This window comes from Ambystoma mexicanum, chromosome 11 (genome assembly GCF_040938575.1).
Source record: "Ambystoma mexicanum isolate Mex_15411 chromosome 11, UKY_AmexF1_1, whole genome shotgun sequence".
Lineage (NCBI taxonomy): Eukaryota > Metazoa > Chordata > Amphibia > Caudata > Ambystomatidae > Ambystoma > Ambystoma mexicanum.
Genome location: NC_090934.1, coordinates 8,857,766 through 8,929,854, shown reverse-complemented (window position 1 = coordinate 8,929,854; position 72,089 = coordinate 8,857,766).

Genomic DNA, 72,089 nt, shown 5'->3' with positions numbered 1-72,089 from the left:
GCCAGTATCACCGGAAGTGACCAGAGAGCCAACACAGTGACCAGGAACATCAATAGTGACCGGTGAGAACACCGGCCAGTATCACCCAAAGTGGCCAGAGAACCAACACAGTGACCAGGACCATCCATAATGACCGGCCAGTATCACCGAAGTGGCCAGAGAGCCAACACAGTGGCCAGGAACATCCATAGTGACTGGCCAGTATCAGTGGAAGTGACCAGACAGCCAACACAGTGGCCAGGAACAGCCATAGTGACCGAGGAGCACACCGGCCAGTATCAAAGGCAGTGGCCAGAGAGCCAACACAGTGGCCAGGAACCTCCATAGTGACCGGGAGCACACCAGCCACTATCACCCAAAGTGACCAGAGAGCCAACACAGTTGCCAGGAACATCCATAGTGACTGGCCAGTATCAGCGGAAGTGACCAGACAGCCAACACAGTGGCCAGGAACAGCCATCGTGACCGAGGAGCACACCGGCCAGTATCAAAGGAAGTGGCCAGAGAGCCAACACAGTGGCCAGGAACCTCCATAGTGACCGGCGAGCACACTGGCCAGTTTCACCGGAAGTGACCAGAGAGCCAACACAGTAGACAGGAAAATCCATAGTGACCGGCCAGTATCACTGGAAGTGACCAGACAGCCAACACAGTGGGCAGTAACATCCATAGTGACCAGCAAGCACACTGGCCAGTATCACTGGAAGTGACCAGAGAGCCAACACAGTGGCAAGGAACATCCATAGTGACCGTCCAGTATCACCGGAAGTGACCAGAGAGCCAACACAGTGGCAAGGAACATCCATAGTGACCGTCCAGTATCACCGGAAGTGACCAGAGAGCCAACACAGTGGCAAGGAACATCCATAGTGACCGGCCACCACACCGGCCAGTATAACCAGAAGTGGCCAGAGAGCCAAAACAGTGGCCAGGAACATCCATAGTGAAAGGCGAGCACACTGGGCAGTATCACCGGAAGTGACCAGACAGCCAACACAGTGGCCAAGAACATCCATAGTGACTGGCAAGCACACTGTCCAGTATCACTGGAAGTGACCAGGCAGCCAACACATTGGCCAGGAAAATCCATAGTGTACGGCCAGTAACACCGGAAGTGACCAGAGAGCCAATACAGTAGCCAGGAAAATCCATAGTGACCGGCCAGCATCACCGGAAGTGATCAGACAGCCAACACAGTGGGCAGTAACATCCATAGTGACCAGCGAAAACACTGGCGAGTATCACCGGAAGTGACCAGAGAGCCAACACAATGGTAAGGAACATCCATAGTGACCGGCCAGTATCACCGGAAGTGACCAGACAGCCAACACAGTGGGCAGTAACATCCATAGTGACCAGCGAGCACACTGGCCAGTATCACCAGAAGTGACCAGAGAGCCAACACAGTGGCAAGGAACATCCATAGTGACTTGCGAGCACACCGGCCAGTATCACCGGAAGTGACCACAGAGCCAACACAGTGACCAGGAACATCAATAGTGACTGGCAAGCACACTGGCAAGTATCACCCAAAGTGGCCAGAGAGCCAACACAGCGACCAGGACCATCCATAATGACCGGCCAGTATCACCGGAAGTGGCCAGAGAACCAACACAGTGGCCAGGAACATCCATAGTGACCGGCGAGCACACCGGCCAGTATCACCGGAAGTGGCCAGAGAGCCAACACAGTGGCCATGAACATCCATAGTGACCAGCCAGTATCACGGGAAGTGACCAGACAGCCAACACAGTGGCCAGGAACATCCATAGTGACTGGCGAGCACACCAGCCAGTATCACGGGAAGTGACCAGACAGCCAACACAGTGGCCAGGAACATCCATAGTGACTGGCGAGCACACCGGCCAGTATCACTGGAAGTGACCAGAGAGCCAACACAGTGGCCAGGAACATCCATAGTGACCGGCGAGCACACCGGCCAGTATCACCCAAAGTGACCAGAGAGCCAACACAGTGGCCAGGAACATCCATAGTGACCGGCCAGCACACAGGCCAGTATCACACGGAGTGGCCCGACAGCCAACACAGTGGCCAGGAACATCCATAGTGACCAGCGAGCACACCGGCCAGTATCACCGGAAGTGACCAGAGAGCCAACACAGTAGCCAGGAACATTCATAGTGACTGTCGAGCACACAGGCCAGTATCACCCAAAGTGGCCAGATAGCCAACCCCGTGACCAAGAACATCCATAGTGACCAGCCAGTATCACCAGAAGTGGCCAGAGAGCCAACACAGTGGCCATGAAGATCCATAGCGACTGGCAAGCACACCGGCCAGTATCACCGGAAGTGGCCAGAGCGCCAGCACAATAGCCAGTAAGATCCATAGTGACCGGTGAGCACACTGGCCAGTATCACCCAAAGTGACCAGACAGCCAACACAGTGGCCAGGAACATCCATAGTGAGCGGCCAGTATCACCGGAAGTGACCAGAGAGCCAACACAGTGTCCAGGAACATCCATAGTGACTGGCCAGCACACCGGCCAGTATCACCGGAAGTGACCAGACAGCCAACACAGTGACCAGTAACATCCATAATGACCAGTGGCACAACGGCCAGTATCAGCCAAAGTGATGAGAGAGCCAACACAGTGGCCAGGAAGATTCATAGTGACTGGCCAGTATCACCAGAAGTGACTAGAGAGCCAACACAGTGGCCAGGAACATCCATAGTGCCCCGCCAGGATACCGGCCAGTATCACCGGAAGTGACCAGACAGCCAACACAGTGGGCAGTAACATCCATAGTGACCAGCGAGCACACTGGCCAGTATCACCGGAAGTGACCAGAGAGCCAACACAGTGGCAAGGAACATCCATAGTGACTTGCGAGCACACCGGCCAGTATCACCGGAAGTGACCAGAGAGCCAACACAGTGACCAGGAACATCAATAGTGACCGGTGAGAACACCGGCCAGTATCACCCAAAGTGGCCAGAGAACCAACACAGTGACCAGGACCATCCATAATGACCGGCCAGTATCACCGAAGTGGCCAGAGAGCCAACACAGTGGCCAGGAACATCCATAGTGACCGGCGAGCACACCGGCCAGTATCACCGGAAGTGGCCAGAGAGCCAACACAGTGGCCAGGAACATCCATAGTCACCGGCTAGCATCACGGGAAGTGACCAGAGAGCCAACACAGTAGCCAGGAACATCCATAATACCGGTGAGCACACCGGCTAGTAACACCGGAAGTGGCTGGAGAGCCAACACAGTGGCCAGAAACATCCATAGTGACACCGGCCAGTATCACCAGAAGTGACCAGAGAGCCAACACAGTGGCCAGGAACCTCCCTAGTGACCGGCCACCACACCGGCTAGTACACCGGAAGTGGCCAGAGAGCCAACACAGTGGCCAGGAACATCAATAGTGACCGGCGAGCACACTGGCCAGTATCACCGGAAGTGACCAGAGAGCCAACACAGTAGACAGGAAAATCCATAGTGACCGGCCAGTATCACTGGAAGTGACCAGACAGCCAACACAGTGGGCAGTAACATCCATAGTGACCAGCGAGCACACTGGCCAGTATCACCGGAAGTGACCAGAGAGCCAACACAGTAGACAGGAAAATCCATAGTGACCGGCCAGTATCACCGGAAGTGGCCAGAGAACCAACACAGTGGCCAGGAACATGAATAGTGACCGGCGAGCACACTGGCCAGTATAACCGGAAGTGACCAGAGAGCCAACACAGTACACACGCAAATCCATAGTGACCGGCCAGCATCACCGGAAGTGACCAGAGAGCCAACACAGTGGCAAGGAACATCCATAGTGACAGGCCAGTATCACCGGAAGTTACCAGACAGCCACCACAGTGGGCAGTAACATCCATAGTGACCAGCGAGCACACTGGCCAGTTTCACCGGAAGTGACCAGAGAGCCAACACAGTGGCAAGGAACATCCATAGTGACTTGCGAGCACACCGGCCAGTATCACCGGAAGTGACCAGTGAGCCAACACAGTGACCAGGAACATCAATAGTGACTGGCGAGCACACCGGCCAGTATCACCCAAAGTGGCCAGAGAGCCAACACAGCAACCAGGACCATCCCTAGTGACCGGCCAGTATCACCGGAAGTGGCCAGAGAGCCAACACAGTGGCCAGGAACATCCATAGTGACCGGCAAGCACACCTGCCAGTATCACCGGAAGTGGCCAGAGAGCCAACACAGTGGCCAGGAACATCCATAGTGACCGGCCAGTATCACGGGAAGTGACCAGAGAGCCAACACAGTAACCAGGAACATCCATAATACCGGTGATCACACCGGCTAGTAACACCGGAAGTGGCTGGTGAGCCAACACAGTTGCCAGAAACATCCATAGTGACACCGGCCAGTATCACCAGAAGTGACCAGAGAGCCAACACAGTGGCCAGGAACCTCCATAGTGACCGGCCACCACACCGGCCAGTATCACCAGAAGTGGCCAGAGAGACAACACAGTGGCCAGGAACATCCATAGTGACCGGCGAGCACACTGGCCAGTATGACCGGAAGTGACCAGACAGCCAACACAGTGGCCAGGAACATCCATAGTGACTGGCAAGCACACCGTCCAGTATCACCGGAAGTGACCAGACAGTCAACACATTGGCCAGGAAAATCCATAGTGACCGGCCAGTAACACCAGAAGTGACCAGAGAGCCAACACAGTAGCCAGGAACATTCATAGTGAACGTCGAGCACACCGGCCAGTATCACTGGAAGTGACCAGAGACCCAACACAGTAGCCAGGAACATCCATAATGACTGGTGAGCACACCGGATAGTAACACTGGAAGTGGCCGGAGAGCCAGCACAGTGGCCAGAAAAATCCATAGTGCACCGGCAGGTATCACCAGAAGTGACAAGAGAGCCAACACAGTGGCCAGGAACCTCCATAGTGACCAGCCAGCACACTGGCCAGTATCACCGGAAGTGGCCAGAGAGCCAACACAGTGGCCAGGAACATCCATAGTGACCAGCGAGCACACCGGCCAGTATCACCGGAAGTGACCAGAGGGCCAACACAGTAGCCAGGAACATTCATAGTGACTGTCGAGCACAGAGGCCAGTATCACCCAAAGTGGCCAGATAGCCAACCCCGTGACCAAGAACATCCATAGTGACCAGCCAGTATCACCAGAAGTGGCCAGAGAGCCAACACAGTGGCCATGAAGATCCATAGCGACTGGCAAGCACACCGGCCAGTATCACCGGAAGTGGCCAGAGCGCCAGCACAATAGCCAGGAAGATCCATAGTGACCGGTGAGTACACTGGCCAGTATCACCCAAAGTGACCAGACAGCCAACACAGTGGCCAGGAACATCCATAGTGACCGGCCAGTATCACCGGAAGTGACCAGAGAGCCAACACAGTGTCCAGGAACATCCATAGTGACTGGCCAGCACACCGGCCAGTATCACCGGAAGTGACCAGACAGCCAACACAGTAACCAGTAACATCCATAATGACCAGTGGCACAACGGCCAGTATCAGCCAAAGTGATGAGAGAGCCAATACAGTGGCCAGGAAGATTCATAGTGACTGGCCAGTATCACCAGAAGTGACTAGAGAGCCAACACAGTGGCCAGGAACATCCATAGTGCCCCGCCAGGATACCGGCCAGTATCACCGGAAGTGACCAGACAGCCAACACAGTGGGCAGTAACATCCATAGTGACCAGCGAGCACACTGGCCAGTATCACCGGAAGTGACCAGAGAGCCAACACAGTGGCAAGGAACATCCATAGTGACTTGCGAGCACACCGGCCAGTATCACCGGAAGTGACCAGAGAGCCAACACAGTGACCAGGAACATCAATACTGACCGGTGAGCACACCGGCCAGTATCACCCAAAGTGGCCAGAGAACCAACACAGTGACCAGGACCATCCATAATGACCGGCCAGTATCACCGGAGTGGCCAGAGAGCCAACACAGTGGCCAGGAACATCCATAGTGACCGGCGAGCACACCGGCCAGTATCACCGGAAGTGGCCAGAGAGCCAACACAGTGGCCAGGAATATCCATAGTCACCGGCCAGTATCACGGGAAGTGACCAGAGAGCCAACACAGTAGCCAGGAACATCCATAATACCGGTGAGCACACCGGCTAGTAACACCGGAAGTGGCTGGAGAGCCAACACAGTGGCCAGAAACATCCATAGTGACACCGGCCAGTATCACCAGAAGTGACCAGAGAGCCAACACAGTGGCCAGGCACCTCCATAGTGACCGGCCAGCACACCGGCTAGTACACCGGAAGTGGCCAGAGAGCCAACACAGTGGCCAGGAACATCAATAGTGACAGGCGAGCACACTGGCCAGTATCACCGGAAGTGACCAGAGAGCCAACACAGTAGACAGGAAAATCCATAGTGACGGGCCAGTATCACTGGAAGTGACCAGACAGCCAACACAGTGGGCAGTAACATCCATAGTGACCAGCGAGCACACTGGCCAGTATCACCGGAAGTGACCAGAGAGCCAACACAGTAGACAGGAAAATCCATAGTGACCGGCCAGTATCACCGGAAGTGGCCAGAGAACCAACACAGTGGCCAGGAACATGAATAGTGACCGGCGAGCACACTGGCCAGTATAACCGGAAGTGACCAGAGAGCCAACACAGTAGACAGGCAAATCCATAGTGACCGGCCAGTATCACCAGAAGTGACCAGAGAGCCAACACAGTGGCAAGGAACATCCATAGTGACAGGCCAGTATCACCGGAAGTTACCAGACAGCCACCACAGTGGGCAGTAACATCCATAGTGACCAGCGAGCACACTGGCCAGTTTCACCGGAAGTGACCAGAGAGCCAACACAGTGGCAAGGAACATCCATAGTGACTTGCGAGCACACCGGCCAGTATCACCGGAAGTGACCAGTGAGCCAACACAGTGACCAGGAACATCAATAGTGACTGGCGAGCACACCGGCCAGTATCACCCAAAGTGGCCAGAGAGCCAACACAGCAACCAGGACCATCCCTAGTGACCGGCCAGTATCACCGGAAGTGGCCAGAGAGCCAACACAGTGGCCAGGAACATCCATAGTGACCGGCAAGCACACCTGCCAGTATCACCGGAAGTGGCCAGAGAGCCAACACAGTGGCCAGGAACATCCATAGTGACCGGCCAGTATCACGGGAAGTGACCAGAGAGCCAACACAGTAACCAGGAACATCCATAATACCGGTGATCACACCGGCTAGTAACACCGGAAGTGGCTGGAGAGCCACCACAGTGGCCAGAAACATCCATAGTGACACCGGCCAGTATCACCAGAAGTGACCAGAGAGCCAACACAGTGGCCAGGAACCTCCATAGTGACCGGCCACCACACCGGCCAGTATCACCAGAAGTGGCCAGAGAGACAACACAGTGGCCAGGAACATCCATAGTGACCGGCGAGCACACTGGCCAGTATCACCGGAAGTGACCAGACAGCCAACACAGTGGCCAGGAACATCCATAGTGACTGGCAAGCACACCGTCCAGTATTACCGGAAGTGACCAGACAGTCAACACATTGGCCAGGAAAATCCATAGTGACCGGCCAGTAACACCAGAAGTGACCAGAGAGCCAACACAGTAGCCAGGAACATTCATAGTGAAAGTCAAGCACACCGGCCAGTATCACTGGAAGTGACCAGAGACCCAACACAGTAGCCAGGAACATCCATAATGACTGGTGAGCACACCGGATAGTAACACTGGAAGTGGCCGGAGAGCCAGCACAGTGGCCAGAAAAATCCATAGTGCACCGGCAGGTATCACCAGAAGTGACAAGAGAGCCAACACAGTGGCCAGGAACCTCCATAGTGAACGGCCAGCACACTGGCCAGTATCACCGGAAGTGGCCAGAGAGCCAACACAGTGGCCAGGAACATCCATAGTGACCGGCGAGCACAACAGCCAGTATCACCCAAAGTGACCAGAGAGCCAACACAGCAGCCAGGAACATCCATAGTGACTGGCAAGCACACCAACCAGTATCAGTGTAAATAACCAGACAGCCAACACAGTTGCCAGGAACATCCATAGTGACTGGCCAGTATCAGCGGAAGTGACCAGACAGCCAACACAGTGACCAGAAACATCCATAATGACCGGCGAGCACCTCTGCTAGTAACACCCAAAGCGACAAGAGAGCCAAGACAGTGCCCAGGAACATCCACAGTGACCAGCGAGCACACCGGCCAGTATCACCGGAAGTGACCAGACAGCCAACACAGTGGGCAGTAACATCCATAGTGACCAGCGAGCACACTGGCCAGAATCACCGGAAGTGACCAGAGAGCCAACACAGTGGTAAGGAACATCCATAGTGACCGGCCAGTATCACCGGAAGTGACCAGACAGCCAACACAGTGGGCAGTAACATCCATAGTGACCAGCGAGCACACTGGCCAGTATCACCAGAAGTGACCAGAGAGCCAACACAGTGGCAAGGAACATCCATAGTGACTTGCGAGCACACCGGCCAGTATCACCGGAAGTGACCAGAGAGCCAACACAGTGACCAGGATATCAATAGTGACTGGCAAGCACACTGGCAAGTATCACCCAAAGTGGCCAGAGAGCCAACACAGCGACCAGGACCATCCATAATGACCGGCCAGTATCACCGGAAGTGGCCAGAGAGCCAACACAGTGGCTAGGAACATCCATAGTGACCGGCGAGCACACCGGCCAGTATCACCGGAAGTGACCAGAGAGCCAACACAGTGGTAAGGAACATCCATAGTGACCGGCCAGTATCACCGGAAGTGACCAGACAGCCAACACAGTGGGCAGTAACATCCATAGTGACCAGCGAGCACACTGGCCAGTATCACCAGAAGTGACCAGAGAGCCAACACAGTGGCAAGGAACATCCATAGTGACTTGCGAGCACACCGGCCAGTATCACCGGAAGTGACGAGAGAGCCAACACAGTGACCAGGATATCAATAGTGACTGGCAAGCACACTGGCAAGTATCACCCAAAGTGGCCAGAGAGCCAACACAGCGACCAGGACCATCCATAATGACCGGCCAGTATCACCGGAAGTGGCCAGAGAGCCAACACAGTGGCCAGGAACATCCATAGTGACCGGCGAGCACACCGGCCAGTATCACCGGAAGTGGCCAGAGAGCCAACACAGTGGCCAGGAACATCCATAGTGACCGGCCAGTATCACGGGAAGTGACCAGACAGCCAACACAGTGGCCAGGAACATCCATAGTGACTGGTGAGCACACCAGCCAGTATCACTGGAAGTGACCAGAGAGCCAACACAGTGGCCAGGAACATCCATAGTGACCGGCGAGCACACTGGCCAGTATCACCCAAAGTGACCAGAGAGCCAACACAGTGGCCAGGAACATCCATAGTGACCGGCCAGCACACAGGCCAGTATCACAGGAAGTGGCCCGACAGCCAACACAGTGACCAGGAACATCCATAGTGACCAGCGAGCACACCTGCCAGTATCACCGGAAGTGACCAGAGAGCCAACACAGTAGCCAGGAACATTCATAGTGACTGTCGAGCACAGAGGCCAGTATCACCCAAAGTGGCCAGATAGCCAACCCCGTGACCAAGAACATCAATAATGACCAGCAAGTATCACCAGAAGTGGCCAGAGAGCCAACACAGTGGCCATGAAGATCCATAGCGACTGGCAAGCACACCGGCCAGTATCACCGGAAGTGGCCAGAGCGCCTGCACAATAGCCAGGAAGATCCATAGTGACCGGTGAGCACACTGGCCAGTATCACCCAAAGTGACCAGACAGCCAACACAGTGGCCAGGAACATCCATAGTGACCGGCCAGTATCACCGGAAGTGACCAGAGAGCCAACACAGTGTCCAGGAACATCCATAGTGACCGGCCAGCACACCGGCCAGTATCACCGGAAGTGACCAGACAGCCAACACAGTGACCAGTAACATCCATAATGACCAGTGGCACAACGGCCAGTATCAGCCAAAGTGACGAGAGAGCCAACACAGTGGCCAGGAAGATTCATAGTGACTGGCCAGTATCACCAGAAGTGACTAGAGAGCCAACACAGTGGCCAGGAACATCCATAGTGCCCCGCCAGGATACCGGCCAGTATCACCGGAAGTGACCAGACAGCCAACACAGTGGGCAGTAACATCCATAGTGACCAGCGAGCACACTGGCCAGTATCACCGGAAGTGACCAGAGAGCCAACACAGTGGCAAGGAACATCCATAGTGACTTGCGAGCACACCGGCCAGTATCACCGGAAGTGACCAGAGAGCCAACACAGTGACCAGGAACATCAATAGTGACCGGTGAGCACACCGGTCAGTATCACCCAAAGTGGCCAGAGAACCAACACAGCGACCAGGACCATCCATAATGACCGGCCAGTATCACTGAAGTGGCCAGAGAGCCAACACAGTGGCCAGGAACATCCATAGTGACCGGCGAGCACACCGGCCAGTATCACCGGAAGTGGCCAGAGAGCCAACACAGTGGCCAGGAACATCCATAGTGACCGGCCAGTATCACGGGAAGTGACCAGACAGCCAACACAGTGGCCAGGAACATCCATAGTGACTGGTAAGCACACCAGCCAGTATCACTGGAAGTGACCAGAGAGCCAACACAGTGGCCAGGAACATCCATAGTGACCGGCGAGCACACCGGCCAGTATCACCCAAAGTGACCAGAGAGCCAACACAGTGGCCAGGAACATCCATAGTGAATGGCCAGCACACAGGCCAGTATCACAGGAAGTGGCCCGACAGCCAACACAGTGACCAGGAACATCCATAGTGACCAGCGAGCACACCGGCCAGTATCACCGGAAGTGACCAGAGAGCCAACACAGTAGCCCGGAACATTCATAGTGACTGTCGAGCACAGAGGCCAGTATCACCCAAAGTGGCCAGATAGCCAACCCCGTGACCAAGAACATCCATAGTGACCAGCCAGTATCACCAGAAGTGGCCAGAGAGCCAACACAGTGGCCATGAAGATCCATAGCGACTGGCAAGCACACCGGCCAGTATCACCGGAAGTGGCCAGAGCGCCAGCACAATAGCCAGGAAGATCCATAGTGACCGGTGAGCACACTGGCCAGTATCACCCAAAGTGACCAGACAGCCAACACATTGGCCAGGAACATCCATAGTGACCGGCCAGTATCACCATAAGTGACCAGAGAGCCAACACAGTGTCCAGGAACATCCATAGTGACCGGCCAGCACACCGGCCAGTATCACCGGAAGTGACCAGACAGCCAACACAGTGACCAGTAACATCCATAATGACCAGTGGCAAAACGGCCAGTATCAGCCAAAGTGACGAGAGAGCCAACACAGTGGCCAGGAAGATTCATAGTGACTGGCCAGTATCACCAGAAGTGACTAGAGAGCCAACACAGTGGCCAGGAACATCCATAGTGCCCCGCCAGGATACCGGCCAGTATCACCGGAAGTGACCAGACAGCCAACACAGTGGGCAGTAACATCCATAGTGACCAGCGAGCACACTGGCCAGTATCACCGGAAGTGACCAGAGAGCCAACACAGTGGCAAGGAACATCCATAGTGACTTGCGAGCACACCGGCCAGTATCACCGGAAGTGACCAGAGAGCCAACACAGTGACCAGGAACATCAATAGTGACCGGTGAGCACACCGGCCAGTATCACCCAAAGTGGCCAGAGAACCAACACAGCGACCAGGACCATCCATAATGACCGGCCAGTATCACTGAAGTGGCCAGAGAGCCAACACAGTGGCCAGGAACATCCATAGTGACCGGCGAGCACAATGGCCAGTATCACTGGAAGTGGCCAGAGAGCCAACACAGTGGCCAGGAACATCCATAGTCACCGGCCAGTATCACAGGAAGTGACCAGAGAGCCAACACAGTAGCCAGGAACATCCATAATACCGGTGAGCACACCGGCTAGTAACACCGGAAGTGGCTGGAGAGCCAACACAGTGGCCAGACACATCCATAGTGACACCGGCCAGTATCACCAGAAGTGACCAGAGAGCCAACACAGTGGCCAGGAACCTCCATAGTGACTGGCCACCACACCGGCTAGTACACCGGAAGTGGCCAGAGAGCCAACACAGTGGCCAGGAACATCAATAGTGACCGGCGAGCACACTGGCCAGTATCACCGGAAGTGACCAGAGAGCCAACACAGTAGACAGGAAAATCCATAGTGACCGGCCAGTATCACTGGAAGTGACCAGACAGCCAACACAGTGGGCAGTAACATCCACAGTGACCAGCGAGCACACTGGCCAGTATCACCGGAAGTGACCAGAGAGCCAACACAGTAGACAGGAAAATCCATAGTGACCGGCCGGTATCACCGGAAGTGGCCAGAGAACCAACACAGTGGCCAGGAACATCAATAGTGACCGGCGAGCACACTGGCCAGTATAACCGGAAGTGACCAGAGAGCCAACACAGTAGACATGCAAATCCATAGTGACCGGCCAGTATCACCGGAAGTGACCAGAGAGCCAACACAGTGGCAAGGAACATCCATAGTGACAGGCCAGTATCACCGGAAGTTACCAGACAGCCACCACAGTGGGCAGTAACATCCATAGTGACCAGCGAGCACACTGGCCAGTTTCACCGGAAGTGACCAGAGAGCCAACACAGTGGCAAGGAACATCCATAGTGACTTGCGAGCACACCGGCCAGTATCACCGGAAGTGACCAGTGAGCCAACACAGTGACCAGGAACATCAATAGTGACTGGCGAGCACACCGGCCAGTATCACCCAAAGTGGCCAGAGAGCCAACACAGCAACCAGGACCATCCCTAGTGACCGGCCAGTATCACCGGAAGTGGCCAGAGAGCCAACGCAGTGGCCAGGAACATCCATAGTGACCGGCAAGCACACCTGCCAGTATCACCGGAAGTGGCCAGAGAGCCAACACAGTGGCCAGGAACATCCATAGTGACTGGCCAGTATCACGGGAAGTGACCAGAGAGCCAACACAGTAGCCAGGAACATCCATAATACCGGTGAGCACACCGGCTAGTAACACCGGAAGTGGCTGGAGAGCCAACACAGTGGCCAGAAACATCCATAGTGACACCGGCCAGTATCACCAGAAGTGACCAGAGAGCCAACACAGTGGCTAGGAACCTCCATAGTGACCGGCCACCACACCGGCCAGTATCACCAGAAGTGGCCAGAGAGACAACACAGTGGCCAGGAACATCCATAGTGACCGGCGAGCACACTGGCCAGTATCACCGGAAGTAACCAGACAGACAACACAGTGACCAGGAACATCAATAGTGACTGGCAAGCACACTGGCAAGTATCACCCAAAGTGGCCAGAGAGGCAACACAGCGACCAGGACCATCCATAATGACCGGCCAGTATCACCGGAAGTGGCCAGAGAGCCAACACAGTGGCCAGGAACATCCATAGTGACCGGCGAGCACACCGGCCAGTATCACCGGAAGTGGCCAGAGAGCCAACACAGTGGCCAGGAACATCCATAGTGACCGGCCAGTATCACGGGAAGTGACCAGACAGCCAACACAGTGGCCAGGAACATCCATAGTGACTGGTGAGCACACCAGCCAGTATCACTGGAAGTGACCAGAGAGCCAACACAGTGGCCAGGAACATCCATAGTGACCGGCGAGCACACCGGCCAGTATCACCCAAAGTGACCAGAGAGCCAACACAGTGGCCAGGAACATCCATAGTGACCGGCCAGCACACAGGCCAGTATCACAGGAAGTGGCCCGACAGCCAACACAGTGACCAGGAACATCCATAGTGACCAAAGAGCACACCGGCCAGTATCACCGGAAGTGACCAGAGAGCCAACACAGTAGCCAGGAACATTCATAGTGACTGTCGAGCACAGAGGCCAGTATCACCCAAAGTGGCCAGATAGCCAACCCCGTGACCAAGAACATCCATAGTGACCAGCCAGTATCACCAGAAGTGGCCAGAGAGCCAACACAGTGGCCATGAAGATCCATAGCGACTGGCAAGCACACCGGCCAGTATCACCGGAAGTGGCCAGAGCGCCAGCACAATAGCCAGGAAGATCCATAGTGACCGGTGAGCACACTGGCCAGTATCACCCAAAGTGACCAGAGAGCCAACACAGTGTCCAGGAACATCCATAGTGACTGGCCAGCACACCGGCCATTATCACCGGAAGTGACCAGACAGCCAACACAGTGACCAGTAACATCCATAATGACCAGTGGCACAACGGCCAGTATCAGCCAAAGTGACGAGAGAGCCAACACAGTGGCCAGGAAGATTCATAGTGACTGGCCAGTATCACCAGAAGTGACTAGAGAGCCAACACAGTGGCCAGGAACATCCATAGTGCCCCGCCAGGATACCGGCCAGTATCACCGGAAGTGACCAGACAGCCAACACAGTGGGCAGTAACATCCATAGTGACCAGCGAGCACACTGGCCAGTATCACCGGAAGTGACCAGAGAGCCAACACAGTGGCAAGGAACATCCATAGTGACTTGCGAGCACACCGGCCAGTATCACCGGAAGTGACCAGAGAGCCAACACAGTGACCAGGAACATCAATAGTGACCGGTGAGCACACCGGCCAGTATCACCCAAAGTGGCCAGAGAACCAACACAGCGACCAGGACCATCCATAATGACCGGCCAGTATCACTGAAGTGGCCAGAGAGCCAACACAGTGGCCAGGAACATCCATAGTGACCGGCGAGCACACCAGCCAGTATCACCGGAAGTGGCCAGAGAGCCAACACAGTGGCCAGGAATATCCATAGTCACCGGCCAGTATCACGGGAAGTGACCAGAGAGCCAACACAGTAGCCAGGAACATCCATAATACCGGTGAGCACACCGGCTAGTAACACCGGAAGTGGCTGGAGAGCCAACACAGTGGCCAGAAACATCCATAGTGACACCGGCCAGTATCACCAGAAGTGACCAGAGAGCCAACACAGTGGCCAGGAACCTCCATAGTGACTGGCCACCACACCGGCTAGTACACCGGAAGTGGCCAGAGAGCCAACACAGTGGCCAGGAACATCAATAGTGACCGGCGAGCACACTGGCCAGTATCACCGGAAGTGACCAGAGAGCCAACACAGTAGACAGGAAAATCCATAGTGACCGGCCAGTATCACTGGAAGTGACCAGACAGCCAACACAGTGGGCAGTAACATCCATAGTGACCAGCGAGCACACTGGCCAGTATCACCGGAAGTGACCAGAGAGCCAACACAGTAGACAGGAAAATCCATAGTGACCGGCCAGTATCACCGGAAGTGGCCAGAGAACCAACACAGTGGCCAGGAACATGAATAGTGACCGGCGAGCACACTGGCCAGTATAACCGGAAGTGACCAGAGAGCCAACACAGTACACAGGCAAATCCATAGTGACCGGCCAGCATCACCGGAAGTGACCAGAGAGCCAACACAGTGGCAAGGAACATCCATAGTGACAGGCCAGTATCACCGGAAGTTACCAGACAGCCACCACAGTGGGCAGTAACATCCATAGTGACCAGCGAGCACACTGGCCAGTTTCACCGGAAGTGACCAGAGAGCCAACACAGTGGCAAGGAACATCCATAGTGACTTGCGAGCACACCGGCCAGTATCACCGGAAGTGACCAGTGAGCCAACACAGTGACCAGGAACATCAATAGTGACTGGCGAGCACACCGGCCAGTATCACCCAAAGTGGCCAGAGAGCCAACACAGCAACCAGGACCATCCCTAGTGACCGGCCAGTATCACCGGAAGTGGCCAGAGAGCCAACACAGTGGCCAGGAACATCCATAGTGACCGGCAAGCACACCTGCCAGTATCACCGGAAGTGGCCAGAGAGCCAACACAGTGGCCAGGAACATCCATAGTGACCGGCCAGTATCACGGGAAGTGACCAGAGAGCCAACACAGTAACCAGGAACATCCATAATACCGGTGATCACACCGGCTAGTAACACCGGAAGTGGCTGGTGAGCCAACACAGTTGCCAGAAACATCCATAGTGACACCGGCCAGTATCACCAGAAGTGACCAGAGAGCCAACACAGTGGCCAGGAACCTCCATAGTGACCGGCCACCACACCGGCCAGTATCACCAGAAGTGGCCAGAGAGACAACACAGTGGCCAGGAACATCCATAGTGACCGGCGAGCACACTGGCCAGTATCACCGGAAGTGACCAGACAGCCAACACAGTGGCCAGGAACATCCATAGTGACTGGCAAGCACACCGTCCAGTATCACCGGAAGTGACCAGACAGTCAACACATTGGCCAGGAAAATCCATAGTGACCGGCCAGTAACACCAGAAGTGACCAGAGAGCCAACACAGTAGCCAGGAACATTCATAGTGAACGTCGAGCACACCGGCCAGTATCACTGGAAGTGACCAGAGACCCAACACAGTAGCCAGGAACATCCATAATGACTGGTGAGCACACCGGATAGTAACACTGGAAGTGGCCGGAGAGCCAGCACAGTGGCCAGAAAAATCCATAGTGCACCGGCAGGTATCACCAGAAGTGACAAGAGAGCCAACACAGTGGCCAGGAACCTCCATAGTGACCAGCCAGCACACTGGCCAGTATCACCGGAAGTGGCCAGAGAGCCAACACAGTGGCCAGGAACATCCATAGTGACCAGCGAGCACACCGGCCAGTATCACCGGAAGTGACCAGAGGGCCAACACAGTAGCCAGGAACATTCATAGTGACTGTCGAGCACAGAGGCCAGTATCACCCAAAGTGGCCAGATAGCCAACCCCGTGACCAAGAACATCCATAGTGACCAGCCAGTATCACCAGAAGTGGCCAGAGAGCCAACACAGTGGCCATGAAGATCCATAGCGACTGGCAAGCACACCGGCCAGTATCACCGGAAGTGGCCAGAGCGCCAGCACAATAGCCAGGAAGATCCATAGTGACCGGTGAGTACACTGGCCAGTATCACCCAAAGTGACCAGACAGCCAACACAGTGGCCAGGAACATCCATAGTGACCGGCCAGTATCACCGGAAGTGACCAGAGAGCCAACACAGTGTCCAGGAACATCCATAGTGACTGGCCAGCACACCGGCCAGTATCACCGGAAGTGACCAGACAGCCAACACAGTAACCAGTAACATCCATAATGACCAGTGGCACAACGGCCAGTATCAGCCAAAGTGATGAGAGAGCCAACACAGTGGCCAGGAAGATTCATAGTGACTGGCCAGTATCACCAGAAGTGACTAGAGAGCCAACACAGTGGCCAGGAACATCCATAGTGCCCCGCCAGGATACCGGCCAGTATCACCGGAAGTGACCAGACAGCCAACACAGTGGGCAGTAACATTCATAGTGACCAGCGAGCACACTGGCCAGTATCACCGGAAGTGACCAGAGAGCCAACACAGTGGCAAGGAACATCCATAGTGACTTGCGAGCACACCGGCCAGTATCACCGGAAGTGACCAGAGAGCCAACACAGTGACCAGGAACATCAATAGTGACCGGTGAGCACACCGGCCAGTATCACCCAAAGTGGCCAGAGAACCAACACAGTGACCAGGACCATCCATAATGACCGGCCAGTATCACCGGAGTGGCCAGAGAGCCAACACAGTGGCCAGGAACATCAATAGTGACCGGCGAGCACACCGGCCAGTATCACCGGAAGTGGCCAGAGAGCCAACACAGTGGCCAGGAATATCCATAGTCACCGGCCAGTATCACGGGAAGTGACCAGAGAGCCAACACAGTAGCCAGGAACATCCATAATACCGGTGAGCACACCGGCTAGTAACACCGGAAGTGGCTGGAGAGCCAACACAGTGGCCAGAAACATCCATAGTGACACCGGCCAGTATCACCAGAAGTGACCAGAGAGCCAACACAGTGGCCAGGCACCTCCATAGTGACCGGCCAGCACACCGGCTAGTACACCGGAAGTGGCCAGAGAGCCAACACAGTGGCCAGGAACATCAATAGTGACAGGCGAGCACACTGGCCAGTATCACCGGAAGTGACCAGAGAGCCAACACAGTAGACAGGAAAATCCATAGTGACCGGCCAGTATCACTGGAAGTGACCAGACAGCCAACACAGTGGGCAGTAACATCCATAGTGACCAGCGAGCACACTGGCCAGTATCACCGGAAGTGACCAGAGAGCCAACACAGTAGACAGGAAAATCCATAGTGACCGGCCAGTATCACCGGAAGTGGCCAGAGAACCAACACAGTGGCCAGGAACATGAATAGTGACCGGCGAGCACACTGGCCAGTATAACCGGAAGTGACCAGAGAGCCAACACAGTAGACAGGCAAATCCATAGTGACCGGCCAGTATCACCGGAAGTGACCAGAGAGCCAACACAGTGGCAAGGAACATCCATAGTGACAGGCCAGTATCACCGGAAGTTACCAGACAGCCACCACAGTGGGCAGTAACATCCATAGTGACCAGCGAGCACACTGGCCAGTTTCACCGGAAGTGACCAGAGAGCCAACACAGTGGCAAGGAACATCCATAGTGACTTGCGAGCACACCGGCCAGTATCACCGGAAGTGACCAGTGAGCCAACACAGTGACCAGGAACATCAATAGTGACTGGCGAGCACACCGGCCAGTATCACCCAAAGTGGCCAGAGAGCCAACACAGCAACCAGGACCATCCCTAGTGACCGGCCAGTATCACCGGAAGTGGCCAGAGAGCCAACACAGTGGCCAAGAACATCCATAGTGACCGGCAAGCACACCTGCCAGTATCACCGGAAGTGGCCAGAGAGCCAACACAGTGGCCAGGAACATCCATAGTGACCGGCCAGTATCACGGGAAGTGACCAGAGAGCCAACACAGTAACCAGGAACATCCATAATACCGGTGATCACACCGGCTAGTAACACCGGAAGTGGCTGGAGAGCCAACACAGTGGCCAGAAACATCCATAGTGACACCGGCCAGTATCACCAGAAGTGACCAGAGAGCCAACACAGTGGCCAGGAACCTCCATAGTGACCGGCCACCACACCGGCCAGTATCACCAGAAGTGGCCAGAGAGACAACACAGTGGCCAGGAACATCCATAGTGACCGGCGAGCACACTGGCCAGTATCACCGGAAGTGACCAGACAGCCAACACAGTGGCCAGGAACATCCATAGTGACTGGCAAGCACACCGTCCAGTATCACCGGAAGTGACCAGACAGTCAACACATTGGCCAGGAAAATCCATAGTGACCGGCCAGTAACACCAGAAGTGACCAGAGAGCCAACACAGTAGCCAGGAACATTCATAGTGAACGTCAAGCACACCGGCCAGTATCACTGGAAGTGACCAGAGACCCAACACAGTAGCCAGGAACATCCATAATGACTGGTGAGCACACCGGATAGTAACACTGGAAGTGGCCGGAGAGCCAGCACAGTGGCCAGAAAAATCCATAGTGCACCGGCAGGTATCACCAGAAGTGACAAGAGAGCCAACACAGTGGCCAGGAACCTCCATAGTGAACGGCCAGCACACTGGCCAGTATCACCGGAAGTGGCCAGAGAGCCAACACAGTGGCCAGGAACATCCATAGTGACCGGCGAGCACAACAGCCAGTATCACCCAAAGTGACCAGAGAGCCAACACACCAGCCAGGAACATCCATAGTGACTGGCAAGCACACCAACCAGTATCAGTGTAAATAACCAGACAGCCAACACAGTTGCCAGGAACATCCATAGTGACTGGCCAGTATCAGCGGAAGTGACCAGACAGCCAACACAGTGACCAGAAACATCCATAATGACCGGCGAGCACCTCTGCTAGTAACACCCAAAGCGACAAGAGAGCCAAGACAGTGCCCAGGAACATCCACAGTGACCAGCGAGCACACCGGCCAGTATCACCGGAAGTGACCAGACAGCCAACACAGTGGGCAGTAACATCCATAGTGACCAGCGAGCACACTGGCCAGAATCACCGGAAGTGACCAGAGAGCCAACACAGTGGTAAGGAACATCCATAGTGACCGGCCAGTATCACCGGAAGTGACCAGACAGCCAACACAGTGGGCAGTAACATCCATAGTGACCAGCGAGCACACTGGCCAGTATCACCGGAAGTGACCAGAGAGCCAACACAGTGGCAAGGAACATCCATAGTGACTTGCGAGCACACCGGCCAGTATCACCGGAAGTGACCAGAGAGCCAACACAGTGACCAGGAACATCAATAGTGACTGGCAAGCACACTGGCAAGTATCACCCAAAGTGGCCAGAGAGCCAACACAGCGACCAGGACCATCCATAATGACCGGCCAGTATCACCGGAAGTGGCCAGAGAGCCAACACAGTGGCCAGGAACATCCATAGTGACCGGCGAGCACACCGGCCAGTATCACCGGAAGTGGCCAGAGAGCCAACACAGTGGCCAGGAACATCCATAGTGACCGCCCAGTATCACGGGAAGTGACCAGACAGCCAACACAGTGGCCAGGAACATCCATAGTGACTGGTGAGCACACCAGCCAGTATCACTGGAAGTGACCAGAGAGCCAACACAGTGGCCAGGAACATCCATAGTGACCGGCGAGCACACTGGCCAGTATCACCCAAAGTGACCAGAGAGCCAACACAGTGGCCAGGAACATCCATAGTGACCGGCCAGCACACAGGCCAGTATCACAGGAAGTGGCCCGACAGCCAACACAGTGACCAGGAACATCCATAGTGACCAGCGAGCACACCGGCCAGTATCACCGGAAGTGACCAGAGAGCCAACACAGTAGCCAGGAACATTCATAGTGACTGTCGAGCACAGAGGCCAGTATCACCCAAAGTGGCCAAATAGCCAACCCCGTGACCAAGAACATCCATAGTGACCAGCCAGTATCACCAGAAGTGGCCAGAGAGCCAACACAGTGGCCATGAAGATCCATAGCGACTGGCAAGCACACCGGCCAGTATCACCGGAAGTGGCCAGAGCGCCTGCACAATAGCCAGGAAGATCCATAGTGACCGGTGAGCACACTGGCCAGTATCACCCAAAGTGACCAGACAGCCAACACAGTGGCCAGGAACATCCATAGTGACCGGCCAGTATCACCGGAAGTGACCAGAGAGCCAACACAGTGTCCAGGAACATCCATAGTGACCGGCCAGCACACCGGCCAGTATCACCGGAAGTGACCAGACAGCCAACACAGTGACCAGTAACATCCATAATGACCAGTGGCACAACGGCCAGTATCAGCCAAAGTGACGAGAGAGCCAACACAGTGGCCAGGAAGATTCATAGTGACTGGCCAGTATCACCAGAAGTGACTAGAGAGCCAACACAGTGGCCAGGAACATCCATAGTGCCCCGCCAGGATACCGGCCAGTATCACCGGAAGTGACCAGACAGCCAACACAGTGGGCAGTAACATCCATAGTGACCAGCGAGCACACTGGCCAGTATCACCGGAAGTGACCAGAGAGCCAACACAGTGGCAAGGAACATCCATAGTGACTTGCGAGCACACCGGCCAGTATCACCGGAAGTGACCAGAGAGCCAACACAGTGACCAGGAACATCAATAGTGACCGGTGAGCACACCGGTCAGTATCACCCAAAGTGGCCAGAGAACCAACACAGTGACCAGGACCATCCATAATGACCGGCCAGTATCACTGAAGTGGCCAGAGAGCCAACACAGTGGCCAGGAACATCCATAGTGACCGGCGAGCACACCGGCCAGTATCACCGGAAGTGGCCAGAGAGCCAACACAGTGGCCAGGAACATCCATAGTGACCGGCCAGTATCACGGGAAGTGACCAGACAGCCAACACAGTGGCCAGGAACATCCATAGTGACTGGTGAGCACACCAGCCAGTATCACTGGAAGTGACCAGAGAGCCAACACAGTGGCCAGGAACATCCATAGTGACCGGCGAGCACACCGGCCAGTATCACCCAAAGTGACCAGAGAGCCAACACAGTGGCCAGGAACATCCATAGTGAACGGCCAGCACACAGGCCAGTATCACAGGAAGTGGCCCGACAGCCAACACAGTGACCAGGAACATCCATAGTGACCAGCGAGCACACCGGCCAGTATCACCGGAAGTGACCAGAGAGCCAACACAGTAGCCAGGAACATTCATAGTGACTGTCGAGCACAGAGGCCAGTATCACCCAAAGTGGCCAGATAGCCAACCCCGTGACCAAGAACATCCATAGTGACCAGCCAGTATCACCAGAAGTGGCCAGAGAGCCAACACAGTGGCCATGAAGATCCATAGCGACTGGCAAGCACACCGGCCAGTATCACCGGAAGTGGCCAGAGCGCCAGCACAATAGCCAGGAAGATCCATAGTGACCGGTGAGCACACTGGCCAGTATCACCCAAAGTGACCAGACAGCCAACACATTGGCCAGGAACATCCATAGTGACCGGCCAGTATCACCGGAAGTGACCAGAGAGCCAACACAGTGACCAGTAACATCCATAATGACCAGTGGCACAACGCCAGTATCAGCCAAAGTGACGAGAGAGCCAACACAGTGGCCAGGAAGATTCATAGTGACTGGCCAGTATCACCAGAAGTGACTAGAGAGCCAACACAGTGGCCAGGAACATCCATAGTGCCCCGCCAGGATACCGGCCAGTATCACCGGAAGTGACCAGACAGCCAACACAGTGGGCAGTAACATCCATAGTGACCAGCGAGCACACTGGCCAGTATCACCGGAAGTGACCAGAGAGCCAACACAGTGGCAAGGAACATCCATAGTGACTTGCGAGCACACCGGCCAGTATCACCGGAAGTGACCAGAGAGCCAACACAGTGACCAGGAACATCAATAGTGACCGGTGAGCACACCGGCCAGTATCACCCAAAGTGGCCAGAGAACCAACACAGCGACCAGGACCATCCATAATGACCGGCCAGTATCACTGAAGTGGCCAGAGAGCCAACACAGTGGCCAGGAACATCCATAGTGACCGGCGAGCACAATGGCCAGTATCACCGGAAGTGGCCAGAGAGCCAACACAGTGGCCAGGAACATCCATAGTCACCGGCCAGTATCACGGGAAGTGACCAGAGAGCCAACACAGTAGCCAGGAACATCCATAATACCGGTGAGCACACCGGCTAGTAACACCGGAAGTGGCTGGAGAGCCAACACAGTGGCCAGACACATCCATAGTGACACCGGCCAGTATCACCAGAAGTGACCAGAGAGCCAACACAGTGGCCAGGAACCTCCATAGTGACTGGCCACCACACCGGCTAGTACACCGGAAGTGGCCAGAGAGCCAACACAGTGGCCAGGAACATCAATAGTGACCGGCGAGCACACTGGCCAGTATCACCGGAAGTGACCAGAGAGCCAACACAGTAGACAGGAAAATCCATAGTGACCGGCCAGTATCACTGGAAGTGACCAGACAGCCAACACAGTGGGCAGTAACATCCACAGTGACCAGCGAGCACACTGGCCAGTATCACCGGAAGTGACCAGAGAGCCAACACAGTAGACAGGAAAATCCATAGTGACCGGCCAGTATCACCGGAAGTGGCCAGAGAACCAACACAGTGGCCAGGAACATCAATAGTGACCGGCGAGCACACTGGCCAGTATAACCGGAAGTGACCAGAGAGCCAACACAGTAGACATGCAAATCCATAGTGACCGGCCAGTATCACCGGAAGTGACCAGAGAGCCAACACAGTGGCAAGGAACATCCATAGTGACAGGCCAGTATCACCGGAAGTTACCAGACAGCCACCACAGTGGGCAGTAACATCCATAGTGACCAGCGAGCACACTGGCCAGTTTCACCGGAAGTGACCAGAGAGCCAACACAGTGGCAAGGAACATCCATAGTGACTTGCGAGCACACCGGCCAGTATCACCGGAAGTGACCAGTGAGCCAACACAGTGACCAGGAACATCAATATTGACTGGCGAGCACACCGGCCAGTATCACCCAAAGTGGCCAGAGAGCCAACACAGCAACCAGGACCATCCCTAGTGACCGGCCAGTATCACCGGAAGTGGCCAGAGAGCCAACGCAGTGGCCAGGAACATCCATAGTGACCGGCAAGCACACCTGCCAGTATCACCGGAAGTGGCCAGAGAGCCAACACAGTGGCCAGGAACATCCATAGTGACCGGCCAGTATCACAGAAAGTGACCAGAGAGCCAACACAGTAGCCAGGAACATCCATAATACCGGTGAGCACACCGGCTAGTAACACCGGAAGTGGCTGGAGAGCCAACACAGTGGCCAGAAACATCCATAGTGACACTGGCCAGTATCACCAGAAGTGACCAGAGAGCCAACACAGTGGCTAGGAACCTCCATAGTGACCGGCCACCACACCGGCCAGTATCACCAGAAGTGGCCAGAGAGACAACACAGTGGCCAGGAACATCCATAGTGACCGGCGAGCACACTGGCCAGTATCACCGGAAGTAACCAGACAGACAACACAGTGACCAGGAACATCAATAGTGACTGGCAAGCACACTGGCAAGTATCACCCAAAGTGGCCAGAGAGCCAACACAGCGACCAGGACCATCCATAATGACCGGCCAGTATCACCGGAAGTGGCCAGAGAGCCAACACAGTGGCCAGGAACATCCATAGTGACCGGCAAGCACACCGGCCAGTATCACCGGAAGTGGCCAGAGAGCCAACACAGTGGCCAGGAACATCCATAGTGACCGGCCAGTATCACGGGAAGTGACCAGACAGCCAACACAGTGGCCAGGAACATCCATAGTGACTGGTGAGCACACCAGCCAGTATCACTGGAAGTGACCAGAGAGCCAACACAGTGGCCAGGAACATCCATAGTGACCGGCGAGCACACCGGCCAGTATCACCCAAAGTGACCAGAGAGCCAACACAGTGGCCAGGAACATCCATAGTGACCGGCCAGCACACAGGCCAGTATCACAGGAAGTGGCCCGACAGCCAACACAGTGACCAGGAACATCCATAGTGACCAAAGAGCACACCGGCCAGTATCACCGGAAGTGACCAGAGAACCAACACAGTAGCCAGGAACATTCATAGTGACTGTCGAGCACAGAGGCCAGTATCACCCAAAGTGGCCAGATAGCCAACCCCGTGACCAAGAACATCCATAGTGACCAGCCAGTATCACCAGAAGTGGCCAGAGAGCCAACACAGTGGCCATGAAGATCCATAGCGACTGGCAAGCACACCGGCCAGTATCACCGGAAGTGGCCAGAGCGCCAGCACAATAGCCAGGAAGATCCATAGTGACCGGTGAGCACACTGGCCAGTATCACCCAAAGTGACCAGAGAGCCAACACAGTGTCCAGGAACATCCATAGTGACCGGCCAGCACACCGGCCATTATCACCGGAAGTGACCAGACAGCCAACACAGTGACCAGTAACATCCATAATGACCAGTGGCACAACGGCCAGTATCAGCCAAAGTGACGAGAGAGCCAACACAGTGGCCAGGAAGATTCATAGTGACTGGCCAGTATCACCAGAAGTGACTAGAGAGCCAACACAGTGGCCAGGAACATCCATAGTGCCCCGCCAGGATACCGGCCAGTATCACCGGAAGTGACCAGACAGCCAACACAGTGGGCAGTAACATCCATAGTGACCAGCGAGCACACTGGCCAGTATCACCGGAAGTGACCAGAGAGCCAACACAGTGGCAAGGAACATCCATAGTGACTTGCGAGCACACCGGCCAGTATCACCGGAAGTGACCAGAGAGCCAACACAGTGACCAGGAACATCAATAGTGACCGGTGAGCACACCGGCCAGTATCACCCAAAGTGGCCAGAGAACCAACACAGCGACCAGGACCATCCATAATGACCGGCCAGTATCACTGAAGTGGCCAGAGAGCCAACACAGTGGCCAGGAACATCCATAGTGACCGGCGAGCACACCGGCCAGTATCACCGGAAGTGGCCAGAGAGCCAACACAGTGGCCAGGAACATCCATAGTCACCGGCCAGTATCACGGGAAGTGACCAGAGAGCCAACACAGTAGCCAGGAACATCCATAATACCGGTGAGCACACCGGCTAGTAACACCGGAAGTGGCTGGAGAGCCAACACAGTGGCCAGAAACATCCATAGTGACACCGGCCAGTATCACCAGAAGTGACCAGAGAGCCAACACAGTGGCCAAGAACCTCCATAGTGACTGGCCACCACACCGGCTAGTACACCGGAAGTGGCCAGAGAGCCAACACAGTGGCCAGGAACATCAATAGTGACCGGCGAGCACACTGGCCAGTATCACCGGAAGTAACGAGAGAGCCAACACAGTAGACAGGAAAATCCATAGTGACCAGCCAGTATCACTGGAAGTGACCAGACAGCCAACACAGTGGGCAGTAACATCCATAGTGACCAGCGAGCACACTGGCCAGTATCACCGGAAGTGACCAGAGAGCCAACACAGTAGACATAAAATCCATAGTGACCGGCCAGTATCACCGGAAGTGGCCAGAGAACCAACACAGTGGCCAGGAACATCAATAGTGACCGGCGAGCACACTTGCCAGTATAACCGGAAGTGACCAGAGAGCCAACACAGTAGACATGCAAATCCATAGTGACCGGCCAGTATCACCGGAAGTGACCAGAGAGCCAACACAGTGGCAAGGAACATCCATAGTGACAGGCCAGTATCACCGGAAGTTACCAGACAGCCACCACAGTGGGCAGTAACATCCATAGTGACCAGCGAGCACACTGGCCAGTTTCACCGGAAGTGACCAGAGAGCCAACACAGTGGCAGGGAACATCCATAGTGACTTGCGAGCACACCGGCCAGTATCACCGGAAGTGACCAGTGAGCCAAAACAGTGACCAGGAACATCAATAGTGACTGGCGAGCACACCAGCCAGTATCACCCAAAGTGGCCAGAGAGCCAACACAGCAACCAGGACCATCCCTAGTGACTGGCCAGTATCACCGGAAGTGGCCAGAGAGCCAACGCAGTGGCCAGGAACATCCATAGTGACCGGCAAGCACACCTGCCAGTATCACCGGAAGTGGCCAAAGAGCCAACACAGTGGCCAGGAACATCCATAGTGACCGGCCAGTATCACGGGAAGTGACCAGAGAGCCAACACAGTAGCCACGAACATCCATAATACCGGTGAGCACACCGGCTAGTAACACCGGAAGTGGCTGGAGAGCCAACACAGTGGCCAGAAACATCCATAGTGACACCGGCCAGTATCACCAGAAGTGACCAGAGAGCCAACACAGTGGCTAGGAACCTCCATAGTGACCAGCCACCACACCGGCCAGTATCACCAGAAGTGGCCAGAGAGACAACACAGTGGCCAGGAACATCCATAGTGACCGGCGAGCACACTGGCCAGTATCACCGGAAGTGACCAGACAGCCAACACAATGGCCAGGAACATCCATAGTGACTGGCAAGCACACCGTCCAGTATCACCGGAAGTGACCAGACAGTCAACACATTGGCCAGGAAAATCCATAGTGACCGGCCAGTAACACCAGAAGTGACCAGAGACCCAACACAGTAGCCAGGAACATTCATAGTGAACGTCGAGCACACCGGCCAGTATCACTGGAAGTGACCAGAGACCCAACACAGTAGCCAGGAACATCCATAATGACTGGTGAGCACACCGGATAGTAACACTGAAAGTGGCCGGAGAGCCAGCACAGTGGCCAGAAAAATCCATAGTGCACCGGCAGGTATCAGCAGAAGTGACAAGAGAGCCAACACAGTGGCCAGGAACCTCCATAGTGACCGGCCAGCACACTGGCCAGTATCACTGGAATTGGCCAGAGAGCCAACACAGTGGCCAGGAACATCCATAGTGACCGGCGAGCACAACAGCCAGTATCACCCAAAGTGACCAGAGAGCCAACACAGCAGCCAGGAACATCCATAGTGACCGGCCAGTATCACTGGAAGTGACCAGACAGCCAACACAGTGGGCAGTAACATCCATAGTGACCAGCGAGCACACTGGCCAGTATCACCGGAAGTGACCAGAGAGCCAACACAGTAGACAGGAAAATCCATAGTGACCGGCCAGTATCACCGGAAGTGGCCAGAGAACCAACACAGTGGCCAGGAACATCAATAGTGACCGGCGAGCACACTGGCCAGTATAACCGGAAGTGACCAGAGAGCCAACACAGTAGACATGCAAATCCATAGTGACCGGCCAGTATCACCGGAAGTGACCAGAGAGCCAACACAGTGGCAAGGAACATCCATAGTGACAGGCCAGTATCACCGGAAGTTACCAGACAGCCACCACAGTGGGCAGTAACATCCATAGTGACCAGCGAGCACACTGGCCAGTTTCACCGGAAGTGACCAGAGAGCCAACACAGTGGCAAGGAACATCCATAGTGACTTGCGAGCACACCGGCCAGTATCACCGGAAGTGACCAGTGAGCCAACACAGTGACCAGGACCATCCCTAGTGACCGGCCAGTATCACCGGAAGTGGCCAGAGAGCCAACGCAGTGGCCAGGAACATCCATAGTGACCGGCAAGCACACCTGCCAGTATCACCGGAAGTGGCCAGAGAGCCAACACAGTGGCCAGGAACATCCATAGTGGCCGGCCAGTATCACGGGAAGTGACCAGAGAGCCAACACAGTAGCCAGGAACATCCATAATACCGGTGAGCACACCGGCTAGTAACACCGGAAGTGGCTGGAGAGCCAACACAGTGGCCAGAAACATCCATAGTGACACCGGCCAGTATCACCAGAAGTGACCAGAGAGCCAACACAGTGGCTAGGAACCTCCATAGTGACCGGCCACCACACCGGCCAGTATCACCAGAAGTGGCCAGAGAGACAACACAGTGGCCAGGAACATCCATAGTGACCGGCGAGCACACTGGCCAGTATCACCGGAAGTGACCCCACAGCCAACAGAGTGGCCAGGAACATCCATAGTGACTGGCAAGCACACCAGCCAGTATCACCGGAAGTGACCAGACAGTCAACACATTGGCCAGGAAAATCCATAGTGACCGGCCAGTAACACCAGAAGTGACCAGAGAGCCAACACAGTAGCCAGGAACATTCATAGTGAACGTCGAGCACACCGGATAGTAACACTGGAAGTGGCCGGAGACCCAACACAGTAGCCAGGAACATCCATAATGACTGGTGAGCACACCGGATAGTAACACTGGAAGTGGCCGGAGAGCCAGCACAGTGGCCAGAAAAATCCATAGTGCACCGGCAGGTATCAGCAGAAGTGACAAGAGAGCCAACACAGTGGCCAGGAACCTCCATAGTGACCGGCCAGCACACTGGCCAGTATCACCGGAAGTGGCCAGAGAGCCAACACAGTGGCCAGGAACATCCATAGTGACCGGCGAGCACAACAGCCAGTATCACCCAAAGTGACCAGAGAGCCAACACAGCAGCCAGGAACATCCATAGTGACTGGCAAGCACACCAACCAGTATCAGTGTAAACAACCAGACAGCCAACACAGTTGCCAGGAACATCCATAGTGACTGGCCAGTATCAGCGGAAGTGACCAGACAGCCAACACAGTGACCAGAAACATCCATAATGATCGGCGAGCACCTCTGCTAGTAACACCCAAAGTGACAAGAGAGCCAAGACAGTGCCCAGGAACATCCACAGTGACCAGCGAGCACACCGGCCAGTATCACCGGAAGTGACCAGAGAGCGAGTACAGTCATCAGGAACATCCACAGTGACCAACGAGCACACCTGCCAGTATCACGGAAGTGACCAGACAGCCAGCACAGTGACCAGGAATATCCATAGTGATGAGCGAGCACACCGGCCAGTATCATCCAAAGTGACCAGAGAGCCAACACAGTGATCAGGAATATCCATAATGACCGATGAGCACACCGGCCAGTAACACCCAAAGTGGCCAGAGAGCCCAAACAGTGATCAGGAACATCCATATTGACCACAAGCCAAAACAGTGACGAGAGAGCACCCATAGTGACTGAAGGACACCCACAGTGACCTGTGAACCCCTTAGTGACCAGACAGCCAACACAGTGGCCAGGAAAAAAATCCATAGTGACTGGCAAGCACACCAACCACTATCACCGGAAGTGACCAGGGACCCAAAACAGTGACTGGAGAGCACCCTTAGTGACTAGAGAGCCAACACAGTGACAAGGAGCAACCATATTGACCAGCGAGCACCCACAGTAACCTGTGAACCCCAAAGTGACAAGAAAGCCAACAGAATGACCATGAACATCCATAGTGACTGTCAAGCACACCGGTCAGTGTCACCCATAGTGACCAAAGAGCCAACACAGTGACCAGGAACATCCATAGTGACCGGTGAGCACAATAGCCAGTATCACCCAAAGTGACCAGAGAGCCAACACAGCAGCCAGGAACATCCATAGTGACTGGCAAGCACACCAGCCAGTATCATTGTAAATAACCAGACAGCCAACACAGTTGCCAGGAACATCCATAGTAACTGGCCAGTATCAGCGGAAGTGACCAGACAGCCAACACAGTGGCCACGAACATCCATAGTGACTGACGAGCACACCGGCCAGTATCACCGGAAGTGGCCAGTGAGCCAACACAGTGGCCAGGAACATCCATAGTGACCAGCCAGTATCACCAGAAGGGACCAGACAGCCAACACAGTGGCCAGGAACATCCATAGTGACCGGCGAGCACACCGGCCAGTATCACCGGAAGTGACCAGAGAGCCAACACAGTGGCCAGGAACATCCATAGTGACCGGCGAGCACACCGTCCAGTATCACCAGAAGTGGCCAGAGAGCCAACACAGTGGCCAGGAACATCCATAGTGACCAGCCAGTATCACAGGAAGGGACCAGACAGCCAACACAGTGGCCAGGAACATCCATAGTGACCAGTGAGCACACCAGCCAGTATCACCAGAAGTGAACAGAGAGCCAACACAGTGGCCAGGAACATCCATAGTGACCGGGAGCACACCAGCCACTATCACCCAAAGTGACCAGAGAGCCAACACAGTGGCCAGGAACATCCATACTGACCGACCAGCACACCTGCCAGTATCACCGTAAGTGACCAGAGAGGCAACACAGTGGCCAGGAACATCCATAGTGACTGGCAAGCACACCGGCCAGCATCACTGGAAGTGAACAGAGAGCCAACACAGTGGCCAGGAACATCCATAGTGACCAGCGAGCACACCAGCCAGTATCACCGGAAGTGAACAGAGAGCCAACACAGTGGCCAGGAACATCCATAGTGACCGGGAGCACACCAGCCACTATCACCCAAAGTGACCAGAGAGCCAACACAGTTGCCAGGAACATCCATAGTGACTGGCCAGTATCAGCGGAAGTGACCAGACAGCCAACACAGTGGCCAAGAACAGCCATAGTGACCGAGGAGCACACCGGCCAGTATCAAAGGAAGTGGCCAGAGAGCCAACACAGTGGCCAGGAACCTCCATAGTGACCGGCGAGCACACTGGCCAGTATCACCGGAAGTGACCAGAGAGCCAACACAGTAGACAGGAAAATCCATAGTGACCGGCCAGTATCACTGGAAGTGACCAGACAGCCAACACAGTGGGCAGTAACATCCATAGTGACCAGCGAGCACACTGGCCAGTATCACTGGAAGTGACCAGAGAGCCAACACAGTGGCAAGGAACATCCATAGTGACCGGCCAGTATCACCGGAAGTGACCAGAGAGCCAACACAGTGGCAAGGAACATCCATAGTGACTTGCGAGCACACCAGCCAGTATCACCGGAAGTGACCAGTGAGCCAACACAGTGACCAGGAACATCAATAGTGACTGGCGAGCACACCGGCCAGTATCACCCAAAGTGGCCAGAGAGCCAACACAGCGACCAGGACCATCCATAGTGACCAGCCAGTATCACCGGAAGTAGCCAGAGAGCCAACACAGTGGCCAGGAACATCCATAGTGACCGGTGAGCACACCGGCCAGTATCACTGGAAGTGGCCAGAGAGCCAACACAGTGGCCAGGAACATTGATAGTGACCGGCCAGTATCACGGGAAGTGACCAGAGAGCCAACACAGTAGCCAGGAACATCCATAATACCGGTGAGCACACCGGCTAGTAACACCGGAAGTGGCTGGAGAGCCAACACAGTGGCCAGAAACATCCATAGTGACACCGGCCAGTATCACCAGAAGTGACCAGAGAGCCAACACAGTGGCCAGGAACCTCCATCGTGACCGGCCACCACACCGGCCAGTATCACCAGAAGTGGCCAGAGAGCCAACACAGTGGCCAGGAACATCCATATTGACCGGCGAGCACACTGGCCAGTATCACCGGAAGTGACCAGACAGCCAACACATTGGCCAGGAAAATCCATAGTGACCGGCCAGTAACACCAGAAGTGACCAGAGAGCCAACACAGTAGCTGACCAGAGACCCAACACAGTAGCCAGGAACATCCATAATGACTGGTGAGCACACCGGATAGTAACACTGGAAGTGGCCGGAGAGCCAGCACAGTGGCCAGAAACATCCATAGTGACACCAGCAGGTATCACCAGAAGTGACAAGAGAGCCAACACAGTGGCCAGGAACCTCCAAAGTGACGGGCCAGCACACTGGCCAGTATCACCGGAAGTGGCCAGAGAGCCAACACAGTGGCCAGGAACATCCATAGTGACCGGCGAGCACACCGGCCAGTATCACCGGAAGTGACCATACAGCCAACAGAGTGGCTAGGAACACCCATAGTTACTGGCGAGCACACTGGCCAGTATCACCAGAAGTGACCAGACAGCCAACACATTGGCCAGGAGCATCCATAGTGACCGGCCAGTAACACCAGAAGTGACCAGAGAGCCAACACTGTGACCGGGAACATCCATAGTGACTGGCAAGTACACTGGCCAGTATCACCGGAAGTGGCCAGAGAGTAAACACAGTGCCCAGGATCATCCATAGTGACCGGCAAGCACACAGGCCAGTATCACCCAAAGTGGCCAGAGAGCCAACACAGTGACCAGAAACATCCATAATGACCGGCGAGCACCTCTGCTAGTATCACCCAAAGTGACAAGAGAGCCAACACAGTGACCAGGAACATCCACAGTGACCAGCGAGCACACCGGCCAGTATCACCGGAAGTGACCAGAGAGCGAGTACAGTCATCAGGAACATCCAAAGTGACCGACGAGCACACCTGCCAGTATCACGGAAGTGATCAGAGAGCCAACACAGTGACCAGGAACATCCATAGTGACTGGCCAGCACACTGGCCAGTATCACCGGAAGTGGCCAGAGAGCCAACACAGTGGCCAGGAATATCCATAGTGACCGATGAGCACACCGGCCACTAACACCCAAAGTGGCCAGAGAGCCCAAACAGTGATCAGAAACATCCATGTTGACCACGAACCAAAACAGTGACCAGAGAGCACCCATAGTGACTGAAGGGCACGCACAGTGACCTGTGAACCCCTTAGTGACCAGACAGCCAACACAGTGGCCAGGAAAATCCATAGTGACTGGCAAGCACACCAGCCACTATCACCGGAAGTGACCAGAGACCCAAAACAGTGACCAGAGAGCACCCTTAGTGACTAGAGAGCCAACACAGTGACCAGGAGCAACCATATTGACCAGCGAGCACCCAGAGTAACCTGTGAACCCCAAAGTGACAAGAAAGCAAACAGAATGACCATGAGCATCCATAGTGACTGGCAAGCACACCTGTCAGTATCCCCATAGTGACCAAAGAGCCAACACAGTGACCAGGAACATCCATAGTGACCGGCAAGCACAACAGCCAGTATCACCTAAAGTGACCAGAGAGCCAACACAGCAGCCAGGAACATCCATAGTGACTGGCAAGCACACCAGCCAGTATCAGTGTAAATAACCAAACAGCCAACACAGTTGCCAGGAACATCCATAGTGACTGGCCAGTATCAGCGGAAGTGACCAGACAGCCAACACAGTGGCCAGGAACATCCATAGTGACCGACGAGCACACATGCCAATATCACCGGAAGTGACCAGAGAGCCAACACAGTGGCCAGGAACATCCATAGTGACCGGCGAGCACACCAGCCAGTATCACTGGACGTGACCAGAGAGCCAACACAGTGGGCAGGAACATCCATAGTGACCGGCCAGTATCACCGGAAGTGACCAGACAGCCAACACAGTGGCCAGGAACATCCATAGTGACCGACGAGCACACATGCCAGTGTCACCGGAAGTGACCAGAGAGCCAACACAGTGGCCAGGAACATCCATAGTGACCGGCAGGCGCACAAGGGCCAGTATCACCAGAAGAGGCCAGAGAGCCAACACAGTGGCCAGGAACATCCATAGTGACCGGCCAGTATCACGGGAAGTGACCAGACAGCCAACACAGTGGCCAGGAACATCCATAGTGACCGGCGAGCACACCAGCCAGTATTGCTGGACGTGACCAGAGAGCCAACACAGTGGCCAGGAACATCCATAGTGACCGGCTCGTACACAGGCCAGTATCACAGGAAGTGGCCCTGACAGCCAACACAGTGGCCAGGAACATCCATAGTGACCAGCGAGCACACTGGCCAGTATCACCGGAAGTGACCAGAGAGCCAACACAGTGGCAAGGAACATCCATAGTGACTTCTGAGCACACCGGCCAGTATCACCGGAAGTGACCAGAGAGCCAACACAGTGTCCAGGAACATCAATAGTGACCGGCAAGCACACCGGCCAGTATCACTCAAAGTGGCCAGAGAGCCAACACAGTGGCCAGGAACATACATAGTGACCGGCCAGTATCACCAGAAGTGATCCGAGAGCCAGCACTGTAGCCAAAAACATAATGACCGGTGAGCACACCGGCTAGTAACACCGGAAGTGGCTGGAGAGCCAACACAGTGGCCAGAAACATCCATAGTGACACCGCCGAGTATCACCAGAAGTGACCAGAGAGCCAACACTGTGGCCAGGAACCTCCATAGTGACTGGCCAGCACACCAGCCAGTATCACCGGAAGTGGCCAGAGAGCCAACACAGTGGCCAGGAACATCCATAGTGACCGGTGAGCACACCAGCCAGTATCACCAAAAGAGAAGTGACCAGACAGCCAACACACTGGCCAGGAACATCCATAGTGACTGGCGAGCACACCGGCCAGTATCACCCAAAGTGACCAGAGAGCCAACACAGTGGCCAGGAACATCCATAGTGACCGACGAGCACACATGCCAGTGTCACCGGAAGTGACCAGAGAGCCAACACAGTGGCCAGGAACATCCATAGTGACCGGCAGGCACACAAGGGCCAGTATCACCAGAAGAGGCCAGAGAGCCAACACAGTGGCCAGGAACATCCATAGTGACCGGCCAGTATCACGGGAAGTGACCAGACAGCCAACACAGTGGCCAGGAACATCCATAGTGACCGGCGAGCACACCAGCCAGTATTGCTGGACGTGACCAGAGAGCCAACACAGTGGCCAGGAACATCCATAGTGACCGGCTCGTACACAGGCCAGTATCACAGGAAGTGGCCCTGACAGCCAACACAGTGGCCAGGAACATCCATAGTGACCAGCGAGCACACTGGCCAGTATCACCGGAAGTGACCAGAGAGCCAACACAGTGGCAAGGAACATCCATAGTGACTTCCGAGCACACCGGCCAGTATCACCGGAAGTGACCAGAGAGCCAACACAGTGTCCAGGAACATCAATAGTGACCGGCAAGCACACCGGCCAGTATCACTCAAAGTGGCCAGAGAGCCAACACAGCGACCAGGAACATACATAGTGACCGGCCAGTATCACCAGAAGTGATCCGAGAGCCAACACTGTAGCCAAAAACATCCATAATGACCGGTGAGCACACCGGCTAGTAACACCGGAAGTGGCTGGAGAGCCAACACAGTGGCCAGAAACATCCATAGTGACACCGCCGAGTATCACCAGAAGTGACCAGAGAGCCAACACTGTGGCCAGGAACCTCCATAGTGACTGGCCAGCACACCAGCCAGTATCACCGGAAGTGGCCAGAGAGCCAACACAGTGGCCAGGAACATCCATAGTGACCGGTGAGCACACCAGCCAGTATCACCAAAATAGAAGTGACCAGACAGCCAACACAGTGGCCAGGAACATCCATAGTGACCGACGAGCACATCGGCCAGTATCACCAGACGTGGCCAGAGAGCCAACACAGTGGCCAGGAACATCCATAGTGACTGGCGAGCACACCGGCCAGTATCACCAGAAGTGACCAAAGAGCCAAAACAGTGGCCAGGAACATCCATAGTGACCAGCGAGCACACCGGCCAGTATCACCAGAAGTGGCCAGAGAGCCAACACAGTGGCCAGGAACATCCATAGTGACCAGCCAGTATCACCGGAAGGGACCAGACAGCCAACACAGTGGCCAGGAACATCCATAGTGACCGGCGAGCACACCGGCCTGTGTCACCGGAAGTGAACAGAGAGCCAACACAGTGGCCAGGAACATCCATAGTGACCGGCGAGCACACCGGCCAGTATCACCCAAAGTGACCAGAGAGCCAACACAGTGGCCAGGATCATCCATAGTGACCGACGAGCACACCTGTCAGTATCACCGGAAGTGAGCATAGAGCCAACACAGTGGCCAGGAACATCCATAGTGACCGGCGAGCACACCGGCCAGTATCACCAGAAGTGGCCAGAGAGCCAACACAGTGGCCAGGAACATCCATAGTGACCAGCCAGTATCACCGGGAGGGACCAGACAGCCAACACAGTGGCCAGGAACATCCATAGTGACGGGTGAGCATACCGGCCAGTATCACCGGAAGTGAACAGAGAGCCAACACAGTGGCCAGGAACATCCATAGTGACCGGCAAGCACAATGGCCAGTATCACCCAATGTGACCAGAGAGCCAACACACTGGCCAGGAACATCCATAGTGACTGGCGAGCACACCGGCAGGTATCACCTAAAGTGACAAGAGAGCCAACGCAGTGACCAGGAACATCAATTGTGACCGGCGAGCACACCGGCCAGTATCACCGGAAGTGGCCAGAGAGCCAACACAGTGGCCAGGAACATCCATAATGACTGACCAGTATCACCAGAAGTGGCCAGAGAGCCAACACAGTGGCCAGGAACATCCATAGTGAACGGCGAGCACACAGCCCAGTATCACCGGAAGTGAACAGAGAGCCAACACAGTGGCCAGGAACATCCATAGTGACCGGCGAGTACACTGGCCAGTATCACCCAAAGTGACCAGAGAGCCAACACAGTTGCCAGGAACATCCATAGTGACTGGCCAGTATCAGCAGAAGTGACCAGACAGCCAACACAGTGGCCAGGAACATCCATAGTGACTGACGAGCACACCGGCCAGTATCACCGGAAGTGGCGAAAGAGCCAACACAGTGGCCAGGAACATCCATAGTGACTGGCCAGTTTCAGCAGAAGTGACCAGACAGCCACCACAGTGGCCAGGAACATCCATAGTGACCGACGAGCACACCGGCCAGTATCACCAGAAGTGGCCAGAGAGCCAACACAGTGGCCAGGAACATCCATAGTGAGCAGCCAGTATCACCGGAAGGGACCAGACAGCCAACACAGTGGCCAGGAACATCCATAGTGACCAGCGAGCACACCGGCCAGTATCACCAGAAGTGGCCAGAGAGCCAACACAGTGGCCAGGAACATCCATAGTGACCAGCCAGTGTCACCAGAAGGGACCAGACAGCCAACACAGTGGCCAGGAACATCCATAGTGACCGGCGAGCACACTGGCCTGTGTCACCGGAAGTGAACAGAGAGCCAACATAGTGGCCAGGAACATCCATAGTGACCGGCGAGCACACCGGCCAGTATCACCCAAAGTGACGAGAGAGCCAACACAGTGGCCAGGATCATCCATAGTGACCGACGAGCACACCTGTCAGTATCACCGGAAGTGAGCAGAGAGCCAACACAGTGGCCAGGAACATCCATAGTGACCGGCGAGCACACCGGCCAGTATCACCAGAAGTGGCCAGAGAGCCAACACAGTGGCCAGGAACATCCATAGTGACCAGCCAGTATCACCGGGAGGGACCAGACAGCCAACACAGTGGCCAGGAACATCCATAGTGACCGGTGAGCATACCGGCCAGTATCACCGGAAGTGAACAGAGAGCCAACACAGTGGCCAGGGACATCCATAGTGACCGGCAAGCACACCAGCCAGTATCACCCAAAGTGACCAGAGAGCCAACACACTGGCCAGGAAAATCCATAGTGACCGGCGAGCACACCGGCAGGTATCACCTAAAGTGACCAGAGAGCCAACGCAGTGACCAGGAACATCAATTGTGACCGGCGAGCACACCGGCCAGTATCACCGGAAGTGGCCAGAGAGCCAACACAGTGGCCAGGAACATCCATAATGACTGACCAGTATCACCAGAAGTGGCCAGAGAGCCAACACAGTGGCCAGGAACATCCATAGTGACCGGCGAGCACACAGCCCAGTATCACCGGAAGTGAACAGAGAGCCAACACAGTGGCCAGGAACATCCATAGTGACCGGCGAGTACACTGGCCAGTATCACCCAAAGTGACCAGAGAGCCAATACAGTTGCCACGAACATCCATAGTGACTGGTCAGTATTAGCAGAAGTGACCAGACAGCCCACACAGTAGCCAGGAACATCCATAGTGACCGACGAGCACACCGGCCGGTATCACCGGAAGTGGCGAAAGAGCCAACACAGTGGCCAGGAACATCCATAGTGACCAGTTAGTATCACCGGAAGTGACCAGACAGCCAACACAGTGGCCAGGAACATCCATAGTGACCGACGAGCACACATGCCAGTATCACCGGAAGTGACCAGAGAGCCAACACCGTGGCCAGGAACATCCATAGTGACCGGCGGGCACACCGGCCAGTATCACCAGAAGAGGCCAGAGAGCCATCACAGTGGCCAGGAACATCCATAGTGACCGGCCAGTATCACGGGAAGGGGCCAAACAGCCAACACAGTGGCCAGGAACATCCATAGTGACCGGCGAGCACACCAGCCAGGATCACTGGACGTGACCAGAGGGCCAACACAGTGGCCAGGAACATCCATAGTGACCAGCGAGCACAGTGGCCAGTATCACCCAAACTGACCAGAGAGCCAACACAGTGGCCAGGAACATCCATAGTGACCGGCCAGCACACATGCCAGTATTACAGGAAGTGGCCGACAGCCAACACAGTGGCCAGGAACATCCATAGTGACCAGTGAGCACACCGGCCAGTATCACCGGAAGTGACCAGAGAGCCAACACAGTGGCCAGGAACATCCATAGTGTCCGGCGAGCACACCGGCAGGCATCACCGAAAGTGACCAGAGAGCCAACACAGTGACCAGGAACATCAATAGTGACCGGCGAGAACACCAGCCATTGTCACCCAAAGTGGCCAGAGAGCCAACACAGTGACCAGGAACATCCATGATGTCTGACCAGTATCACCAGAACTGGCCAGAGAGCCAACACAGTGGCCAGGAACATCCATAGTGACCGGCCAGTATCACAGGAAGTGACCAAACAGCCAACACAGTGGCCAGGAACATCCATAGTGACCGGCGAGCACACCAGCCAGGATCACTGGACGTGACCAGAGAGCCAACACAGTGGCCAGGAACATCCATAGTGACCAGCGAGCACACTGGCCAGTATCACCCAAAGTGACCAGAGAGCCAACACAGTGGCCAGGAACATCCATAGTGACCGGCCAGCACACAGGCCAGTATTACAGGAAGTGGCCCGACAGCCAACACAGTGGCCAGGAACATCCATAGTGACCGGCCAGCACACCGGCCAGTATCACCGGAAGTGACCAGACAGGAAACACATCGGCAAGGAACATCCATAGTGACCGGCGAGCACACCAGCCAGTATCACCGGAAGTGGCCAGAGAGCCAACACAGTGCCCAGGAACATCCATAGTGACCGTTTGCACACCGGCCAGTATCACGGGAAGTGACCAGAGAGCCAACACAGTGGCCAGGAACATCCATAGTGACCGGCCAGCAAACCGGCCAGTATAACCGGAAGTGACCAGACCTGCAACACATCGGCAAGGAACATCCATGGTGACCGGCGAGCACACCAGCCAGTATCACCGGAAGTGGCCAGAGAGCCAACACAGTGGCCAGGAACATCCATAGTGACCAGCCAGTATCACCGGAAGTGACCAGACAGCCAACACAGTGGCCAGGAACATCCATAGTGTCCGACAAGCACACATGCCAGTATCACCGGAAGTGACCAGAGAGCCAACACAGTGGCCAGGGACATTATAGTGACCGGCGGGAACACAAGGGCCAGTATCACCAGAAGAGGCCAGAGAGCCAACACAGTGGCCAGGAACATCCATAGTGACCAGCCAGTATCACGGGAAGTGACCAGACAGTCAACACAGTGGCAAGGAACATCCATAGTGACTGGCAAGCACACCAGCCAGTATCACTGGACGTGACCAGAGAGCCAACACAGTGGCCAGGAACATCCATAGTGACCGGCGAGCACACCGGCCAGTATCACCCAAAGTGACCAGAGAGCCAACACAGTGGCCAGGAACATCCATAGTGGTTGGCCAGCACACAGGCCAGTATCACAGGAAGTGGCCCGACAGCCAACACAGTGGCCAGGAACATCCATAGTGACCAGCGAGCACACCGGCCAGTATCACCGGAAGTGAGTAGAAAGCCAACACACTGGCCAGGAACATCCATAGTGACCGTTGAGCACACCGGCAGGCATCACCGAAAGTGACCAGAGAGCCAACACAGTGACCAGGAACATCAATAATGACCGGCGAGCACACCGGCCAGTGTCACCCAAAGTGGCCAGAGAGCCAACACAGTGACCAGGAACATCCATAATGACTAACCAGTATCACCAGAAGTGGCCAGCGAGCAAACACAGTGGCCAGGAACATCCATAGTGAACGGCGAGCACAAAGCCCAGTACCACCGGAAGTGGCCAGAGAGCCAACACAGTGGCCAGGAACATACATAGTGACCGGCCAGTATCACCGGAAGTGACCAGAGAGCCAACACAGTAGCCAAAAACATCCATAATGACCGGTGAGCACACCGACTAGTAACACCGGAAGTGGCTGGAGAGCCAACACAGTGGCCAGAAACATCCATAGTGACACCGGCCAGTATCACCAGAAGTGACCAGAGAGCCAACACTGTGGCCAGGATCCTCCATAGTGACTGGCCAGCACACCAGCCAGTATCACCGGAAGTGGCCAGAGAGCCAACACAGTGGCCAGGAACATCCATAGTGACCGGTGAGCACACTGGCCAGTATCACCACAAGTGACCAGACAGCCAACACAGTGGCCAGGAACATCCATAGTGACTGGCGAGCACACCGGCCAGTATCACCGGAAGTGACCAGACAGCCAACACATTGGTCAGGAGCATCCATAGTGACTGGCCAGTAACACCGGAAGTGACCAGAGAGCCAACACAGTAGCCAGGAACATTCATAGTGACTGTCGGGCACACAGGCCAGTATCACCCAAAGTGGCCAGATAGCCAACCCAGTGACCAAGAACATCCATAGTGACCAGCCAGTATCACCAGAAGTGGCCAGAGAGCCAACACAGTGGCCATGAAGAGCCATAGCAACTGGCAAGCACACCGGCCAGTATCACCGGAAGTGGCCAGAGCGCCAGCACAATGGCCAGGAAGATCTATAGTGACCGGTGAGCACACTGGCCAGTATCACCCAAAGTGACCAGACAGCCAACACAGTGGCCAGGAACATCCATAGTGACCGGCCAGTATCACCGGAAGTGACCAGAGAGCCAACACAGTGTCCAGGAACATCCATAGTGACTGGCCAGCACAACGGCCAGTATCACCGGAAGTGACCAGACAGCCAACACAGTGACCAAGAACATCCATAATGACCAGTGGCACACCGGCCAGTATCACCCAAAGTGACGAGAGAGCCAACACAGTGGCCAGGAAGATTCATAGTGACTGGCCAGTATCACCAGAAGTGACTAGAGAGCCAACACAGTGGCCAGGAACATCCATAGTGACCCGCCAGCACACCGGCCAGTATCACCGAAAGTGACCAGAGAGCCAACACAGTGACCAGGAACATCAATAGTGACCGGCGAGAACACCAGCCATTGTCACCCAAAGTGGCCAGAGAGCCAACACAGTGACCAGGAACATCCATGATGTCTGACCAGTATCACCAGAACTGGCCAGAGAGCCAACACAGTGGCCAGGAACATCCATAGTGACCGGCCAGTATCACAGGAAGTGACCAAACAGCCAACACAGTGGCCAGGAACATCCATAGTGACCGGCGAGCACACCAGCCAGGATCACTGGACGTGACCAGAGAGCCAACACAGTGGCCAGGAACATCCATAGTGACCAGCGAGCACACTGGCCAGTATCACCCAAAGTGACCAGAGAGCCAACACAGTGGCCAGGAACATCCATAGTGACCGGCCAGCACACAGGCCAGTATTACAGGAAGTGGCCCGACAGCCAACACAGTGGCCAGGAACATCCATAGTGACCGGCCAGCACACCGGCCAGTATCACCGGAAGTGACCAGACAGGAAACACATCGGCAAGGAACATCCATAGTGACCGGCGAGCACACCAGCCAGTATCACCGGAAGTGGCCAGAGAGCCAACACAGTGCCCAGGAACATCCATAGTGACCGTTTGCACACCGGCCAGTATCACGGGAAGTGACCAGAGAGCCAACACAGTGGCCAGGAACATCCATAGTGACCGGCCAGCAAACCGGCCAGTATAACCGGAAGTGACCAGACCTGCAACACATCGGCAAGGAACATCCATGGTGACCGGCGAGCACACCAGCCAGTATCACCGGAAGTGGCCAGAGAGCCAACACAGTGGCCAGGAACATCCATAGTGACCAGCCAGTATCACCGGAAGTGACCAGACAGCCAACACAGTGGCCAGGAACATCCATAGTGTCCGACAAGCACACATGCCAGTATCACCGGAAGTGACCAGAGAGCCAACACAGTGGCCAGGGACATTATAGTGACCGGCGGGAACACAAGGGCCAGTATCACCAGAAGAGGCCAGAGAGCCAACACAGTGGCCAGGAACATCCATAGTGACCAGCCAGTATCACGGGAAGTGACCAGACAGTCAACACAGTGGCAAGGAACATCCATAGTGACTGGCAAGCACACCAGCCAGTATCACTGGACGTGACCAGAGAGCCAACACAGTGGCCAGGAACATCCATAGTGACCGGCGAGCACACCGGCCAGTATCACCCAAAGTGACCAGAGAGCCAACACAGTGGCCAGGAACATCCATAGTGGTTGGCCAGCACACAGGCCAGTATCACAGGAAGTGGCCCGACAGCCAACACAGTGGCCAGGAACATCCATAGTGACCAGCGAGCACACCGGCCAGTATCACCGGAAGTGAGTAGAAAGCCAACACACTGGCCAGGAACATCCATAGTGACCGTTGAGCACACCGGCAGGCATCACCGAAAGTGACCAGAGAGCCAACACAGTGACCAGGAACATCAATAATGACCGGCGAGCACACCGGCCAGTGTCACCCAAAGTGGCCAGAGAGCCAACACAGTGACCAGGAACATCCATAATGACTAACCAGTATCACCAGAAGTGGCCAGCGAGCAAACACAGTGGCCAGGAACATCCATAGTGAACGGCGAGCACAAAGCCCAGTACCACCGGAAGTGGCCAGAGAGCCAACACAGTGGCCAGGAACATACATAGTGACCGGCCAGTATCACCGGAAGTGACCAGAGAGCCAACACAGTAGCCAAAAACATCCATAATGACCGGTGAGCACACCGACTAGTAACACCGGAAGTGGCTGGAGAGCCAACACAGTGGCCAGAAACATCCATAGTGACACCGGCCAGTATCACCAGAAGTGACCAGAGAGCCAACACTGTGGCCAGGATCCTCCATAGTGACTGGCCAGCACACCAGCCAGTATCACCGGAAGTGGCCAGAGAGCCAACACAGTGGCCAGGAACATCCATAGTGACCGGTGAGCACACTGGCCAGTATCACCACAAGTGACCAGACAGCCAACACAGTGGCCAGGAACATCCATAGTGACTGGCGAGCACACCGGCCAGTATCACCGGAAGTGACCAGACAGCCAACACATTGGTCAGGAGCATCCATAGTGACTGGCCAGTAACACCGGAAGTGACCAGAGAGCCAACACAGTAGCCAGGAACATTCATAGTGACTGTCGGGCACACAGGCCAGTATCACCCAAAGTGGCCAGATAGCCAACCCAGTGACCAAGAACATCCATAGTGACCAGCCAGTATCACCAGAAGTGGCCAGAGAGCCAACACAGTGGCCATGAAGAGCCATAGCAACTGGCAAGCACACCGGCCAGTATCACCGGAAGTGGCCAGAGCGCCAGCACAATGGCCAGGAAGATCTATAGTGACCGGTGAGCACACTGGCCAGTATCACCCAAAGTGACCAGACAGCCAACACAGTGGCCAGGAACATCCATAGTGACCGGCCAGTATCACCGGAAGTGACCAGAGAGCCAACACAGTGTCCAGGAACATCCATAGTGACTGGCCAGCACAACGGCCAGTATCACCGGAAGTGACCAGACAGCCAACACAGTGACCAAGAACATCCATAATGACCAGTGGCACACCGGCCAGTATCACCCAAAGTGACGAGAGAGCCAACACAGTGGCCAGGAAGATTCATAGTGACTGGCCAGTATCACCAGAAGTGACTAGAGAGCCAACACAGTGGCCAGGAACATCCATAGTGACCCGCCAGCACACCGGCCAGTATCACCGGAAGTGACCAGACAGCCAACACAGTGGCCAGGAACATCCATAATGACAGATGAGCACACCGGCCAGTATCACCCAAAGTGACGAGAGAGCCAGCACAGTGGCCAGGAAGATTCATAGTGACCGGCCAGTAACACCGGAAGTGACCAGAGAGCCAACACAGTGGCCAGGAACATCCATAGTGACTGGCCAGCACACCCGCCAGTATCACCCAAAGTTGCCAGAGAGCCAACACAGTGGCCAGGAAGATCCACAGTGACCGGTGAGCACACCTGCCGGTATCACCGGAAGTGACCAGACTGCAAACACAGTGGCTAGGAACATCCATTGTGACCGGCTAGCACACCAGCCAGTATCACCGGAAGTGACCAAACAGCCAACACAGTGACCAGGAACATCCATTGTGACCGGCGAGCGCACTGGCCAGTATCACTGGAAGTGACCAGACAGCCAACACAGTGGCCAGGAACATCCATAGTGACCGGCCAGTATCACCCAAAGTGACAAGAGAGCCAACACAGTGACCAGAGAGCACCTGCAGTGACATGTAAACCCCATAGTGGCCAGAGAGCCAACACAGTGACCAGGAGCACCCATAGTGACTGGAGAGCACCTGCAGTGACCTTTGAACCCCATAGTGACCAGAGAGCAAACACAGTGACCAGAGAGCACCCGCAGTGACAGGTGGACCCCATAGTGATCAGAGAGCCAACACAGTGACCAGGAGCACCCATAGTGACTGGAGAGCACCTGCAGTGACCTTTGAACCCCATAGTGACCAGAGAGCCAACACAGTGACCAGAGAGCACCCGCAGTGACATGTAAACCCCATAGTGACCAGAGAGCCAACACAGTGACCAGGAGCGCCCATAGTGACTGGAGAGCACCTGCAGTGACATGTAAACCCTATAGTGACCAGAGAGCACCCGCAGTGATAGGTGGACCCCATAGTGACCAGAGAGCCAACACAGTGACCAGAGAGCACCCGCAGTGACAGGTGGACCCCATAGTGACCAGACAGCCAACAAAGTGACCAGAGAGCACCCGCAGTGACATATGAACCCCAGAGTGACCAGAGAGCCAACACAGTCACCAGAGATCACTCATAGTGACAGGAGAGCACCCACAGTGACCTGTGAATCCCATAGTGACCAGACAGCCAACACAGTGACCAACAGCACCCAAAGTGACTAGCAAGCACCTGCAGTGACTTGTGAACCCCATAGTGACCAAACAGCCAACCCAGTCACCAGGAGCACCCACAGTGACTGGCGAGCACCCGCAGTGATCTGTGAACCCCATAGTGACCAGCCAGCAAACAAAGTGACCAGGAGCACCCATAGTGACCGGCGGGCACCCACAGTAACCTGTGAACCCCATAGTGACCAGACAGCCAACACAGTGGCCAGGAACATCTATAGTGACTGGCGAGCACACCGGACAGTATCACCCAAAGTGACTAAAGAGCACCCATAGTGACCAGAGAGCACCCGCAGTGACATGTGAACCCCAGAGTGACCAGAGAGCCAACACCGTCACCAGAGATTACCCATAGTGACTGGAGAGCACCCGCAGTGTCCTGTGAGCCCCATAGTGACCAGACAGCCAACACAGTGGCCAGGAGCACCCAAAGTGACCAGCAAGCACCTGCAGTGACCTGTGAACCCCATAATGACCAGAGAGCCAACTCAGTGACCAGGAGCACCCACAGTGACTGGCGTGCACCCGCAGTGACCTGTGAACCCCATAGTGACCAGAGAGCCAACACAGTGACCAAGAGCACCCACCGTTACTAGCAAACAGTCAATTTTACCGCTTTACCTGGTGGCAAGGGCATTTGCATTTCCCCACTAACTCAGGAAGCCTCAGAATTTGTTCAGTGATTGCTGCTGCGACTATTTCCCATTTTTGACCACCATAGAGTCATCAGGGGGCCCTCCGCAGACTTCCAAGTGCGTGCCACCATGATCTTCGCTGCTAGCAGGAATTGTGTTAGAAGGATCGCTCTTTTGCCAGTTCTCGGGGTCAGGACTCCTAGGAGGATAGGTTCCGGCTCCATCAGAATTGTCACCTGGGTAATGTCTGTGATCGTAGCAATCTTCTCTTCTTTAGCGAAAGATGAGAGCACAGTGTGAACAGTAAACCTTGCTCAAATGCTCCCAACAGTGTTTTCATTGGGCACCACCTTGGGCTTTCCAAAAAGAATTTCAGTTAAAAACGAATCAGGATACTGCTCCCTTTTCTAATTATCGAAACAGGAACTCCATATCTGGCCTCCTTGCCTTCGAGATCTAGACTTAAGCATGTCTCAGTCCAATGTCAACAAGCTCCTGTGGCTCAAGATCCCATAACTTCCCTTAACTCTCTTATTTTCAGCGACTTAAAAGAGTGTCCCGAAACAAGCCACAGTCCAATGAACTACTTCACTGCTTCTGTGTCCTTCTTCCTCAACACACATCTAGTCTGCAAAAGCTTAGGTTCTTCCCCAATGCTTGCTTCCGATCGTGCTTTCGCTGGGGGTGGGGGTGAAGGGGATTCCTCATTGGGTGTCTTTACATGTTTACAGATGACTAGCCCTGTGTGTTTGTCTTGCACCTCGGTTGCAGGCCAAGTAACGTCCCTCCCTCCTTAATGGACAGCTACTTGAAGCAAAGCTCACCCCTCTGCTTAGTGAGGTTTTGCAAAGTTCATGACCTGATGTCTGGTGAAAAATTTGGGAAGAACAAGGCCTTTAATTCTGGTTGTTGTAGCATCTCCTTCTGTGTTCTGTGCTGCCCCACACCCCTGACTCTGGAGCTCATCTGAAATAACAAAGATACTTGAAGTCATACACATAAGGAACACACGTAGTTCCTTTCCCACAAATTCTATTGCTGCTAGAGAATCACTCTTCAGTCTAGATGGAGGGGGAGGAGCTTCCTCATCCACCTCTCAGTCACTTTCTCTTTACGTGATAGGATGGTCGTCCACCGCTGGCCAATTCCTAACCTTATACACTGCCAGTGATAGACAATGCAACATCCATCCTTTCCTTCATAATCAATTCCCATTTGGCTATCCTCTCCTTAAGCAGGCTGTCGAGTTTCTTTCTGTCTGTCTGCTTGTGACACACCAATGAAACCTTGCTGTATACTGAAAAACAAGCTTATCCATTCGAAGGCTTTGCTTCATTAAATTCAAAATAAGGGCCATTATCTTGCTTTACTGTTTTACATATTTCTTATCTATGACAACTGTGTGAACCTCTAATTTCACCACACAGGTGGCATCTGGGCGTGTATACACGATCCGTCTTCAGTCCACCCTAAAAAAGGACATACTTCTATTAATCATATCCCCAGGTTTATCTATCAATTTTGCAATATCGGCATGGATACTAAAAAAAGGTTCCCTGTTATTTCAAAAATAATTCTCCTAATAGTGCGCAACATGTGCCCAGCAGTAAATCTTTTAACATACGGTGCACTTTAATATACAGAATGCAACGTGTTCTACTTTATTCAAACCAAACCATTCCTCGCACTCGTTGCAGCGTGGTTCTTTTCTATTGACATGCACAAGGCAGTGTAGGTATCCTTAATAAGGCTACAGGCATCACCGGTGTACCAGTGCTGCCTCGTTGCCATAATGCTTCGGAAGGGCTTAAAAAACACCCTTTCATCTTGGTGCGTTTCCTTCTAAATTTCTACTGACTAAATCTTCATATATTTTATCATAACAATTTTTTAAACCTACTCATTTATCATTACCACTCTTTCATTCATAGCCATCCTTTCCATACAATCATAACAAAAACTCCCATTCATACCATTCACTTCACTTCTTTATTTGTGCTTTATAATTCTAAACATAAAACAAAATCTGCTCATTCACATTAGCTACATATTTCATCCTACTACAATGGCTACTAAGAATCCCAGTGCTCGCTCCTGTGGGTCTATTCAATAACACTGCTTGCTGCACTGGAGTGCTGCCTGCTCGGAGGTCAACCCTCCTTTTCCAACGTGCTAGTTCTGCGTGCACTTTCAACGTCACATAGGCAGAGTCACTGTCCGTTACTTCCTGGTCTGCATGATTTCTCCTAGCACGACAATCAGTGCCACTAATTCAGCAGCCTGTGCCAAAAAGTGAAACAGTAGTCATACACTTGCCAATACTTCAAACCTCTCCATTAGTTGTGTGCTTTACCCCAGCGGCACCTGTATCTCCAAGTCTATTACCCTGATCGATCCTTGAAGAACCGTCAATAAAGCAAATCTCTACCACTGCCAATATCTCTTTATCCTCAATGGTTCATCATAATATTTCTCAAAATACAAATAACCATGAGCCTACTCAGTTTCTGTCAGTGTTTTCCGCTGCACCCATGGCACAATTCTCTTTTTTATGTGGCACTATTTGATTGCTAGTTTTAACACAACCCCCTCATAGGCAATAGCCCTTTGGAAACACCAACATACCCTCAGATCTTCCTAAACAAAACAAAAACACTGCATGTTCAATACATTACATCACAGAATCATCTTATCACCATGCTATCAGCCCTCATAATGGCATACTCAACGGCTATCATCTTTGGTCGCAGGGGGAGTAACCCCTCCTAACTGGGTCCAAAAAATCCCCCTCTGATGCACACAAGGCCCACCCTAATGTGAGTCTCTGCACGTGGACATTTTATTCATATCAGTCCATTTGCATATGGCAAAAAGGTACATTCCTCTAGATACTTTAGTCATCCTTAAACTGGAGTCTACTCAATGTTCCTTCTTTCCACCAGCAAAGCCCCTCTTTTACTCTCCTCAGCTTTACTCAACAAAGCATTCTCCATCATGGCTCAATCAAAATATTCCGGGTGCTCTCATGTGAACATCTTTTGCCCAAAAACTCTCATGTTTACTTGCTCTTACCTGCTTGTCAATCGTGCTAACAAAATATATACTTCATAATAAAAACCAACAGTTTTCTTTTTTTAAAACCATCCCTCATGTACCCATTCATCCCATAAATAACATTAAAGTAAACTCACTCATGCTCACTCAATATATTCCTAATATAAAAGCACATCACACTCTAATTAATAAACCAAAATCATTGTGGTTCAAGTTACCCGTGGCACAGACATGTCACACTCTCCTATAGAGACTGGCAATCCTTCAATAACTGAAACTCTTCTTACAGCTCCTATAAAGTATTAAATATTTGTGACATTTCCAAACATCAAAATGTCCCCTCTCGTGTACATGTACGTGTTGCATCTGTGTCTTTCTTAAAAAGAACGAAAAGGATTTACCCTCCAAATCAACGGTGACACCCCCTTTATTCTAAAAATCATCAAGTGTCCTATAAACATATAAATAAATAAATAAATACTCATACTCTGCTATATCGTCATGGGTGACTGCCGTGGCTACCTTTATAGCGACGTCATTGCCATCTGTCTTTTCTAAAGCCTTGTAGCATCCTCTGCCCTCGCTTTTGCTTCACTGTCTGACCCGGAGCAAAACCATTTCCATTCCTGCTGCGATTATGCGTGCAGGCTTGTCGTCCCCTCTCTGACCATAGGGTTGTCCTTCTTAGATTGATCCTGCCGCGTCAAAAGTTCCTTGACGCCCGAGAGCTAGGGAGGCATGGACCCAATCACCTAACTTCCTTGTTTTCCCAACAAAACACCTTCAGAACCCCCGTATTTTCTCCCTCTTCCTAGCGGAAGGCTTCCATATCTTTGCCTAATTTCTCCTATCTTTAATTTGTGCGACTTGTCTCCTCTTTATTTTTCTTCAGAGTCAGTCTATCTTCAGACAGCTCTCTGAGCTCAGAGCTAGATGAGCCTCCCCTTCGATAGCACGACTGCGTAACCTTAAAGCGATCATTCCCACTCTTCCCTTTGTCTCCCTTCCTTAAACGTTCTTGTCGTCGAGTATTTGAGCACAATCTGACCACCCATCCCTCATCCTGTATGGGCACTGACCCATCAGTCCTTATCCTTTGTTCTCTTCTGTCTCCTTATTTTTCATCTCATGTCTGAGAATACACTTGTCCTATCACTCTTCTCCTTATTGTGTCCCTCTCTGTCCTTTGGGATCTTGGCGATTACATCTTTTTTTTTAAGGAACTTTGTCTGTTTTCTCATCGTTGCTTTACGTAGGCGACTCATGACCAGGTCACTTTTACCTTGTTGCTGCCTTAAGCCTTCTCAATGGGCACAGCCCTTCATCTTTCTTACTTTTGCCGTCTACATCAGGCATGGCGGGTGGAGCAGAAGGCTCTTCACCTCCCTCTTTGCATATTTTCAAGTATCATTTCCATAGGAGGCGGCTCTTCTCTTTCCTCCTTGTTCATTCTTCCCAAAGTTCTAAGCTCGCTAGTCGCTTATCTAACTTCGTCCCATATACGCAGCATACACTCAAGTCGGCAAGTGTTGCAAAAAGAACCTTTTTCGATCCCTCTTATGATCACGGCATGATCATTCTGTCTGTGGACTCTTTACCCCTTTTACCCTACACTATTTGAACTCAAGTGTATGGTTGCAGTAATGTATAAACGGAGCAATGCTCCTCATGTTGACTCATCATTCTTGACAGTCAATACTCACCTGTACACTTTGCAATTTCATAAAAATAGTGCAGTTTTTCAAAGAAGAACATAATATGAGCTTGCACCAGTCGTCGCATGCTCCAATCCTGTCTACGTCACATTTTCTCGTTTCACTCTATGTTGGCACTATCAATATAATATCATAAATAAACAGTTTTAATTCACCATCTCTTGTTCTAATTTCCTTATCTATCAATGTCTCCATTAAATTTGCACCATTTACATACTCACATAAAACAAACAGACAAACAGACATACTTAAGCGGTCACATATATCAGTCTATATTTCAAGACTCATCCTCTTTAAACCCCTAAAAAATACTTCGGTTGAGTGTGATCTTCCCTCTTTAAACTGTTCTTTAAAACAAGTTTGTCTCCTACGCTACCCCTAATAGGGCTCTAGAGAACAGATCACGCTGACATTCTTTAAAACTCAGGAAACTGGGCGTATCTCACTGTGACGCTCCTCGTCTCACAGGATCCAATGCTTGACGCTCATCGTCTCAAGTCAACCTTCTCTAAATTACTCGACGCTCTTATCGTCTTGAGTCAATTATCACCATTAAACTCGACGTTCATCGTCTCGAGTTGACCATCCCTTTTCAACCCACCGTTACTCATTTATACCCTTGTCACTCTCCTTTCCCACTGCCCATTCATACTTTTTTGCCATCTTGCTCAGTTTGTACTCACCATTCATACGTTGGACTTCCGACCCTCGGGATCGCAACAAATCCTTCTGTGGCCTCTCCAACATTCTGTCTGTTCAGCTTCCTGTAGATGCCGAGAGGAGTTATCATTGAAACCGGGGAACCCGTCACACCCACGCTTGTACAAGCCTTAACTTATTCTAACCGCTATCCACATGGAGCTTCACGTCCTTTCAGCCGAATGGCAGAGGTCATTCGATATTGCCGGGGTCCCCAAAGCTTACTTATCTCGATGGAAATCTAACCATCTCTCCGCTACCACGTGAACTGGAGAACTTCCAGCCCTTTAAGACGGGTCAGCAATACATCTGAGAGGAATGGAGATGCATAGGTTACTCAAACATCAATAAACGAAACGACTCAGGAAGTTGACAAAAAGATAACTGTTTTAATATCAATTGTCTAAAACAGGGAGTACAGCGAACATCATCGGACGTATCATAGTAAGGTCTCTCAGCAAACTTCATAAAAAGCACACCTTTATACTAAAATCTCATCATAGGTTACGTACAACCTGCATATTACTAACGTCATCCTAAGAGGCAAACTACAAAAACCTACTGAAGAGAGTGATAGGATCTAAGTATACAATCCATACTCGTCTAATGGGCGTGAGAAAGGTGATAGGTTTCTTAACATCAGGTGGGACAAATAAGCCCTCCCCTCAAAACAGGTCACTATGAACCTCACAAAATATACGACGTCCTATTGGCTACAAAATTATAGGACCCCCAATCGTGCAATCCTCTATCATTGGTTGGCTTCTAACCTCTATCAGCATCCTTCAGCCCATGCTAACCGCACGCAGGTCAGACTGTGTTAGTCTTAAACATCCGCTTCCCACCAATTAGAACATCATCCATCATCACCTCAGTGGTCGGTTGTCAGTTAGGGGCTTTGAACTTGTCCTTGGAGTGTTCTTTTGCTCTGGAGGATACAGGGGAGTAGAGGCACGCTCTGCCCTTATGCATAGGTGTGACCATCCTGCTCGTCCAACTTCTTCTCCCCACGTGACTGGAGACCATGAAATTAAGGTTTCAGTGTATTAAAAAGACTATTTTACAATGAGCCTCTGACGTCTTCTTTGTTCCCTCCAAGCTTCTGTTCAGGAGGTTCATTCCTTCACAAGATTGTAACAAATTTCTGTTCTTCTCAGCCAAATACAACTAGTGAGATAAGGCACTTGGCGTTAGGTCCTCATGCATAGCAGAAGATATAACTAGACAGGAGGGATCAATCATCTGTATCTACTAACCGGGGGTCAGCGACATCTGGGTCAGGGTGGAGGTTCTAAACTAGAATAGAGAGAGAGAGCGAAGACAAATAGGCCCCACAGCTTCTTCAATACAAACCCTTGTACCACCGCTGAGACTGGGAGTGATTCTTGGGCCATCTATGAAATAAAAGAGATTGTGAAAACCTTGAATTGTCTGCTCAATCCAGCGATCTTGTGACTTGTTTACTGCTGTGCGTAATGTGATTGTGCATCTTAGCTTTCAATTGTTCGACTGTGTTTGATCAATATGCTATTTTCTGTGCTTTTTAAATTGCTTTTTAAACTGGTTTGAAAGCATTTCCTCATTACAACAACTGCATGCATTATCCGTTTTAAGCATTATCGTATCACACTTTTTTTGGGAACTTCATTTTTTCTGTGTGCCTTGAGGGCATCCATGTTAGTTAGTGGGGTCATTGCCTGGGGAGGTTGGGCTTGTAAAGGCCACCTCAGAGGAAAACACTGACACAAAGCTATTTAGGCAGGGCCTGGGGGCACATAACTCTATCCGTGGGAGAGAGTTGCTGCAGTGTTGGGCCACGGTGGAAAAATGGTATTGGGCACTAGGGTAAGGAATATCTTGGATAATGTATGTAATTAACAAATAATACACAATAGAGACCAGAGGGTATTTTAACGACCACCTAGAACAATCCCTCTTTCTCAGAAACAATAAATACTTTATAATGTTCTGGTGGTCATGTGTCCTTTTTTATGGGAATACAACTAGTGGCTTTAGTTATAATTCGTACATCTTCAACTCAAAAGTGGAATATAACATTTGAAGAGCAATATAAGATCTTTTAAGGAACACCAACTGACATTGATTAAGAAGCAGATATTGAAAAGAAAACAGAACATGGAGATGAACCAAGTGTTGGTTACTCTAGACTGAAATAAAAGCTGTGGAAATCATAGTAGTGTCCACCTGAAGAAATTCCTGCATGATAGTTTTTATTGTATGTGAGAGAGGAATGAAACATGTTGGGTAATAGTAGAAATATGATAGAATGATGAATGAATGAATGAATGAATGAGATGTAAGAGGAAATGCTACAGTTATATAAACTTGAAAACAAATTAGATGTAGTAAAACTTTGTTTTTAGCATAAAGCTGAGTAGTACTCTATTGATAAATCCACAAAATGTATTGAAACAATTGCCATTAACTGAAACAGCTGCTATTCTTTGAATTGGAATGTATGAATATTTATTAATTGAATGAAATATTTTAATAACTTAAACAGATCAGCCTGGAAACGGTAATTCTGTCTACGTTTGGGTTGAAGATGTCCGAGTTATAACTATAACCAGTAGCTGTATTCCCATAAAAAACGACACATGACCACCAGAACATTATAAAGTATTTAGTGTAATGAACAAAATCATGCATAGGTGCATAAACCCACCAAGCTAACCATACTACATATTAGGACTATAGACTACTGCATTAGGAAATAGGACTGATAGCTTATTCAAAGAGCGTACTGAATGCTGCTCATGTTAAATTATGGTGGCTTAGTAGCGCTTAAACATCTAGCATAGTGAGCTATATTTATCACAGAGTACACTAGGCCTCACAAAGATGCTCACAGACGGTTAATCACAATACTTGTATTTATCTTTCACTGGAACACTCTGCATTTGCAAGAGGATTCACTTTTAATTGTAAACAGAAATAGGTCCTTATTACGGGTCCAGCGGTAACCCTGCTGGTGCAACTGGCGGGTTGCCGCCAGACCCGTAAAAGATTACGGGCACCTGAATTCCCGGTGCCATCGGCTATTCCAAGTCCAGCGGCCGGGAAGTCAGACACCAGTAATTTAATTAGTCCCCATTCTCATAGGACTTGATGGGAATGGGGACACGGGAGCACCGGCACCATTGCTAACGGTGCTGGTATTCCCGTGAAAAGTTTGCGGGCGGGTGCCGTCCCACCTGGCAGGTCTGACCTGCCGGGCGGGAGGGCACCCGCCTACAGAGTTGTAGTGTGCCGGTCCAGAAACAAGGATGCTGGCAAGCTTACTGGCACTATTGTTTCCAGACCGGCACACTTAGAATGAGGCCTATTTAGTTGCACTGGAAAACAGAGTTGAAGGCACGCTGACCTAGGCAGGTGCTGATAACCTGCATTCCAGAGGTACGCTTTCCCAGCCACAGAGATGGGAGGGAAAGAGTGATGACTGACATTAATACAGAATTGGGGTTTTACAGCAGTAAACATGTTTTGCACCGCACAATGCATCACTCTTACTGACAAGCCTAGCTAGTAAAAGTATATACACACATTAATCATGCGGGACTCGCCTGCTGGCTTTGCTTTGTGCACCTTTCGAAGCTCCCAGAATTAGCAGCTGCTTCAAATGCAGAGGTTCCTAGCCAGTCATAACCCACCACTGTGCTGGCTCCAGAGAGAGGTGAGGCCAGTCCCAGGGAGAAGGGGTGACAGGCGCAAGGGTGACTTGGGTACGAGATGTGACAGTTTTCCAGAATATCTAGGAACATAAGACTTTGTGCTCTAAATATATGTGATTTATAGCTTGCATTATTCCCATTTTACTAAAATTGCTGTTCATTAATAGTATCTGTTTATTATCGAATAAATGCAAGTATACCATATTTTGCTTGAGTTTCTTCCCGAATGAGTTCATTGTGTGTCGCATAAAGTTCGAACCTGAGAGGGGAGGTGGGTGTCAAATTGTATTTGGGCTGGTCCCAGTAGTGAGCTCACACCCTTCATAATACATTAGTCATAGTTTTAGCGGATTTGTGAACACTCTGCCATTCTGGAAGAAACAGGGAAAAGCTGAGCACAACGATGAAGGAGGAGTCCCCTGCCACATCCCCGGGTGGCCAGCGACTAATGCATGGTCATGCATGACAGATTTTGTGCATCGGCTCTCTGCCCTGATGGCCTGGGACATGCTGGCTGACTTTCCCCCATATTAATCAGTGAATGCTTGCTTACTTACCACTTGGGAAAAGTAAAAGGGAGCAGATCACGGCAGGCAATGTGGCCTGTTTGTTCCTGCAACTGCTCTGGAAAGTGCATGAGAATTAATTAATTAAAGATGCCCAGATTTGAAAATTAAGTGATGAGATTTCCCTGCTAAAAGAGCAACAAATCATTATGTGGTAGATGCTTGATTCATCAGGTAAACTGGCTTACTTAATGGACGATAAGTGTGCTTCCCTACCCATGCATGTTGCTACACAGACATGCAGGCAGAGGAAATATACTGCTTCTAGAGGTGAGATTAGCAAAGATTGAGCATTGCGGGGGAGAAGAGCATCAGAGTTCTCAGAGAAAATGTGCTGACCCCGCGCGTCTGTTAATTACAAATAAATCAAAAGCACAAGCGGGAGCCGATAGAATTCAGAATACTCGAATCATCTGAGATTACACTCAGACGGAGCTACTAGACATTGCTAAACCATTCAGGTAGACAGCAGGAGACCCAATTTTTAAATGGTTGCTCAGAACATGGGACACTGGGGCCGACGGAATATTCCTGTCTCCAGAAGAATTGTTATAAATGTGATCTCTTACCAGAAATGTAATGCTAGGACAATCATTTGCGGACCGTTAGGACAGCAGGGAACACAGACAGCTTTAACAACATTGTATACAACTCCAATGGATATGGAGAAGACTTAGGGAGCATGGAATTCCGTACCCGAAGCCACAGATCAGCTTAGGGAGATGGTATTACAGTGTGCAATGCATAGTGTCAATTTTGCAGGACCTGACATGGAAGTGTTTACAGCAGGCATGAGAACGTGATTGTTACTAAATGCTCCTGGCCACATGAAAGGGGCGTGGCTAACATTGCTAGGTTCAGAACAGAGCCAAGCTATCGGTGAGGTCGCATTGTTACTTGGGCAATGCAAATGTTTGAATGAGAGAAAAGCCATGTGTTTAGTTGTATCAGGGGAAAATTCAGAGAGAAAATCTGGCAAAAATGCAAATGGCAAAGATAAAGCTGACACCATTAGAATAACGCTCAGATAAATGTGGGTTGACTTGCTTAAAGCAGGGATACCAAATGAAGACATAGATGGTAAACCAACATCTGTGTTGCTTGAGAAATGGAAGACAATAAAGATGGGGGGCAGGAAAAAACGAGTCCCATCACACCCCCGGAGGAAGAAGTGTTGAAGCATAAAGTGCGGGCAAAAGGTTATCCTGACTTCTCAAAAGGGAAATGGGAAGTCCCATACCCCATCTTTGATTGAAGGGGTAGCTTTGTCTGAGGTGCAGTTAATAAAGAGAACTAGTAGCAGAGACAGGCTCCCTTTTGTGCCACTCACATTGTATTTGACTGACAAAGTGAAACAGAGTTTAGCCCTATTATATACAGGGGCAGAAGAGACCACCCTGAATGGCAATCCCAACAAGTTATCTGACCCTAGAGTTCTGGTTAACGGTCATGGGATGCGGGGGGGAAGAAACAATTGCTAAAAACATTTGAATGAAGATGTCAATTGGCAAGGGTTTGCCTTTTACTGCTGAAGTTCTGATTGCTGATATCCCTGAATACATTTTGTGGATGGATGTGCTGTTAGGAAAACGTTTAAACTACTGACCTGGGTGAGTTTGTCTATGGCAACCGCAAAATCAATGTGAGAGTGGTGAATTCTGTTTTGGTTGGGCATGCTACTTCCACCTGCAGAGCCAGTGTGCATGAAACCGTACAGGTTGTCGTGAGGGCACAAGGAGAATGGTGAAACTATTGAGTCACTAGTGAAAGCTGGCATAAAGAGACCAAACCTGATGGCTCTTAGATAAGGGTTTTGATTTTCAGGCATTGAATAACAAGTTGCCACCTTTAGCTGTGGCTGTGCCAGCCATTGTTACATTGGTTGAGGAACTCACTAAAGAAGTGGGTGAATGGCAGGTGGCAATTGATTTGGCCAATGCATATTTCTCTATTGATATCGATGCTGAATCCCAGGGCCAATTTACAGTAAAATGAATGCCTCAGCCCATAATTGAAACGGTGCAACAGATGACACAACCTGTGAATAAAAAAGGCGCAGAGACTCATTGAGTTGATGGGATTTTGGAGAAATCACATACCACACCTGAGTTTGATTTGAAAACAAATCTACGAAGTTACCAGGAAGAAGTATGCCTTTAAATGGGGCATTGATCAGCAGACTGCTTTTCAACAGGCCAAAGACGATTTGCAGAATGACATTAAGTTTGGTCCATTAAAAAAGCAGGACCCTTTCGAAATAGAAGTGCTGTTCTACAATGATGTGGCTGTGTGGAGTTTGTGGCAAGGGCAGAAAAGAGTGCTGCAAGGATTCTGGTCGAGGAAACTCACAGGCGCTATGACGAGGTATAATCTGCTTGAGAAGCAAATTGCTGCAGTGTATTGGGCTTTGGTTGAAATTGTGAACGCAAGCCAGTGACAATTTGCAAACAAATAACTATCATGGGCTGGGTGTGTGAACCTACCGCAGGAGGAAAGATTGGAAGAGGGCAAGATGCCACTCATGTCAAATGGAAATGGTATCTGCAACAGCATGCCAAGGCTGGCTGTACAGGAGTATCCAAAATGCAAGAAAAAAATGCTGGAAGCTGTGAATTTGGAAGAAATGCCTGAACTGTGAGCTCCTGCAGCCCTGTCAGAATCCCCCTTCAAAGTTGCACCTGCTTACAATACATTGCCAGACCAAGCAGAGACACATGCTTGGTTCACAGGCAGCACTGCTAAGTATGAAAAAGGATTGAGACGCTGGTAAGCAGTTGCATTCCAACCCCATCGAGAGACACTGTTAATGAGAGAAGGGGTCGGGTGTTCAAGTCAGTATGCTGAGCTGCAAGCTGTGGAGGCCGGGATTGAGCAGGTGAAAGACACAGAGACTGTGTACATGTACACACACAGTTGGGCTACATATTAAGGCCTGACTCATTGGTTGCCGGCATGGCGGCAAGACGAGTGGAAGATCAAAAACACTCCAATATGGGGAGAGCCAGAAATCTGGAAAGAAATGTGGTGCAAGGGAGAAAAGAGCAAGATCTTTATTGGACATGTAGATGCACACATGCCCTCTGACACCTTACTGGCTGCACGATTAATGAAGTAGATCAAATGTCAAAGATTTGCGCAGTGACAACACCTGAAGAAAATGAAGTGTTACAAGCAATGGCAGAATGGGCACATCAATCTTCAGGACATTTGCGGTCACTGGGAACATATGAGTGGGCAAAGCAGAGACAACTGCCCATTACAATGGACAATGTCAAGCAAGCTGCAGCCCAGTGCCCACTGTGCTGCAAAGCAAAGTGCTATCCACAAGAAAGAAAAGCTCAAGGCGCTCTGAAGAGAGGTGAAAGGGCAGCCAGCATCTGGAAAGTCGATTACATCGGTCCTCTTCCAGCTGAAAACAGAAAACATTATCAGCCTCATCACGAGTTGGGCGGTAAGCAAGTGCTATTTCTGCCGAGCGGGAATAGCGTTACCTCCAGGAGACGTGGCGCTAATAGCGCCATATCAAAAGAATGCGGTACGCGTACATGGCCCCAGCGGTAACGCTAATTGTGCCCAACGTAAACAGTACCGGAAAGCAGGCTAATGCCTGGAAATCCAGCACTATTAACGCTATCTCCGAGCGCCGGTGCAATTAGCACTTGCTATTAGCACGCGCTATTATAACCGGCGGGAAATACGTCACCGCTAGAATGGGAAACACTGTGGTGGCCATTTTGGAAATCTCAATCCATTCAAAATCAGAGCCGCTGGCAGCCATCCACACATGCAGACCATCAAACATGTCTCAGGAGAGGGCACAGCGCAAGGCAATCCAAGATTGTCTGCAAAAACCCATTTTCACAGATGCAGAACTAATAGTAGTGGTGGATGAGGTTGTGGCCCTCCACGGTGAGCCACATGGAGCCAGGCAGAAGAAGACCTCCTCCCAACCCCACAACCAGATCTGGCAGATGGTGTGCCAGAAGGTGTCGGCAGTCGGCCACATCCCCCGGGACAGGGAAGACTGCCGCAAGCGATGGAATGACCAGCGGGTCCAGGAAATCCTTTCCCACCATCGACAGGACAGCACAGAGAGAGGCTCGCCACCTGCACTGGACCTGCCACCCTGGGAGGAAAAATGCAGCACTGTGATTAAAATGGAGGGGATTGACAAAGTTGGAGAATCTGAGGTGGGCTTTGGCACCCAGGAGGCTGAAGGTGAGTGAATCCTCCCCCCACACTTTGCATGTAACTAGAACAGCTCGGCACAGCATCCCCCAGGGGAAATACCATTGTGCACTGAGACTGAGGGCAGTGCGTGGGATCCACCAAAGTACCTACGGCAGTACCCAAGTGCCAGGGCACCAAGGCCAGCCCTGTGAACCAGAGCAGTGGGGTGGGCAGCCACATCCAAGCACCAGTCACCACACAGCCATGCCGGGGCGCACAAGTGCCCAATCAGGACCTGGCAGTGAAAAGTACCAGACACCCCTCAATCAGCATGCATAACAGTCAAGTTGTAAATGGTGACATGATGCATGCAAGGAAAGCAACGGGTTAGGTCACCACGTTGCCCTGCCATGCCACCACGGCCAATTGCATTCCCCCAAACTCGCCCCAGCACCTATCCCCATTGCAGCCAATCCACTACCAAATGCAAGCAGGCCAGACCTGTGCATCAGTGCAACAGCCCCATTCCACAACCCTCACCATGTGATCACTGCCATGTATAAATAACAAAACATGCGACAGAATGTCTCCTAATGCCATCCCCTATGTCTCCTATAGGCATACAAGCTGCACCAGAGGCATCAGGGGACGCGGATGCAGCTGGCCCATCTACATGTCTGACCCCCCACGCAACCACAAACACCAACCCCCCACCCTCTGCAAAGAGGACACAAATCCACCCCTAGGCGGAAGACACCCTCCACCACATCTCGCCACACTAGGGTCTTGCCAACACCCAGCCTGCCAGGCACACACCGGTACACAGTGAGGACGACAGCGTGGCAGTCCAGGCTGCCATGGAGGACACTGCCCTGTAAGCCACCACACAGAATGGACAAGGGGCAAGTAGCAGCAGCAGAGAAAGACAGCATGCGGCAGCGGCCCGACACCTGGTCACAGTCACCACGCTCCACCACCCAGCACGCCTGGGCGCCCAGATCGGGCATTTGCGGACACCCCAAAGCCACTGGTCCAAGCACACCAGCGGCACGCACGGACCCCACAACAAGACACTGATACCAGCTTCTATGGCTCCCCGGTTTCCAGCTCTTCCAGGCGATGTCCAACCCCACTAACCCAGCCAACGGCTGACCTGGCCGCAGTCATGGAGCACCTAGTTGAGATGGAGGCACAACGGCAGATCGAAACCATTGCCACTGCACACAACCAGCATATGCAAGTGATCAGTGAGGCCATCCAAGCGGCCACATGTAGGATGGCCTGCGACCATCCGGGGACCAGGAGAGCTGTGGAAGCGTGCACAGCATCACTGACTGGGTTTGGTCAGAGGATGCTGGAGCTGGGTGAGGGCGTCACTGCCCTAGCTGAGCAGTTGCGGGGGGGAAATGCACTACAACACCATCCATACCATCCACCTCCATCACCCTCACAAAAGAGCACCTCTAGATGGAGTTCCTGTGCTCACGCTCCCCGGATGCTGCAGGGCGGGAGAAGAGGGTACGGCCATCATGAATGTCATGAATATCGGTGGCCTGAGTGGACATGATATGGATATGGAGGTGGGTGGGGGGAAGAGGATAGTGTGCTGCGGTGTTGGTGGTGGGTGGGGGCAGGGGGATAGTGGGCTGGGGTATTGGTGGTGGGTGGGGGATCAGGGGATAGTGTGCTGGGTGTCTGTGGTGGGTGGGGCCAGGGGGGTAGTGTGCTGGGGTGTTGGTGGTGGGTGGGGGCGCGTGGGATAGTGGGCTGGGGTGTTGGTTGTGGGTGCAGGGAGGGGGTAGTGTGATTGGGTGTTGGTGGTGGGTGGGGGGATACTGGGCTGGGGTGTTGGTGGTGGCTGGGGGAGGGGCATAGTGTACTGGGGTGTTGGTGGTGGGTGGGGGGATTGTGTGCTGGGATGTTGGTGGTGGGTAGGGGAGGGGGGATAGTGGGCTGGAGTGTTGGTAGTGGATGAGGGGAGGGGGGATAGTGGGCTGGGGTGTTGCTGGTGTGTGGGGCTTGGGGCTTGGAGGATAGTGGGCTGGGGTGTTGGTGGTGGGTGGGGTGATGGGGGATAGTGTGGTGGGGTGTTGGGTGGGGGAGGGGGATTGTGCTCTGGTGTGTTGGTGGTGAGTGGGGGAGGGGGGAGAGTGTGCTGGGTTGTTGGCGGTGGGTGGGTATTGGGGATAGTGTACTGGGGTGTTGATTGTTGGTGGGGACGGCGATAGTATGCTGGGGTATTGGTGGTGGGTGGGGCAGGGGGGATAGTGTTCTGAGGTGTTGGTGGTGGGTGGGGGCACAGGGGATAGTGGGCTGGGGTGTTGTTGGTGGGTAGGGGAGGGGGATAGTGTGGTGGGGTGGTGGTAGTGGGTGGGGGATAGTGTGCTGTGCTGGTGGTGTTGGTGGTGGGTGGGGGGAGGAGGTATAGTGTACTGGGGTGTTGGTGGTGGGTAGGGGTTTTGTGTGCTGGGATGTTGGTGGTGGGTAGGGGAGGGGGATAGGGACTGGAGTGTTGGTAGTGGGTGAGGGGAGGGGGGATAGTGGGCTGGGGTGGTGGTGGTGTGTGGAGTTTGGGGCTTGGAGGATAGTGGGCTGGGGTGTTGGTGGTGGGTGGGGTGATGGGGGATAGTGTGGTGGGGTGTTGGGTGGGGGAGGGGGATTGTGCTCTGGTGTGTTGGTGGTGGGTGGGGGAGGGGGGATAGTGTGCTGGGGTGTTGATTGTTGGTGGGGAGGGCGATAGTATGCTGGGGTATTGGTGGTGGGTGGGGCAGGGGGGATAGTGTTCTGAGGTGTTGGTGGTGGGTGGGGGCTCAGGGGATAGTGGGCTGGGGTGTTGTTGATGGGTAGGGGAGGGGGATAGTGTGGTGGGGTGGTGGTAGTGGGTGGAGGATAGTGTGCTGTGCTGGTGGTGTTGGTGGTGGGTGGGAGGAGGAGGTATAGTGTACTGGGGTGTTGGTGGTGGGTGGGGGTTTTGTGTGCTGGGATGTTGGTGGTGGGTAGGGGAGGGGGCATAGTGGACTGGAGTGTTGGTAGTGGGTGAGGGGAGGGGGGATAGTGGGCTGGGGTGTTGGTGGTGTGTGGGGTTTGGGGCTTGGAGGATAGTGGGCTGGGGTGTTGGTGGTGGGTGGGGTGATGGGGGATAGTGTGGTGAGGTGTTGGGTGGGGGAGGGGGATTGTGCTCTGGTGTGTTGGTGGTGGGTGGGGGAGGGGGGATAGTGTGCTGGGGTGTTGATTGTTGGTGGGGAGGGCGATAGTATGCTGGGGTATTGGTGGTGGGTGGGGCAGGGGGGATAGTGTTCTGAGGTGTTGGTGGTGGGTGGGGGCTCAGGGGATAGTGTGCTGGGGTTTTGTTGGTGGGTAGGGGAGGGGGATAGTGTGGTGGGGTGGTGGTAGTGGGTGGGGGATAGTGTGCTGTGCTGGTGGTGTTGGTGGTGGGTGGGGGGAGGAGGTATAGTGTACTGGGGTGTTGGTGGTGGGTGATGATCGGGGGATAGTGTGCTGGGTTGTTGGCGGTGGGTGGGGATTGGGGCTAGTGTACTGGGGTGTTGATTGTTGGTGGGGAGGGGGATAGTATTCTGAGGTATTGGTGGTGGGTAGTGGAGGGGGATAGTGTGCTGTGCTGGTGGTGTTGGTGGTGGGTGGGGGTGGTGGTATAGTGTACTGGGGTGTTGGTGGTGGGTGATGATCGGGGGATAGTGTGCTGGGGTTTTGGTAGTGGGTGGGGGATAGTGTGCTGTGGTGTTGGTGGTGGGTGGGGGAGGGGGGACTGTGTGCTGTGGTGTTGGTGGTGGATGGGGGTTTGGGGATGGAGATTGAAAAAGTTACATAAAAATCTGTTGAACAAATGGCATGCAAGGACATTCATGATTGTGTTCTTGTGCTCTTTATTCTCACTGTGCAGGTTGTGTACTGGGGCAGGTTAAGAAATTAAAGTAATTCTCTATTAACACCTGTTAGGTCAGTCTCCCTTCCCTTACTTCATCCCCGTGGGTGCCTGCCCTGGCTCCTGCCACATGGTCGTCATCTCCATCTTCCTCTGTGTGTGGCCTGTCAGCATCGGGGTAGGGCCACATTCCTGGAGGCAAATGTTATGCAGCATAGCACACACCAAGACTATTTTCCCTACTTTTTCAGGGGCATAGATCAGGCATACAACAGAGCCACTCGATTGCATTCCAGGTACCTGAATTGTGCCTTCAGGAGTCCAAATGTGCGCTCTATGCAAACGCGTGTCCGACTGCGGGCATGGTTGTAGGCGATCTCATGTGGTGTACCTGGGTCATGCACAAGGGTCATCAGCTACGCCAGCTGCGGATATCCAAATTCATCTGCATGGGATGTAACACGGACATCAGTCATTTTTCTCATGCATGGGTCTGCAGTCTAAATGTATCCGGCAATTGTTAGCTGTGGGCATTCTTGGGTGCATCCTGCACATGCAATGTGTATGGGTGATGGCTGTGCATCGTTTGTATATTATACCATTGATTACTTGTCCTGTACATGCACACAGTGACTTTGTGGTGGGGGCTATGTGGCGTGTATGCCTTTACTGCATATGGGCAGATGGCTGTGACACGGGTGGACATGCTGTTGGGTGCACAGTGACACATTCAAAATGCATTGTGGTACATGTGGTCTGATGTGTTAATATGATGGCAGCGGGGTGTGTCTATCACCATGTGTGTGTCCAGGTGTGTCAAATGTGTGCCCCCCATTGATTTTGCAGGGGCTATGCGGGTGCTGCCAGTGCCTCCTATTGACATGAAATGGTTCCGGTGGCTCCACCCCCCCCCCCCAATTTTCTGATTTGTCCTTCAACATGCACATGTAGCGGGGTTTGTACTCATCCACTAGCCCAGTCCATTGGTAGACACATATTCAGGATTGCTATTGGCCCACCCAGCCGCTCATGCAGATCAACGGGCTACTTTGCAAGGGATTATGGCGTTCCCGATGAAATCCAACTGGACAAGGTAGCCATTTTGTGGGACACAATGTTCAAAACTGGGCTTTGGAGCAAGGCATAAAACGGACACTGCACATTAGCCATTATCCAGAAGCCTCAGGACTTATTGAAAGAATGAATGGTTAACTGAAACAGCAAATATGGAAACTGACTCAAACTCACACCCTCAAAGGGTGGTCCACGCATCTATCACAAGCCTTGTTTGAACAGAATAATCGTCCTTTCGGAATCAAACAGACACCCTTTGTGAACCTGACAAGTGAAAAGCACTTACATTGTAGAAATGTGATGCATGCTTCAATTATTAGCGATGTACAAATAAATCTTGATTTATCAAAAGGAATTGTTTCACTTTTTCCACTTAGCTACTTTAAATGGAGTCATTTCCTGTGGCCAATTGCTAAGTTGCACGTAGCTAGGGGACTTGATTCATCAATTGCTGGGGCAGCGGTGGTTGTAGGAGCATTGAATGCTTTTGATATAGAGACAGTGTGCAATAAATGATCTGCTATGGGTTCTGACGCCAGTGCTGCGATTAAACTGCTGGAGCAATGGTGCCCTATATTGAATCCTGCTTTGAAAAATGCTGCCAAGAGTATAGGTAAAATTTTAGCCATGAAGATATTTTTTCAGCCTTATGTTAAGATGGATTTCTGAACTCTGACCTTGAGGGGCAGAGGTTCAGAAGGCCAGCCTAGTTTCCTGGAATAGGGTAACCTCTGGACAAACCAGACCAATCAGGGTAGCTATGGCAGGCTGTCAAGACTAAGTCTCAGGAGGGGTGAGGGTGACTGAAGGACCTCAATGAGCACACAGCGCAAGGACACTTACAAATTACTCCCAGATAGGTGTATATATCAAAAATATAGACACATTTATTACAAGGCCTTTGTAAAATAGACAATAGCAAAGAATTACAGTAACACTAAGTAAACCAACACATTACAATCAATACAATATATATACAAGGCCAGGGGGGTCTAAAAGGGTGACTGCACGAAATATGTCGACAACCCAGATGGAAAGGAAACAGGCAGTGTAGATAGTCTTTAGGCCCCTTCGACATCGATAGCACACCTAACTAAGAGGCAGTCCAAGCCCTAAGAAGAGAGGAGCCTTATGCTCAATAGTACATGCAATGCAAGCACACGCAGTTGTTCCAATGGGCAAAATAGGGTCTCTTCAAGGGTCTCTAGCAGCTCAGGAAAGTGGATGAGGCAATGAAGAACAAGTTCCCACTACTCAGGGAGGACCTCCACTTGAAGGCAGAGGCAGTTCCAGAGAACGGGATGGAGTTGCTTTTTTCGCACTAGCAGTGGAAAGGAGAGGGTGCACTCTGACCCAAACTTCGCCCATTCAGTCCACTCGGGTTGCAGGTTCGAACACAACAAAAAGGACGTCTCTGCGGCTTTCAGTTCCTGAGATACAGCGATGATTCCCAAATGGGACAGTGGTGATTTCTCTGCTCGGGGTGGATGGATCGACCCAGTTTCACTGCAGCAGGCTTCAGGGGCAAGAGGGTCACAAATGCGGCATACCTGCAAAAGATGTTGCAGCGGCAGGGCAACATGGTAACCGCATATACTCTGGTCCTGGTGCACTCGTCTCACTTCAGATCTGGGAATGCCAAGTGTACGAAATTCGGTGTGAGGGTGTCGGGAATACAGAGCTAGCAGTATACCAAGTTTCGAGGGCCTCCTCAAAACGGCAGTGGTGACAGAGGAAAGCAACTGGGTAAGCTGGTCAGCCCACTGGTTGGCCCAGGGACACTTCCGAGAAAGCTTACTTGCAGGGTTTGGTGAAGGTGCCGTAAATAGTTGGTCCCACTATTCCAATGGGTCGAAGCGTCTTCACAGACCTTCTAGGACAACCAGATGCAGAGTGGTCCTACGGGACGACAGCGGGCTCAGGGTGCCAAACCTTCCAGCGCGTCACCAGCGGTTCCTCGACTCAGCTTCGTAGTTTCAGGATACTTGGATCCTATCCTTTGTTCAGTGAGAACTCAGGATATCGACATGGTATGGTTGTTTTTGGCCTCCTCTTATCCAAAGTTCCCTTCGTGCCAAAACGGAGAGGACCCAATGGGAGATCTTCTCACAAACACACACTCCATATGTGGACCAATCATGGACCACAGTGGTCCCAGACATTCATGGCACTCCAGACTCTCTGGCACCCAGGATGTGTATTGGAATCAGACATTCCAGCCCACATCCTGGAGGCACACACACAAGGCATGCAGAAGCCCACAAAAGCGTTGGGTTTTGCGGGAAAATGCATGACCAAATAAGGACTGACCCGGGTCGACTCGAGCTGGGGAAGGTGAAGGGGCAAGATGGCCAATGGACAGGACGAAGAACTTCTTGACATGGTCATTTTGGAGCCAGGCCACCTAGTCGTGCCAAACGTGGTTAATGCGGTTAACATGGCAGGAAAGGGTTAAAAAGAATGCAAAAAGATAGTTGCCACCAGTCCTCTCCATGACACATCTGCACAGTTCATAAAAAGCCCGAGAGTATCTAGGGCCACATGGGAAAAGGACTAGGGGAAACAAAGTCTCCCAGTACTGACTGTCTTAGGGGCATGTCAGTTTCCCCATAAAAAGTGAGCGAAATCCCAGAGGAGTGCAGCTGAAGGCGGTGCTTCTCTGGCAAAGTCAGTCAATGGTGTCTAAACAGCAGAAAAAAGTTTGGGGGTGTACACATGGAGGGAAAATTACATACAATTATGAAATCTTTCCTAACACCAGGGCAGGTAAACAAAACACCCACGGACACTAGGTGCATTTTGTGGCAAACCTTGTTAAATCAACAAGTGCTGGCTTTCCGTTCTGAATGGGGACGTCTTGTCTCCAGCACAGGGGCACGCAGAGTTGCCTTTACCTGCAGATGGATGGATTTGAGCCACTTGCTTTTCATGGCCTAAACAATAATTGCCAAGCCTCAATGCAAGTCAGCAAGACTGCTTATGCTTTAGAGATGTGGGGCCCATTTATAATCTTGCCTGTGAGATCAAAGGGTTCCTGGTGGGCTCCACAAATACGAGGGGAGTGGCTGGACAGCCAGAATTACACAACCCAAAGGCTCTCTCGTATGCTCTGGGATCAGGGGTGGGTTTCCCCTCAGACTGGAATGATCCTGGACCCATGTATGCATCCTATAGCGAGTGAGCGAACCTGGATGCAGTCATGTGTGCATCCTATAGCAGGTGAGTGCTCCTGGATGCAGTCATGTGTGCATCCTATAGCAGGTGAGTGCGTCTGGATGCAGTCATGTGTGCATCCTATAGCAGGTGAGTGCTCCTGGATGCAGTCATGTGTGCATCCTATAGCGGGGTGAGTGCACCTGGATGCAGTCATGTATACATCCTGCGGGTGAGTGCACCTGGATGCAGTCATGTTTGCATCCTATAGCAGGGTGAGTGCTCCTGGATGCAGTCATGTGTGCATCCTATAGCGGGTGAGTGCACCTGGATGCAGTCATTTATGCATCCTGCTGCTGCGTGCACCTGGATGCAGTCATGTATACATCCTGCGGGTGAGTGCACCTGGATGCAGTCATGTATGTATCCTATAGCGGGTGAGTGCTCCTGGATGCAGTCATGTGTGCATCCTATAGCGGGGCGAGTGCTCCTGGATGCAGTCATGTATGCATCCTATAGTGGGCGAGTGCACCTGGATGCAGTCATGTATACATCCTGCGTGTGAGTGCACCTGGATGCAGTCATGCATGCATCCCATAGCGGGTGAGTGCACCTGGATGCAGTCATATATGCATCCTATAGCGGGTGAGTACACCTGGATGCAGTCATGCATGTATCCCATAGCTGGTGAGTGCACCTGGATGCTGTCATGTATGCATCCTATAGCGGGTGAGTGCACCTGGATGCAGTCATTTATGCATCCTTTAGCGGGTGAGTGCACCTGGATGCAGTCATGTATGCATACTATAGTGGGTGAGTGCACCTGGATTCATCCTATAGCGGGTGAGTGCACCAGGATGCAGTCATGCATGCATCCCATAGTGGGTGAGTGCTCCTGGATGCAGTCATGCATGCCTCCCATAGCGGGTGAGTGCACCTGGATGCAGTCATGTATGCATCCCATAGCGGGTGAGTACACCTGGATGCAGTCATGCATGCATCCCATAGCTAGTGAGTGCACCTGGATGCTGTCATGTATGCATCCTATAGCGGGTGAGTGCACCTGGATGCAGTCATTTATGCATCCTATAGCGGGTGAGTGCACCTGCATGCAGTCATGTATGCATACTATAGTGGGTGAGTGCACCTGGATTCATCCTATAGCAGGTGAGTGCACCTGGATGCAGTCATGTATACATCCTATAGCGGGTGAGTGCACCAGGATGCAGTCATGCATGCATCCCATAGCGGGTGAGTGCTCCTGGATGCAGTCATGTATACATCCTATAACGGGTGAGTGCACCAGGATGTAGTCATGTATGCATCCTATAGTGGGCGAGTGCACCTGGATGCAGACATGTATGCATCATATAGCTGGTGAGTGCACCTGGATGCAGTCATGTATACATTCTGCGGGTGAGTGCACCTGGATGAAGTCATGCATGCATCCCATAGCGGGTGAGTGCACCTGGATGCAGTCATGTATGCATCCTATAGCGGGTGAGTACACCTGGATGCAGTCATGCATGCATCCCATAGCTGGTGAGTGCACCTGGATGCTGTCATGTATGCATCCTATAGCAGATGAGTGCACCTGGATGCAGTCATTTATGCATCCTATAGCGGGTGAGTGCACCTGGATGCAGTCATGTATGCATACTATAGTGGGTGAGTGCACCTGGATTCATCCTATAGCAGGTGAGTGCACCTGGATGCAGTCATGTATACATCCTATAGCGGGTGAGTGCACCAGGATGCAGTCATGCATGCACCCCATAGCGGGTGAGTGCTCCTGGATGCAGTCATGCATGCATCCCATAGCGGGTGAGTGTACCTGGATGCAGTCATGCATGTATCATATAGTGGGTGAGTGCACCTGGATTCACCCTATAGCAGGTGAGTGCACCTGGATGTAGTCATGCATGCATCCCATAGCGGGTGAGTGCACCTGGATGCAGTCATGCATGTATCATATAGTGGGTGAGTGCACTTGGATTCACCCTATAGTGGGTGAGTGCACCTGGATGTAGTCATGCATGCATCCCATAGTGGGTGAGTGCACCTGGATGCTGTCATGTATGCATCCTATAGCGGGTGAGTGCACCTGGATGCAGTCATGTATGCATCCTATAGTGGATGAGTGCACCTGGATGCAGTCATGCATGTATCCCAAAGCGGGTGAGTGCACCTGGATGCTGTCATGTATGCATCTTATAGCGGGTGAGTGCACCTGGATGCTGTCATGTATGCATCCTATAGCGGGTGAGTGCACCTGGATGCAGTCATGTATGCATCCTATAGCGGGTGAGTGCACCTGGATACAGTCATGCATGCATCCCATAGCGGGTGAGTGCACCTGGATGCAGTCCTGCATGCATCCCATAGTGGGTGAGTGCATCTGGATGCTGTCATGTATGCATCCTATAGCGGGTGAGTGCACCTGGATGCAGTCATGCATGCATCCCATAGTGGGTGAGTGCACCTGGATGCTGTCATGTATGCATCCTATAGCGGGTGAGTGCACCTGGGTGCAGTCATGCATGCATCCTATAGCGGGTGAGTGCACATGGATACAGTCATGCATGCATCCCATAGCGGGTGAGTGCACCTGGATAGAGTCATGCATGCATCCCATAGCGGGTGAGTGCACCTGGATACAGTCATACATGCATCCTATAGCGGGTGAGTGCACCTGGATGCAGTCATGTATGCATCCTATAGTGGGTGAGTGCACCTGGATACAGTCATGCATGCATCCCATAGTGGGTGAGTGCACCTGGATAGAGTCATGCATGCATCCCATAGCGGGTGAGTGCACCTGGATGCAGTCATGCTTGTATCATATAGTGGGTGAGTGCACCTGGATTCACCCTATAGCGGGTGAGTGCACCTGGATGTAGTCATGCATGCATCCCATAGCGGGTGAGTGCACCTGGATGCTGTCATGTATTCATCCTATAGCGGGTGAGTGCACCTGGATGCTGTCATGTATGCATCCTATAGCAGGTGAGTGCACCTGGATGCAGTCATGTATACATCCTATAGCGGGTGAGTGCACCAGGATGCAGTCATGCATGCATCCCATAGCGGGTGAGTGCTCCTGGATGCAGTCATGCATGTATCATATAGTGGGTGAGTGCACCTGGATTCACCCTATAGCGGGTGAGTGCACCTGGATGCAGTCATGCATGCATCCCATAGCGGGTGAGTGCACCTGGGTGCAGTCATGTATGCATCCTATAGCCGGTAAATACACCTGGATGCAGTCATGCATGTATCCCATAGTGGGTGAGTGCACCTGGATAGAGTCATGCATGCATCATATAGCTGGTGAGTGCACCTGG